This window comes from Amblyomma americanum, chromosome 1 (genome assembly GCF_052857255.1).
Source record: "Amblyomma americanum isolate KBUSLIRL-KWMA chromosome 1, ASM5285725v1, whole genome shotgun sequence".
NCBI classification, from domain to species: Eukaryota; Metazoa; Arthropoda; class Arachnida; order Ixodida; family Ixodidae; genus Amblyomma; species Amblyomma americanum.
Genome location: NC_135497.1, coordinates 160296155 through 160357102, shown reverse-complemented (window position 1 = coordinate 160357102; position 60948 = coordinate 160296155). Strand labels below are relative to the sequence as shown.

General features: G+C 50.8%; 2 protein-coding genes across 2 annotated transcripts in view; both read left to right on the top strand.

Moving 5' to 3' along the window:
- Nucleotides 1–10915: 10915 nt before the first annotated feature.
- LOC144136658 (uncharacterized) lies at nt 10916–29751 on the top strand. The gene is made up of 9 exons (XM_077669180.1): nt 10916–12469; nt 12956–13207; nt 17243–17426; nt 18185–18442; nt 18973–19143; nt 23379–23525; nt 25172–25296; nt 25511–26782; nt 28778–29751. Exons 1-9 carry the CDS (start codon nt 10916–10918, stop codon nt 29024–29026), a joined length of 4212 nt encoding a protein of 1403 aa, XP_077525306.1. The 3' UTR covers nt 29027–29751.
- A 16933-nt stretch (nt 29752–46684) lies between these two features.
- Nucleotides 46685–60948, top strand: part of LOC144136650 (uncharacterized) — an 18253-nt gene continuing 3989 nt past the window's right edge. The window contains 6 exon segments of the mRNA XM_077669170.1: nt 46685–48363; nt 48850–49101; nt 53101–53284; nt 54041–54298; nt 54828–54998; nt 59237–59383. Of these exon segments, the coding sequence (XP_077525296.1) occupies nt 46756–48363; nt 48850–49101; nt 53101–53284; nt 54041–54298; nt 54828–54998; nt 59237–59383 (2620 nt within the window). The 5' untranslated portion in view covers nt 46685–46755.

The following is a 60948-nucleotide window of genomic DNA, read 5'->3' as shown; positions in this document are numbered from 1 at the left end:
CAGCGGGGTCGGAAGTCCCCAACAAAGGGGCCCGTCCCGTCCCTGCCTCCCCTTTGTGCAGCGGACGTCCTCGTTTACGCCGCGCCGTCACGGGGATGACCCGCCGGGAAAAATGCGAACCAAGTACAGCTGACGACATGTGGTTGTTAAGAGGTTGACGAGGTTTCGGGGGCGCACGAGATACGGCTGAGTATTAGCCGAGTGACCGGAAACCCACTATTCCCGTAACGACTGTGCTCGTCTCGTGCGGTGTATTCTGTAAACACTTTAGGGATCGTTTTGTAGCGTGTGCGAAAGAAAGTGGTAACGGCTGGGCCGTGGGTGCCGTGGGAGAGGGTGGTCGCGTTTGTGCTGTTTGTCTATTTGATTGCAACCTCTCCTTTCCCAAATGTTTAATCAGCACTCTTTCCCCAATTTGTGATTAGTTGGCGGAAATCCTTATTTTCCTTTCCCTGACCACTGATTGGCGAGATGGGTCGTTTGTTATCTTATTGGTTGCTGTCCCCGCTAAGGGCGGAGACAGAGGGTTTAAAACCAAGCGCTCTGGGTTGAGCGGGGGCTGAATTCGTCTGATCCACGATTTAGTCATGTAAATAGTTTTCTCCTTGCTTTGTTTCTTCTCGTTTTTTTACCTATGTTGTAAATAAATAGTTAACCTTCTCCTTTCCTTGAGTAATGTGAATGTTTGCCAGTAGAACCACCGGGTCATCAAGAAACCCCGATTTCATCATCAAGTAGTTTCCTCTCATCACCACCTGAAGGCGGAAATTCAACTGGCACAGTCGACACGATCGCAACTGGCGCAGTCGACACAGGATCTCAACTGGCGCAGTCGACACAGGATCACAACTTCTTTCTACTCAAGGCATTGGACGGAAGGTGAGAAGAACAAGTCGGTGGACAAGCTGTTGTCCTAAAGGAGAAAACGTGAAGCTGCGTCGCAAGACTGACGTCGAAAGCTTCAGGATCACGGGTCGAGTTCGAGAGGATGTCGGAGGCTCAAGTCAGCTAGGAGCTGAAGGAGCCGGGCAACAACAAGCCATCGAGGGTTCGAGTCAGCGAGCTGCTGAAAAGAACCAGGCGTCCACATCGAACGGGTTCGAGTCAGCGAGCTGCTGAAAGTAACCATGCGACCAAGTCAAGCCAGTCAAACGAGGCAGAAGTCAGCGAGCTGCTGAGAGATCCAGAGCTCAAGTCGTCCGCATCGAGGAGCCTGTCGTCATCACTGAGGACGACGAGATCACCGGGGCAGAGAGCAACCAGGAAGGTAGGAGACCTTTCTGCTTTCTCCGAATTCACCATGTCGGTGTAGTGTTTAGTGCTAGAAACGATAGCACGGAAAACAGAGATGGCTGCCGTACGGTATGATCAGGAGGGCAGGATGCGACGTGTTGAGCAGGAGGAGGCTGAACAGCTGAGTGAAATTGAAAATTTGAAACTCCAAATTGAACTGGAAAAGAGAAAACTTGCACAGATGCAGTTAAAATTAAGACAGGGGGCGAAAGTCGATAGCGAGGCCTTATTCGCATCAGTTCAATGTTTTGTCTGTATGAAATTTGGGCATTCGATGATTGAGTGTCCAAAAAAGCAAGAACAAGATGTTCCCGCGGTGAGGGGAGATGTGTGCGAGATAGTAGCTCAGGTAGAGATACTGGCGCCGGCATGTGGCGACTTGCAAACCGAACGTCAGAGTTCTGAAGCCTGTGTGGATTCAGGGACCGAAATAACAAAACAGGAAGTTGGGGTTCTCCATGGAGCAGGAGCTGATCTAACGTTTTGTGCCGTGCCAAAAGAGCGTACTGTAGTCATAGGGGCATTAGTCACTCCTGTGGCGAACGTGCTGTCAGAGCAACCGAAAATAGAGCAGACACAGGAGGCACTTGAGTGTGTTGCTCGCGATCAAGGGTCCAGCATCGTGACCCAGTCTATGTGCGCTAACTCTGACGCAGTAGTAAGGGTCGAGGACGTGAAGGCGGATCTGAGTGCGATAACGTGCTTTGCAGTCGATGGAAATCTAGTTGCCAAAGAGGAGTTGTCTTACCAGCCGGTGCTGACACTGTGCGCACTCACAGTGACAGCAGATCTAGCTAGAGGTGTAGGGCAGCTGGTAACACCGGAAACACACGCACTAACAGAGCACTCTGAAAGGGAGCAGCTTGAAGAAGAAAATTACAGTTCAGATTTCGAAGAACATTTTGAAAGTCCCCACGATTCGGTTCGCGACAAACCCGGGGCTTTAGTAGAGCTTCAGGCAGATCCGAACGCTGCAAATATTCCTGCAGCAGATTGGGAGTTAACAGGAAAAGCTTCAACGAGTTTCGCGGCAGATAGGGAACTGGGGGATTCGGGTACTGCACCCATCCCCGTAAGCCTAAACATGGAGCATAAGACCTCATTACGAGAAGAGCAGGAACAAGCTGGTCAGGGTAATTGTGAGAAAAGAATGCTTAAGGGCAAGGTTTTCTTTGAAGAAAATGTCGGCTGCCAGCCGTACAGGGAGCTAGCGCTACCCGAAGAGCGATGTAAAACTGCATGTGAAGTAGCCGGTGACAGGCCTATCCCAACAGTGAAATTCAAAGAGGCAGAGAACGCAGCCTTCGTGGCCCGTGGGGAGTATGTAAGCTCTATTAATTTTGAGAAAAGCGACAAGGGAGATCCGATAGCGGCGGCAGCCTTCACAACCGGCGCCGTGCCGGATAAATTGGAATTTTGGTCCAATCTTATGGACAAAGCTAAAAGGAAACATCTTCTTTTTCGAGATGTAGGCGGCTAGAAGTAATTTCTGCCAATTTGGTGCACCGATCTGACATGGTGGATTCTGGAATGTGCAGATTGGTGTCCTAACCTTGTGTGCACGGAACGAATTGAGGCTGTGTATGTGTGTGCGCAGTGCTGCTTGGAACCTTGTGGCCGGACTTTAATGTCACACTGACAGCAAGTGTCCGCGTGACATTCTTGGTTGGGAGGTGTGGAGTTCGCTGACCGTTCCGCGAACTCGTTGATCTTGTGTTCGCAAGGAAGGCGCTCCAGCGGAGTCGGAAGTCCCCAACAAAGGGGCCCGTCCCGTCCCTGCCTCCCCTTTGTGCAGCGGACGTCCTCGTTTACGCCGCGCCGTCACGGGGATGACCCGCCGGGAAAAATGCGAACCAAGTACAGCTGACGACATGTGGTTGTTAAGAGGTTGACGAGGTTTCGGGGGCGCACGAGATACGGCTGAGTATTAGCCGAGTGACCGGAAACCCACTATTCCCGTAACGACTGTGCTCGTCTCGTGCGGTGTATTCTGTAAACACTTTAGGGATCGTTTTGTAGCGTGTGCGAAAGAAAGTGGTAACGGCTGGGCCGTGGGTGCCGTGGGAGAGGGTGGTCGCGTTTGTGCTGTTTGTCTATTTGATTGCAACCTCTCCTTTCCCAAATGTTTAATCAGCACTCTTTCCCCAATTTGTGATTAGTTGGCGGAAATCCTTATTTTCCTTTCCCTGACCACTGATTGGCGAGATGGGTCGTTTGTTATCTTATTGGTTGCTGTCCCCGCTAAGGGCGGTGACAGAGGGTTTAAAACCAAGCGCTCTGGGTTGAGCGGGGGCTGAATTCGTCTGATCCACGATTTAGTCATGTAAATAGTTTTCTCCTTGCTTTGTTTCTTCTCGTTTTTTTACCTATGTTGTAAATAAATAGTTAACCTTCTCCTTTCCTTGAGTAATGTGAATGTTTGCGAGTAGAACCACCGGGTCATCAAGAAACCCCGATTTCATCATCAAGTAGTTTCCTCTCATCGCCACCGGAAGGGGAAACTCAACTGAGGCGAAATTCTAGAGGCCCGTGTTTGACCACCTAGGGTTCTTTAACATGCAATGTCAGCGCATGTCAAAAAACCCCAGGTGGTCAAAATTTCTGGAGCTCTTCACTACGGCGTCTCTCATAGCCTAAGTCGTTTTGGGACTTTAAACCCCATAAACAAAACCATTGCACGCATGAAGAGGCCGCTGCAAAGGTGCGATGACGTCGTTTGCGCCGCCGAAGGTCCTCAAGGAATGCAATCAGCTTTGATGGGAAGGCCTCAAGCATCACTTCAGCTTGCCACCTCCTCCAACAACCGCACTAAATAAAGGAAGCCCGGCGTCTGGTGACACCGCACCTACTGCCTCTGATATTACATGGCCAACACTATATCGAAGTCTTGCACGCCCACAGGGTCAGGGACGGTGCCGCACTCACATCATCCGACGCGTATACGACTGAACTAGACAAAAGCCACGATCAGGACCGTGGCCAAGGTCTCCAAGTGATTGCGGTGCTCACATCCTTTATGAATGCATGCGTGCTGTGCTTGCTAGTACACAACGAACTGCAAGTACTTGGTGCGCTACATCCAGTTCTTGCGGCTCGGCTGTAGTTGAGTTCATCAGCCAAGGATTCCCACATGAATGGGCACTGCGGTACCAAAGAAAACCGCACTGTTTTGCTACCTGAGAGCGACTGGCTTGGGGTTCACTTTTGACTGCGCTCCTCACGCCTTCTCTCTTTCCCTTTTCAATCTTATCATTCCTCTTCCCCAGTGCAGGATAGCCAACCGGAACACCCTTCTGGTTAACATCCCTACCTTCACTCTCCTCTTTATCTCTCTGCCTCTAGCTGCACAAGGTTAAAGAAGTAAATCGCGCTTACCAGATAGGTCAAAGCAGGGACAAAATTTTTGTGTTGACTTGGATTAAAAATAATATGCCTTGACGCTTGCTGCCCTTTAACGCAGCGACCTATGTGCATGTGAGCCGCCTAGGAGAAAAAAACACGCCTAGGCGCGCAGCTCTTATCACTAAGAAGATGAATGAAGGCAGAAGATATTAAGTAAGAAAAAAACGAAGCTTAATAAAAGAGGACCTGGGGTGAAGAAGAAGAAGAAGAGGTCCGGACGAACGCCATTGGGGCAACTGCCGAGGTGACGTTACTGAAAGGTGATAAATACGGGCCTTTTCTGCAGGTTATTCATTTACTGACGCCCACCAGCGAGCGGCTGAAATTCTCGGAGGTGAGTACACCGCGCCCACCAGTTGGAAGCGATTTTATGTTCTCTTATTACCGAGCTGGCTGGTTAGTAATGGCCTTTTACGCGGCCTACAGCGCCGGAAGGGAACTGTAGGTATTGAGGGACGCCGAAGTAGTGGACCCCGATCTTTTTCGACCCTATCGAGCGTGTGCCGGCACCTCGACACAGGGGCGTTTTTGCATTCCAATGGAGGCGATGTGCGAAAGCAGCCGTGTGCAGAGGCAGGCATACGGGGTCGCCTGATGGACTAGGTGATGGCTTTATTAGAGCTGTGGGTACTTAACCCTGGCTAGGCTTGCTCTACGGTTTGGTGCCCGTGCGTTGCTGTCAGCGTCGGTAGCGGTAAGCAGGCGCTTCGTAAAACCGTGAGAAACGGTGGAAGAATGCACGCTATAGATAGACCCGCTCATATCGTTTGCCTTCCGGCACGTATTTTACTAGCGCGGTGCACGGGCTTGCAATTATGAGGCGTTTTTGCGACCGATGAGGCAAGTGCACGCCAATTGGTCGAGAGTGCTTAATCGTGCGACGGTTAGCGCAGTGTGGTATATCTCGCTTCGCGCGTCTTAGCGCCTCTCGAGCCGTTCAACCCTGCTTAGACCAACGCCGCCTCGTCGCCGCCCGCTTCTGGGACGGGCACCTTGGATATAAGCGAATTGTGGGGCTGCCACGCTATACATCAACGGACGACGCCCAAGGCAATCCACCATTTCCCTCGTTTTTGCACATCTATATCGCTTATCGCGTTACGGACAGCGTCCTGAACAAGCGCCACTGGTGCGCCCTCCTCCGCGTCGCAGCGTCGCCGAGGTTCATATGACCTATAGAACAGCGAACATCGCTACCTGCAGTTGTTGAAGTTGCCGCATTGTACACGGGACCTCCTTGCTTGCGAGTTCGAAGGCTGGCCTGAACTCGGATCTCCATTCCCTGGGCGCTCCTTCGCAGCTCCGCTTTCTACCCTACCTACCACGACCTGAAGCAGATTTGCTGTGCTGCCTAGGCCTGGCGTTGCGTTCATGAACCAATACTCCTTTTCAATCGGTATTGCGGATAGCCCTGCCGGCGCTAGCTACAGGCGTGACGAGACTGTACAACACGTATACATTGTGCTATAGCCTTGCACGTATTAGCGAGACGATCGCTATGCTGTGCCACGGACCGTTTTTATCCTTGCCCGTGACGGAGACGATTCTCGGATCGTGGCCGCAACGATTGTCGGCGCTGAAAGCTTTCCATGCACTGTCCCGTTTCTTGAGCGATTTGCGCCCGCACGATACGCTATATGGCTTTCCCGTAGTCAATCACGCTTGTCTCGAGTGGCTCGATCGGCGCCCTAAGCTGCGCCTGCGATGCCTGGCTGCAGCCACCGGTTTCGAGATCGGTTGACCCATTAATGGCTCCACAAGCGTGTACATTGTCGGCCGACAGGTACAGGCCTGCGTGGTTCGCGGGCACCGGCTCTTTTCCCCTGAAAGATCACTGCCGGCTGAGCAGCGAACCTGCCACGCTGCCGCCACACATCTCATCGTGCGAGTCCATGGCGCACTGCGAGCAAACGCCGGGAACATTTTCTCTGTAGAGGTGTGCGAATATTCCGAAATTTCGAATACCGAGTCAGATGTCCTCCTATTATATTATTCAAACGAATCAATTAGTGCATGCTGAAATTATCCGAAACGAATTGTGTATGTCCTCGAATTCTTCTGGAACTGGCGCGAAGTTCGAATAAGGCCTGTCGTATTTTTCTCCCTCGGCTGCTCCAAAAACAGGGGCCACACACGCCGGGTACCAGCTGCCGCGATCGGTATGCGCGGAATGGAGAGTTCAGCGCCACAGTGCTGCCGGTGCGGTCCATTCGCGTGGCGTTGTTCATATTCCTCGTACGTGGCCTCAGAGACTGGGCGATACGGCAGGGCCCAAGCAGGTTCAGCAAACCCGGCCTTTATGCCTGACCTCGGAGGCCATTCCTCATACGTAGCTCTCGTCCGTCTCATGTACTGAGGTGTGGCGCTAGTTTATTACCTTTCGTTATGAACAGCAAAAGGTACTTCTCCTATGCGCGTAATGTAGCAATGGTAAAGTTAATACACCTACTTCGTGTTGCGACCCCCCTCTTGCAGATCAGTGTCGAGTCTTTTAATCGATATAGCTATAACTGCGAAAACAACGCTTCGCTGTTTCTTCCCTTGTGGCCACCGAAGCGGTGGCCTTGTGGTAGAGCATCCGTCTCTCATTCGGGAGGTGCTGGGCTCGATTCCCCGCCGCCGGATATCCACCGGGTACAATATTTCCCCCGGCCTGGTGCTCGGCGCTTCTAGGGTGATTCCCGGGAAAAGGGTCTTCGACCAAACCGTGTCCTTCAAGGATCAGAGATAAGTTCTGCCGTCAAGCAACCCTAAATCCGCCTCGTGCGGTAGAAGCCCATCTTGTGGCCGGGGGAAATCTTGTACCCATTAAAAAACCGGTGGGTACCCGGCGGCACTATGGATTGAACCCAGCACCTCTCGAATGGGACGCGGATGCTCTACCACAAGGCCGTATATTACAAGTAGCGTATACTCATAAAAAAAAATATTCGATTCGGTTCTCACTATTCGATTCGATTCGGTAGCACAGCTACACTATTCGATTCGGTTTGGAAAAAATACTATTCGCACACCCCTAGTTTCTTGTCATGCGCGTTCCGGCTCTCTCGCCAGTGGTCTTTCAGTGACAGAGCCGGCGCTCGCGACCCGGTAAGCACTCATGCAGCAGCATCCATGCTCGTGACTCTCTTGATGAAGCGGTATCTGACCCATGGACTGCCTGCCGCCAGGCGTCACATGCGCAGTGTGTCATCGACTAGGTACTTCCGAACGCAACGTCTTTGCTTCCTTACTTCGCTCTTCATTCGAGCTCCTATTTTTCTCGTTCTCATTTTATCCCCCTTTTCTTTCAGTGAAGTGTTGTAAGGCAGTACCTTCTCTTCTTTAACCTCCCCACTTCTTTCTGCCTTCTGTCCTTGCGTTCGCAGGTATTAGGCGCGTGTGAAAACCATTGAGTTCTCATTCGCAGCTGTGGCTGAGCGTGGACATGTGTATAGACGCTGTCTGAGTGCCAGAATCGCAGGACGGAGCGAATATTTAGTCTCGATGGTCGGGAAGAATGCCACCTAAGTTCATATTCGTTCAAGGCTAGGAATGTCCGCAACAACGAAGACGAGCAAAGCCGCTAACTGTGAAAGTGTGTAACTGTAGATGCTTTGTAGCTGCCGGCGTTGGGTAAGTTGCACACGTGGGAATGGAGAGTTTGGATGCCTTCTTATTAACCTATGGTGCCCAACGTCGCGGGTTCGAACCGGTTTCAGCGGCCGCATTTCGATAAAGGGGAGATGTCACCGCATGTTAAAGAACCCTATTGCAGTCTAAATTAATCCGGAGCCCTCCATTACGGGGTCTCTTATACCCCATTAGTCTCTTCGAGACGTTAATCCTGAATGCCAAGTATCATAACCTAGGGTGCGAAGCACAGGCGGCTGCATCCATTGGCAGGGTGGAAATTTTAAATACCTTTTAGAGAGATCGTCGCGAGGAACTAGGGCGTTTCACTTTTCGGGAAGCGAAGGAATAGAACAAAAAAAAAACTGGACGTTCAAAAAGTACAGCGTACTCCTTAAAGTTCTGCACGTCAAATTTAATCTTTTTTTCTTTATCGCCGCCAGCTTCCTCCTCTTCCTCGCGCGAGGACAGTATCTTTCGTACGCGCCCTAGACCCGGTAGTACCGCTCTGAAAGGATTTGTCACGCAAGACCTCTTCTGCTAAGTTAGGGGCAGATCGCGACGATGTCCGCGCATGTCTGGAATTTTCAGTCGTTAAATGCGTAGGCCGCGGCCGAGAGCGACTGATTCTGATCCCGACGGCCGGTCGTGCGCGTTCGCGGCGGCCGCCGCGATAAGCGGCCACCGCTGAGTTCTCTTCTTGTTTCGGCACAAGTTCGTCCTGGCAAAGTTTGGACAACGCCTGTTTGTCGATATTCTCTCCGCCTATGGTACCAACAAATGACAAAAGACGAGCAATACAGGAGTGATTTTTGCCTTGGATCAGAGGGCTACCGACAGGACGATTCTTTATGCAGGGTAAAGCCGACGACCATTTTTTTTTCTTATTGCCCCGGACCAACGGGAGAGAGAAAATAATGTTTACCCACATACTTTCCACTGACGCGACGCAAATTTGTGGTCGCAGGGGCTAAATACGAAGTATGTCCGAAACGTAATGTCAGTGAGTCGATTAAAGAAAAATTGATCAGATCGGTTCAACACATTGAAAGGTTTCAAAAAAGGCTCCTCCTGCGTTGATACATCACTTCCTGCGAGATTTCCTGGTATCGAAGGTGTCATGGTAGGACTCCTCCTGAATGTCCTTTTAATCTGCCAGGAAGCGGGTCACGAGGAACGTGGTGTGGGCTGGTACGATGTGATGGTGAAGTTTCAAAGTGCCCGCTATGCCAGGTCAGACACGATTAACCCTTCGTTTGAGTCTCTTGAGCACTTACACGGAGAATCTGACGTTGGCGGATCTGCCATGTGGTACGAACTCGTGGTGAACGAGACCCCTAATGTAAAAAAAAAAGCATGATCCTGAACTTCTACTCGCTCATTCTGGCCTTCTTGGTGCGAGGGGATACCGAGGCGTGCCACTCGGCACTTCGCTGTTTCGTATGCTGCATGCTTTGGTGTCGTACAGGTATTCAGCACCCAAGACTCGTCACCAGTGATGACCTTTTCTAAAAAGTGGGGTCACTTTCATAGAGGTCCCAAAGCTCCTGGCACGTTTCAACTCGGCGCGATTTTTGGCCGTCCGTTAAACTTTGGCCACAACCTTCGCGCACACATTTCGCATCTGCAAATTATTCGTCTCAATCTCATGATTTTTTTTTTGGGGGGGGGGAATGAATAAATTATAGGCCACTGAATGGACATTGAAACTATGGTCTGAGCTCAAAAGATCTGTCAAACGCGCCACATTCTGGTCGGAGAGGGTCGTTGATGGCCGTTCAGCGCGGCCTTCATCCACGGCCTTCTAAAAAGACCTTGTGCACCAATAGACTTGCGTTTCTGACACACTTATTAACAAATAACATCTTTATCATGCGGAAAGTTTCCACTGCGCACTTGCAGAGTTTCATACAAAATTTGATTCCAATCCGATTTACCAACGGGCGCTGCATTACGGCTTGCACGGGAGATGAAAACGAGTTTCAGGAAAAGCCTGTACTTCATCTCCAGACCGGCGCACAGACTGCGCGACCGCGCCCGCGTAGGCTAACTTCCCCTCAACCATTCCCAACCGGTCCTAGCGCACTGTGACATATAGTTGCTCCCCAACATAATCACGGACATTATTTCCCGACAAAATAACCCTACAGTGTATGGCTAGCTCCTGCGACCGCAGTGTTCAGTCACGGCAGTGCAAATGTGCTCGAGTAGTTCTGTTGCACCAGCGAACTGTTGGTATTTTGCTTGAACTGCTTACCTCGCTTTAAAGAAGGGGTCGTTTACATGCTTAACCTATCGGGAACGCAAGGAATGGTACGTACTGTCAAGTTTTATTATGCTCAAAATAAATTTCCGAACATGATAAACAAGCGTCCGACTTGTAGCTCGGTTGTACAGAGTTTGTCCCCGCAGTAATCTCGAATTATATGCTATGGCTTTCGGCAGGTCAACACGTGTATAGTTGCCTGTTCGTTTGTCTCTCGCATTTCGGTCGTGAGTACACATAGCGGTATACTGAGCCGTTTCACTCTTTGTTAAAAGCGCGCGAGTGTATATGCCAAAGCCCTTTCCTCGCCGATTGAAATCCTCCTCTTTCAGGCTTTCCGAGATGGGGGACAGCCTCGATTTCCTCGCTGTGTGGAAAGAGCAAACCAGAGGGATCGACGACTATGTCTCGCTGCTACACAGATTTTTCACGACCATCGACATCCCCTTGCGCGCGCGCTTTCACATCAGCTCTGTCGCCAACCAGCCGGGTACCCACACGGAGGAAAGGTATTACCAGGCCGTGTGCAAATACACGTTTCCCGACACAGGCAGCAGAGCTGTTCCCACGAGCGCGCTGCAGGCCGTAAGCGCAAGGGTAACTCAGCAGTGGTGCCTTCTGGGCAGAATGATGCCGTTCAGGGGCCATCTCCAGTGGCTGATCCCGGAGCGAGAGCATGGGTTTTGGTGCAGGTGGATGCCGCACGAAGCCGACATTCAGCTTGCATCTCTCTCTTTCGGCACCTTCGCTGGGCTCTGCCTTTTCGCCCAAAGCCACGTCTTTTATTCAAAACCTGGCGCCCCAGGGTACACCCTGAGTTGCGCTTTCAAGCACGACGAACGGCTATTGCAAGTGATGCTCAAGCTAGTCCACAAAAACAGCTGCAGTCATACTTGCAGCTCATACAAGTTGCAGATACCGTACCACAGCATTTTCCGAGTCGTTCTGAACGAGGCTGAAACCCACCACGACGCACTAGGCATCTACCTTCAACTCGTCACTGTCCCGCTGTTGTACCGAAGTGCGTACGACGTGAATGAGTGGGAAGCATCCACAGGAGATGGCGTATGGTACGACCGCGTTTTCCAACTGGGATGTCCTTGCTGGTGGGTGATGCGCAGCTACGACATTGGCGGGAGCTCAGTCGTCAAGCTGACTTTCCGGAACAAGCTGAAAGCGCGACAAGCGATAAGTCGCCTCAGTGCGCGCTGCAAGCCAGAGACCACTTTCCAGTACAGCCCCATGCTTACGAAGAAGGTTGGCGCCAAGCTGAGAGAGATCAAGATGCGATGCCACAGCAAGATTAAGCCGAATCTTTGCTTCCCAACGTGCTACGCCTTCAGCGCTGTCCTACAGCAAGGACACGACGGATTCGCTCAAATGGCTTTACTTGCTTGTGAAACACTGGAAGAGTTCGAAGAGCTGTTGATAAGGCTTCTCCACACCAGTGGTCCTGCCCTCGAGTTGGCTCTGTACGCCATTCGAAGCGCCATCGAAGAGCACGAGATTGTCGACATAATTTCATGCCTGCCGAAGCTGTTCGCAAAGTTCTGCACCCCAGCCGCCGCTCTCTCAAAGGCGCCCGCTGGTACTTGCCTGGTTCGACGCTGCATCGTCACTCCGTCGAAGGTCATTTTGCTTCCTCCGCAGATACACTGCCAGAACAGGATTCTTCGCAAGTTTGACCCGGAGTTCTCGCTGCGTGTGTCATTTCGCGACGACAACATGCAGAACTTGTCCTACTCGCTCATGTCCAGTCACTGTCGGCACATGGTCATCGAGCGGGTTGTCGCAAGGACGCTCCGCGATGGCCTGGTCGCCGGAAACAGGCGGTTCAGGCTCCTGGCCACTTCGTGCAGCCAGCTTCGAGACCATGGGGCCTGGCTTTACGCAACGGTGAGTTGGCAGTTCTCAATTCCCAGGTTTGTTACGATCGTGCCCTGGAAAGTGCTAAGGCGTGGATTGCACCGCTTCTTGCCGAAGGTGCCTTTAGGTGCCTTTGTGATAACAGTAGCGCAAGTGTAGTGTTCCATTGTCTTGTTCCTTGCAGTCGAGATAAGAAAAAGCAGCTTTTGACACCTTGCTCGTATCTGAGTGCGAGTGAGCAGCATCAGCGAATGGCGCTTCCGTTTAACAGCCAACTGTTTGTTCGCGCCTCGGCTGAGTGAGCCGAGGAAAACCATGCCCTACACGAGGCAGGTGAAGGCTATACTAGAAAGGATCATCAGTGAAAATGGACTGCCTTCAATGAGACGATGTTTTCGCAATAATGCGTTGGGGAATGTGTGCGACGCCTCTGCGTAACCGCAGCATGCGATCCAAAACTAATTTTACTAGTCTCTCGATTGTCTTACGGTCATTACGTTTCGCGCTTTTTCTTAGGACGCAAAGGGCTACTCGAGCGAGATGATTCGCCACTGGATGGGTGACTTCAGCGGCATTGCGAGCACTCCCAAAAAGATGGCACGCATGGGACAGTGTTTCTCCTCTACGGAAGAATCTGTACACGTTCCCCTGCTCAGCAACTCTGTGCGGGAAGTCCCCGACATCTTGGGAGGAAAGCATCCAGTCACTGCCGAACATTACATCTTCTCTGACGGCATCGGCATGATTTCGCCCGGGCTCCTCAAAGAGGTAAACCATATTTTTATAACGTCCACCACCGAGCTATCGTAACGTCAAGGTGGTGAGCGAGGTTATTAGCTCAAATACCTGCTTAAACTGGTGCTCCTGATAAACTCCTAAATTGCTAAAAATTTGCGGTGGTTTAGCTCTGGTTAAACCTGGAGTGACGCGATAGCTACAGCTTGCCGGATGGAACTTGCTCAGTTGAATTGCAAAGTCAGTCTTTCGCCGCTGTGTTTCGTTGGGCGTTCCTTCATCCTCGTCCCACTTCACACGGCGCATGCGCACAGCTGTTGCAGCTCGGTTTCGCCGGCGCGCCGCGCCACCAGCAGCTGCAGCTGCTCCGCACACGTGGCTGGTCGCGTGACAAACCACGTGACGAGGCACGTAATCAGCCACGGTGCCGTGCCGCCGGCAGCTCCTCCACGCCACGTGACCAACCACGTGACGGCGTGACGGCGCTGCCACGCTGAAGGTTCGAAATACTACCATAATGTAGCATGTGCAGTCAAGAAAGAAAAAAATAAAAACCCGCGCGCGCAACACTTTGCACACAACAGCTGGGGTGGGGCGCCCAGCTGTTATTGGTCTGAGGTAGTTCATGCGGAGCGTTCTGTCACTGCGCTTCCCTACCTGGCGCAAAACAGACGGGACGTCAAGCCCGTCTGTTCGAGAAATTCACAGAGGCTCACCAAGGTTCGCTCACGTGTGCGCGCACTACCCTGCGGCCACAATAGCGTCTTGAGCGAGTCTGGGAGTATGCCCTGCGCCGCGAGCATATCACGACGAGCGTCAGCGAACGCGGCACAGCGAAGGATCAGGTGCTCCAGTATCTCCACTACACCGCATCCATCACACACATCACTCGTCGCGAGTCCGTGACGCACCCATCGTTCCCCAGGCCACACGCAGCCGATGCGCGCGCGGAGGATCATTGCGCGTTGCGACCGCGAAAGAGCGCAGCAGCTGTTGATGCTGGCGATGCGCTCACCTCCGGCGATCCGTGGGTCAGGGTGCTGCCGTCGGAGATGGTCGTGGATGACCTCACGCACGTCCTCCAGCGCAAGGGGGAGATCACTTGGAGGTAGTTGGTGTGCGGCGGTCGCGAGTTCGTCGGCCTCCTCGTTGCCAGCGATGCCGCAGTGGCGGGGCACCCACTGTGCACGCACAACGCATCCTTTCTGCGCGAGGCACTCGATGCTTGCGCGAATGCCGCGCACTAGTGAGGTACCCCCGCCATTGCACTGCAGGCGGATGAGGGCGGTGCGGGAGTCGCATAGCAGAGCACTCCTGGGCGGCGGAGGGACGATGGAGAGCAGCAGGTCCAATCCCAGCTGGATCCCCATCAGCTCCGTCGTGGTGCAGGAGACCAGGAAGGTGGCGTGTCTGGCTGTGCAGACGCAGGGCGGGGATGGTAGCCGCCGCTACGAGGGAGCGGCTGTCGCGGACCACTGAGCCGTCGGTGTACACGAGGAGATGGTCCTGAAGCTCCTCGTGTATGACGGCTTTGGCCAGCTGCTGCACAGCGCAGAGGGGTGTGCTCCGCTTTCCGGCGATGCCGACGATCTCTCGCTGTATCTCCGACGCAGCAGTCCAGGGCGGGCAGGGGCCGTAGGGGGGCGTCTTCTGTTAGGCGCTCATATTCCTGCAGCGCCGCACCCATTCGTGAGCGTGGGTACGTGCGCATCCGCTGCAGTAGCGAGCCACCGTCCGGTGCGCGATGGGGCCGGTCTATGTAATACAACGCCCTGCGCGCTGCTTGGAGCTGGAGCGGCAACGCTCCTGCCTTTCCCAGTGAGCCAAGGTGGTCGAAATTAACTCTTAGCACATTCCGCTACTGCCTGCCTGAAAGCACATTGGTGTTGCTATGGCGTGCAAGAATCGATCATCCTACACTTGTCGAAGGCTTCATTGATGCCGAAATTTTATTTTCGCGAACCTTACAGCTTGATCTTCAGGAAAAGTTCCATGCATAATGACGACCAGTAAACCAAACGCTAATTGTATTGGCGACTCAAACCATGCACAAATCCTTATAGACGAAAATTAAAGGAGTATAGACACCTAATATTGGTCGCATGTTTTCTTCTCTATAATGATGCGGAAGACGGTACTACGAATGAATCGCCACGTGATATTCATCTACAACTGCTAAATAATTTATAATCGAATTTATTCTGTCATTCTTTTTCGGTTTTAACAACCCAAATATAGTTGTGACGTCAAAGAGTGCTTTTGTTTCAAGTGAGGCATGAAAAAACGTCCATAAAATCGCTGCTTTATTGTTTTAACTTACAGCAGTGCTGAAGCCAGACTTCCTCACGAGCCGGAATGACAACGAATGAGGAAGCAGCGATTATATTGGTTTTTTTATGTCACGTAACCTGTTAGTACAAGTTGACGTCAGTCCTCATTCGGCTGTTGAAATCGAAACAGCACGAAAAAAATGTGGTTATAAATTATTTAGTGGTCGTAGAATATCTGGTGGTAATCCATGTATATTAATGCCTTACGCATCATTACAAATAAGAAAACGAGCACCCAAAATTTAGGTGTCTGTACTCCTTTCAGAAAGGTTCAACGAAAGTAGCATTTTTTTTTATGTGACGCTCCCGTTTGTCGGGGGTCGCTCACAAAGCAACCTAATTAGTTGCTATCTACGGGTCCTGCTGAAGCGAGGAGAATTGAGCCAACAAGGCCGTAACTCGGCAAAACATTATTTCTCTGCCTGAAGGAGAAACGGGGGGTCCGCTCACCGCTGGTTTTTAGAACTGGTCGTCGTCCGGCAGGTCGGGGCTTCACTCCGCTCATCTTGCGTGGGCGGGCCACGGCGGCCTCGGCTCTACCGTGGTCTGCCTCTCTTCCCGGCGGCTGGCTCTCCTGTGTCTTCCCGCCGCGACCAACGCGTCTCGCTGTAGATTCTCGGCTTCTCTTTCTCTCTCAGGGTCCTCCTCGCCCAACGGTGTTTTCGCCTTCGCTGCTCCTGCAGCCGGCCAAGAAGGCATGCCCAATTCTCAGAAACCACGCCCGTTACAACGGGAGGGCCGATGGCCTCGTTGGGATGTCTCGCGCGGATCAGGTGTCAATCGCAGGGCAGCGCTTTCCTGCAGCCAACGTCTCGCCTCCTCTGCTGGCAGCCCGTATGGTGCCAGGCTCCGACTTCCTTCGGCACTTCGAGCCGTTACGCCCTCTGCTCCTGGTAGGGAAGCGTGCCGCCACGCACGCACGCACAAACGTGATCGTCCGCCCGCTCCCGCGAGGCGGGGGGAGAACAACGGCACAACATACCGCAGGGAGTCCGTTGTGAGCATCGGCAGCGTCGGGCACCGCACTCGGCCTCCCGCCTTCTACCTGCAGCTTTCTGTGGCGGTCTGTCCGTAGCTCCCGCTTCTTTCTACACCAGCGCACTCGCAGGCATGTCGAGGTCTATAATTCTGCACACAGGTGCAATGTCGCTGGCACAAGTCGGCGGAGCGAGTTCTTGGAATCCTGATTGTGAGCAATATATAGTCCTCATGTATTCAGTCCTTCACATAATGCGCGTGCATGTTGCAAAGGGGGTGGGGGGTGGCGCCTTGCCGTCTGTGCCTCTCCTCGTTGCTGCGAACACAACTCATTCATGCAGCTTTAGTTACATGAGCTGCCCTTCCGAGTCATTCGTCGCTTTCGGGACATTCAAACGTTGCCTTGTGGCTAGGAACGGTCCCCCTGCCGTGTCTTTCACCTGGTTAAATTCTGGTGATTTCGCCTTTTCAGTGCTCGATCAGAAACCAGCTTCCGACCGCCCACTATTATAGGAAGCTGTGAAGCATTGCGGTTAATTTTCTGCCTAATATGATTTCATTTTTCTGTGAGGCTCCAGAAAGTAATGAGTCGCTCGCACTGCTGGGTTTACATGGGTATTTGCCGCGTAGGGTAACGGCAGGCTAATGCCTTCATGCATAGATTAATTCTCTCATGCGTGTGCCGCAAGCTTGAGGTAGCTGCAGACACCTGCGACATCAACCCCCATGGTGCGGGCCGTGACTTGTCTTTCTCCAATAGGTGACCGATAAGATCGGCCTCACTGTCTCCCCGTCTGCCATCCAAATTCGCTACGCTGGCTACAAAGGCATGCTCTGCGTCAACCCACTGCTCAGCGGAAGGCAGATAGTCCTGAGGAAAAGCATGCGCAAGTTCAACTGCGTCAACTCGGAGTGCATTGAGGTCATCAAAATTTCAGCTCCGCGTAAGTGCACAACATGCCTTTTCTCCATATTTCATTCCACACGCGTCGCAATTTTAGTCGGGCGTAACGAAACTTCGTGCTTGAAGAAATGTTAATGGAGCGCACAGCGTATGCGACGCGCCTCAACAGGAGGTAATCTCAGGTCATGCATATACAGGTGTTCCCCAAAAGGAAATTATACAATAGCTGTATCTTGCCATCACTCGCTTGTGGTGCAGAAACATGGCGTCTAACGAAAATGGTTGAAATTAAGCTAAGCACAGCGAAACGCGGTACGCAGAGGAAAATGATACGTGCAACGTTAAAAGACGGGGATTGAGCAGAGCGGGACAAGAAATAAACGCGAGTTTATTCCTATTTCATGTCATGGAATGAGTAGGGCATGTAATGCGCGAAGGCAGCCTTTGGTCCCTTAGAATAACGACGTGGCTTAAGGCAGACGTTGCAGGTACACCTGACTCAGTCAGGTGGGCGGATGAGATTAGGAAGTATGCGGGGATAAGGTTACCGCAGGTCCCGCAGGACGTGGTTATTCGGGGTCAGCGGGTGAGGGCTGTGTCCTGTAGTGCACCTGTTGGGCTGATGTTTCTACAGTTCGGCAGGCGCGGCATGTTTTTTTTTTTTCCTCGAGTCTGATGTAATCCAAAGCGCGTACACGCAACTTTAGATGTGCGCAAGCTACGTCAGGCTCGGTTGTCGTACGAGTCGCCCCATGCAGCGTACTCTGCAACCGTCCATCACGTGCCCCGTTCTGCCAGGTCCCGTGTTCCTGAACCGGCAGCTGATCACACTGCTCGAGCAGCTGGGCGTCCCCAGCCGGGTGTTCTTCTGCCTGCAGCAGCGCATGGTGACCCTGTTCACAGAGGCTCTGGTCAGCGACAGCGTCGCGCTGCAGGTTCTCGAGACATACGTGGGCCCAGTGCTCCCTTTCGGCCAACTGCTGCGCCACGGCTTCTCGCTCACGCGGGACCCCTTCGTGCGCTCCATCCTGTTTGCTGTCTACAGGACATCCATGGGTGAGCCAGACCTTCCTGCCGCCGCCGACCCTCCAACAGTGCGGCCTTCGGCAGCGATAGTTCCAAGAATCGCAGTAGCTAGCTGCGAATGATTTGACGCGCTAGCAGTTGTACAGCACTCGCGCTGTTTTCAAACGCATCGGGCGCTACGCCGATTTTACCGGAAAAACTGCGTAGAAACTGTGCAGTATGAAGTACGCCGCCGCGGTGGCTCAGTGGTTATGGCGCTCGGCTGCTGACTTGAAAGACGCGGGTTCGATCCCGGCCGCGGCGGTCGAATTTCTATGGAGGCGAAATTCTAGAGACCCGTGTACTGTGCGATGTCAGTGCACGTTAAAGCACCCCGGCAGATCTAAGTTTCGGAGCCCTTTACTACGACGTTCCTCGTAGCCTGAGTCGCTTTGGGGCGTTAAACCCCCCATAAACCTATGCAGTATTTGTACGAAGTAATGAATTCGCGTATATAGCAGTTCTGGAGTCGATACGTAAAATATTTTTAATGTACGCTTCATTTTTTTTCTTTATTCCAGAGTCTCTCCTGTCCAAGACTCGCATCGCTGTACCGCGCAACTTGGGTCGAAACATGTTCGGTGTGCTCGATGAGACCGGGACGCTGAAGTACGGCCAGGTGTTCGTGCAGTTCACTTCACTTGGTTCGTCCACCCGACAGCAAAATGGCCCGCCGGTATTCATCCTGTCAGGTACCCGTCGCGGTGGCTGTGGCTACACCATTCTGCTGCGCACGAGTGCGCTAGCTGGGACCGCGTTTAAATGTGGGCGACGTGCAATGATACCAAATGTGCAAAAATACTGCAAAATACCGTGGGATTGGAGCTCCCAGGTTCCAGATTAGCTATATTGTGCCCAATGTCGCGGCTTCGAATCCTGCTTCAGACTTTTCGCTCTATTTATCAGAACTAGAGCTCTGGACTACTTAAATAAATATAAGAAAATAAGAAACAAACTAGGACATGACATTAAAAAAGCGCGCCATTCCTACTACGAAAACACGTTTGCAGGTGTCATCAACATGGCAAACCGCAAAAATGTGGCAAAAATGGCAAAAATGTGGCAAACCGCAAACCATCTCATGTCAAATACTCAGAAGAAAGAACTCAAGGAATTGAATATTGAAGGCACAACTTATACGGGAACCTCGCTAGCAAATAAATTCAACAAACACTTCCTAAACGCAGGAGCATTTAATACGAACAACGCGGATAGCTCTAACCTTGACTGCAAATCATATATGGGTTCGGCTGTTGCGGGTTCAATCTATTTGACTCCTACTACAGAGGCAGAAATATTTACGCTACTAAAAAAGCTAAATAACAGTAGTGCTTGCGGAGTGGATAACTTGAAAGCGCAACCAATAAAATCAGTTGCACATCTATTAAGCCGCCCTTTGTCGCATATATGCAATTTGATCCTAAGTTCGGCTGTCTTTCCTGATAAACTGAAAATCGCAAGAGTATCCGTTGTTCATAAAGGAGGTGATAAATGTAGCCTTAATAACTACAGACCTATCTCTGTCTTGCCAATCTTTTCTAAAATAATAGAACAAGTTATAAATACACGCCTTCTAAACTACTTCCAGCAAAACGACGTCATAGTAGAACAACAGTATGGGTTCCAAAAATGTAAGTCAACGGAGACGGCCCTTCTATATATTAAAGATCAAATAATAGATAACTTTGAGCATAAATTGTACACAGTAGGTTTGTTTCTTGATTTCAAAAAAGCATTCGACTCTATCAAACATGAAATCTTACTGCAAAAGTTACCCAACTACGGAATTAGAGGCGTTGCTCTCGACTTAATTAAGAGTTACCTGTCAAACAGATTTCAGTACACAGCGGTAGGCAAAGCGCAGTCAGATATTGGTGTTATCGCATATGGGATACCACAAGGGTCTATACTTGGTCCATTATTGTTTCTGTTATATATCAATGATATTGTAAATATTCCACTAACCCCGCAAATTATCCTGTATGCTGATGACACTAACGCCTTTTTTTCTGGTGCGAATATTGTAGATATTGAGAGGCAGGCGAATGTCTGGCTGTGTAACCTATCGGTATGGCTCGACGTAAATAAACTAGCCCTAAACACGAACAAAACAAAATATATTGTATTTCGACCAAAAAATAAATGTATGTCAGACATTCTTCTGCGCTTCGGCAATGAACAAATCGAACGCGTTGCATCGCATAAATTTCTAGGTGTAATCTTTCAGGAACACCTAAACTGGTCTGCACATGTCGCAAAAGTTCGAACAGATATCTCAAGAACGATTGGGCTCACCTATAAACTAATGGATTTGCTACCACTATGGTTAAAAAAGCAATTGTATTATGCTCTAATACACTCCCGTCTGCACTACTGTCTTCTTGTATGGGGTACGACCACAAAAACAAATTTAGAAAACCTACATGTACTACAAAAACATTTTCTGCGCCAAATAGAAAATGTCCCACGCCGAACTCATACAGCACCGTTATTCCAAAAACACCGAATCCTGACTATCACAAACATCCTATGTAAAAAACTAGCAGTAGCTATATACACTCAAATCAAACAGAATGCATCATCGTTCACAGAGAAATATCTTCATAAAGAACACATGTACAATCTCCGGCATACCATTTATAACAGAGACAGGATTCGTACAAACTACGGAACACAAAAGTTAACATATCAGATTCCTGACTTCTTGAATAAGCACGCCATGGTTATGAATATTATTACTGACAGTTCTTCAGCTCTAGCCTTTAACAGAAACATTAACCCATTTTTTTTAGCACACAATTTTGACTATTTCCTTTTTTTTTCTGGGTTCCAAGTAGACACCAGATGGTTTTTTTGTTGTGAATGTTTTATTGTTCCCGCTTGTTTATTTTCTCTGCCTATTACTGCATGCGATTTATATTGGCTGTTTCTTTCCTCGCAGTATGACTTAGCCCTGTATGCTATGCTGTATTAATGTGTTCCTTTTATGTTGATCGAAACTTTGTTCAACGATGTGACTGTACCTGCTGTTGAGTGATGTGTTTGGGAAGGGGGGAAGGGAGCCGACACTGAGTCAGGCATTAATTTGCCTTTATGTCTGCCTCCTAGGCACCTATTACTGCTGCCTGAATAAATGACTTTGACTTTGACTTTGACACTGTATTTGGATGGAGGAGAGATTTCTCCGCACTTTCAGGACCCCCGAGTGGTCGAAATTAATCCGGAGCCCCCCACACTACATAGTATTCCGTAGCGCGTGCGCACCTTCGAAACGTTAGTCTTCCCGCTATGCCATTATCTCGGGTGTCTTCTGACGTCGGGTTTCCTTGAAAGGTGTTGTGAACTTCAGTTATAATAGATATTCCTTAAACCTCCTAACTGTTTGCTTAGTTATACGCATATTCCTAACACCCACTACGCCCGCGCTCATCGGATTTTGGGTCTCATATTGCGCGACATCAAAAGGAGCTCATTCTGCTGAAAACCTGGCGTCGGCCGACGTCCTTCATCAGTCGGGAAAAAATCCCAGAAGTCTTAAATAAAAAAAAACTAGCCGGCAATGGGGCTCGAACCCAGACCCTTTGATTTCTAGGTGGGCACGCAGCGCGTAGTGCACGAATTGTCATTAGTTCAAGTGTGTTAGGGGGACACCTAGTGAACGCGTTGTGGTGTGTGACATAGTAACGCAGTGAAACAAAAGGTACGTATGGGTATGTAGTGGTGTAGCATGTGTTGCAGTATAGCCCATATAATGATTAGTGACTTGTCATCGATAACTGTGGTTTTAATTGGTATTGTAATCAATGAACGTCATCGGTAATGTGATTGTAGCTTGGTAATCGGTGAGAAATGAGAAATAAAAAGTATAGAAAGGAGAGTAGACGGCGATAGCCCTTCGTTTTTTAAGGCGAAGCTTAGCCGTCCTCCTAATGTGTTCAAGCACCCCTCCTTAGCCAGACCTCCCGGGAAAACTAGAGAAGGTTGAGGCCGAAACACTTCTGCGCGTTTTCCAAAGAGCCCTCACACCGTACGTTTAACAAAGCCGTCCTCATTCCATTGCCGCACCATCCTGAAGCCTATCCTGTGAATTTTCTTCTGGCCTTACCTTGAGAAGCGGTCCTCCTCACTTCAATTCGGTGCTCACGTTTTTAATCTATGCTCCTGTGGCAAAACTGGTGTTATGAACTCGCACATGGCGACTGAAATGTATTCGCTGCGCCTCGTGCGTACTTTTCACATACGTCAGGCCTTATATCCGGGAAGCTGATCTCAGGTTGTGCCCACTGACATGCTTGCAAAAGCACTTGGAGAAACGACCACCACTGCACGTTTCCTTGACGCTACTTCTTGCATGCAGGACAATGCGGTATATCGCAGGCTTGGTACGCCGCTTCACGCAGAGGCTGCCGCCTTGCGGTGCCACTGCTTGTCACTCTACTTTTATCTGGTTGCTAGGGGATGCCCGGTACCCGTGCTGTTTTTAACGCCCTTTTTTCTAGCCCTCCATGCCTCTTGCTGCCATGCGAGTGTTTCGCTGGCGAACGATACAGCAGTGCCACTCTGTGCAGGTGGCGTGTGTGCTGTGCCACTGCATTGTGAGCATCGCAAGGAAATTTTCTCCAGGATGATTTTTCTTTCACGCACGCATACGCTCGTGGTGCCTGTAATCCGTCGGCATTAAGTTCAAATCATGGGCTCAGGGACCACACTATACGAATGATGAATGTCGCACAGTGTAGAAGTATGTTCCCAAGTTTTTCAGGCAGCACACGTGTTGACGTTACTCTTCAAAAAATAAAACGAAAGCTACGACTTTGATGTGAACTTTATACATATGCGCCACTTCTTTATGCAGTGTTTCACCTCCATTCGCTTGCAGACAACCGTTGCGGTGCAGTTTCGACGAAGCGTGCCTGCTTTTTTACAGGAACCGTGCTCGTGACAAAGTGCCCCTGTCTGCACCCCGGCGACGTGAGGAAATTCACCGCAGTGAATGTCCCGGCCTTGCATCACATCAAAGACTGCGTCGTGTTCCCGGCAAATGGTTTCAGGCCACACTCCGACGAAATGGCAGGCAAGCATGCAGCGAACCGCTTTTCTGCGCAAGCCGGTGCGCTTTCTCTGGTCGCCTTTAGTACGGCCGCGCCCTCTCCGTACGCGTGCAGTGCATGGTCAAGGCTTACTCGGTCACCCGTGATTGACTTTAAGAGCCGCCACTACGGTTTCAGTGCTGTCAGCTGCGCCCATTGACCCTAGTCGGCGTCGCTTCAGACGAGCTCTGACGGTAGAACGCGCTGCAGCAGGACACTAAAGCGGCGAGCGCATTTCTTCAAGCCGCGTACCGACGGCCGCACTCAAGAAGCGCGCAATTTGAACAGGTTTATTTCATTCTGTAGGGGGCTAGTACTGCTGCCGTTCACTTGTACTGCCATTTCATTTTACAGCCTGTGTATGCGCAACCTTCCGGCGCTGCTGTCGACACGGCAAACTACCTGGAACACAGCTTAATTAGCCAGAGGGGCAAGCGGTTTCTGGCCCGCACCCGTAGTGCATTTCCGCGCTGTCTGCCTGCGCTTATAGCCACGAGCTTCCACACTCTGTCGAAGCCACACGTGGCGCGCGCGTCAGCCAACTGGGCTACGTCGACAGCACTTAGGCAAGAAATGTGATCAGCCAAACGCGCGCCTCTAATCGTTCAGAACGTGGTCACTCGTTTTTCGCCGCCCAATTGGCTGACCGCAGCTTTTTTTTTTTTTACGTGCGCGGCGGAACAATTTCAGCGCCACCTGGGCACTGCGGACTGCCTATACTCCAATTCTGCGTAGCGAAGTGTGCGGAAGCTGGCAGGTATATTCGGTCAAGAGTACCTCCGCTAGGTCTACAGCCCTACAAAAAAAAGTAAAGTAATTCTACAGAAAAGTACGTGGCTGTGTTTACTGTGCGTGTATCGCATACATCGTTACCATGCGTTTTACTTTCCTAAACAAGCGCGCTGTGATGCCTAGGGCTTGCCCTGTGCTGGAGACCAGAAGTACCGAAAACTTGTAACCCTGTAATCAGTCACGTATGCAGGTAGCTCCAGTATGAATGCAAGCAGTCGGTTTGTCAACGAGAAAAAGTTCTGCTTCTGCACTGCGAGTAATGCATCGGGAATCACATTTCAATGCGCAATACCCGCACTTCTCGCCATATTTCTCAAAACGATGTCTGTAATCGCCAGCAAACTAGAAGGCTTTCTGCTACACCAGCGAGGGGTGTGGTCGTTCTGGATTGTCAATACTAATTATATCAGAGTGAACTACTTCGATATCTGAGCGTGTAAAAACTCAATTGCAGTGCAATGCTTTCCTCGGTAAATGAGCTCCTTGCGTTGCCGCACTTTGAGCATTTTGCGTTGCTGGCTTGTATACAAAGTTCCGAGCCTTCGTTACAGTTTTTTTGTTGCCTGACCCATACATCGACTGGCCATCAGTATCGCCCTACAGCTTCCAGCTATGTCATCTCCCGCAGATAAAAAAAGGCACGGCAGAGCCATATTCAGTCGCTTGTTCCAGTCTCTCTTCCGAGCTCGTCACTGGGCTCCGGAGCACAGGCTCTTGGTAATAAGAGGAGGGAATATGGGGAAACGCCCATGATGAAGAGAATTGAAATAATGAAGCCACCAACTCCATTTCGATAGCTAGTGTCGCTGCGTACATATTAAATACCATCTTTTTGCAGGTTCCGACTTGGATGGAGACGAGTACATTGTCATTTGGGACAGGAATCTGTTCTTTCCGGGACACAACCAAGAGCCCATGATTTACGGACAAAAGGTTCAACAGCAGCGTTCTGAACTGAGTCTGGTAATTACGAAAAAGATGGCTCTTATTTTGCTATTGGAGTCAAACAAAATGCACCGAAGCCAACTACGACTGCTTCCTACGAAATATAATATTAATTTACATGCAAGCTGCAGGGGGTGGATGCTAACATTTACTTCTTCCGGTTCTACTCATTACTCCGTTCCAGCGGCTGAAATTGGGTATTGATACCAACTTTATCTTGTACTCCTTCCAGGTAGATGGCATGGCGAAATTCATATCGGACTTCATCAAGAACGACAACGTTGGCGTGATGTCCAACGCGCACCTAGCAATGGCAGACAAGCTTAAGGACGGCGTGTTTTCGAAACAGTGTCTCTCCATAGCGGCCAAAATCTCCACCTGCCTAGACTTTGCGAAGACCGGGGTGGCCGCCGTGTTGGAGAAACACGAAAGGCCCCGAGAATACCCGGACTTCATGGCAAAGGGATGTCACAAGAACACTTATCGTTCAAACCGGGTTCTTGGCCACCTCTACAGATTCCAAAGGTTCTTGGAATCTGTAGTTAGCACCAGCTTCAACAGCCAACTAGTCGACGGCAGAAGCAACATAAAGCTGCTCGAATTCCACGGCTGGATGAGCTACAGGAGCGTTGTGGAGGAATTGCGAGCGGCGTACGAGTCCGATATGGACCGCATACTGAAGCAGTACGGCATCAAGACTGAAGCAGAAGTTGTGTCCGGCTTCATCAACGACACCTCCAGCTTCAACAAGAGCAACTACGAAAAGAGCAACGTGGAAGTTCTCGTCACTAAGCAGTACCGTGCCATAGCGGATTCGACAAGGAAGAGATTTTTCAAAAAAGTTGAAGAGGCGTGTTACCTGGAAAGCGCTTTCTCTACCGAGGAGCAAACGACGATTCTGCTAAGAATGGCGTCCGCATGCTTCATGGTGACGTACTCTAATGCACAAAAGACCTGCTCCAGCTTTCCCTGGATATTTTCGGAGCTCATTCTCTTGGTTATGGCGAGTGCGTCTCGACGCGAGATGCCATACCGGCAAGGCAACCTTCTGATCGCCTGCCTGGACAGTCAGCTGCCTCCTGCTTCATCACAGCTGTCTGCCAAAAGCATCGCGCTTGAAGTGGTGCTAAAATGGGCTGTAAAGGAAGACTTGCTGCTTCAGGACGCAGGTGTTCGCTGCGCCCGCATCTGTAGACATTGTTTGGAGACTCTCTTCATCAACTCAGCAAGAGCTGAAGACGCTATAGCTAATGGCGAAGGGGCACCCTCTCCTGGCTGTTACGTGACATCCTTTTTCCGTTACGTCGGCAGTGCGTCTGTCGTCTTCCCCAAATGCGACTCCTGCAGCTGGTCATCTCAAACACACACGCTCACAATGGCCGCGCTCAGAACCTACAGCCTGCTAGCTATCTTCTGCGATCTGTGCCATCTGGGCCTCCCTTGCGACGCCAGACTGCATGAGCCTGTGCAGGAGATTCAGGAAGGCAACGACGTGCGCATCAAGGTGAGCCCTCTCTACCCCGTTGTTTTTTATTTACTGGTGCATCTTGCATTGAGCATTGTATATTTTGAGTGCAGAACTCATAAAATTGCGTTCACGGTTGTCGCCACTGTCCCAAAGTGGGGCATTGGAGTTTCATACTACATACATTACACGTTGCACTAAGGCTATACCTATACTTGGGTTAGGGCTTGTGTTTATACTTGGTTTTTCTTAGGGCAAAAGTCCACGTCAAGAGTTGCAGCTTTTAAATTGACGGCGCGTTTCTTGTGTGGCCTCTTGCAACTTTCCTCATGCAGTCACTTTCACTTGGGTTCAGTTCGGCCAAAGCCCAACTTCATATTTCCCACACAGCTATTCTCTTTAACACAATGGAATCCTTCACATCTTGCATGCCAGGTATATATATTTGCATTCAAAATCGGCACGAACTTCAAAATCTCAATACAGAAGTCACTTGCTCTTTCGAAGTTCAGGAACAATATTACGAAGTTCAGAAGAGCAAGGTTCCGGGCTAGTTGGTAATGCATTTTAGGGGAGAAACAGCGCAATAAAACACGGACACACGAAGAACGGACACACACGAGCGAAAAAAAAAACAATATTACGCCCACTGCAAGCGTGGAACGTATGCAGCATCCTGTCTAGCATTTTTGGACAAAACTTTTGAATATTGCGAAATTACGAGGTACTGTCATTACCAAACTGAAGGTAATGGTCCATTCTTCCGATACGTACAAAATCTTTCAAGCAATCTTTTCCATATCGCTCGCATGGAGAAGTTAAGACTACCATAGAAAACTAATTGTGGAGGCTTTTGACGATCGCAAAAACGTTAATAGCAAAAAAAAATGCGCGCCTGTGGATGAAATTTGCGAATATAGGGATTGTTGTAAAATTTCATTACAATATATGAAAATTATATTCATAAGCTGTTTCACAAGTCAACACTCATACCGAACAATTCTGGACAAAAGTTGCTGAACGCGAAACGATAAAGTTTCCATTTCTAACCTCTGTCAAGGTGAATAGAGTGTTCAGTGTTCTAGCCCGTGCATGGTCTGACAATAACGGCATGCCCTTTTCTCTTTCCTTCACGTCCTCATCTTACCTTTTTCTGACCGTCAACTTCATGAGGCTCCGAGAGCGACGTGGGTAAGCAGCCCGGTACGCAACAATTTACGATTAATGCTATAAGTTGCATGCATATACAGCGGTGATCTACCCCTCGATTTAGATCACCCTTGCGAGCATCTCCTCGCCAGCAAAAGAGAATGCGGTGTGCTATTAAACTTCCTGTCCTCATTCGAAATTTCCCTACCTCTGGCCCGCTAGCCACAGGTTGCCCAACACTCTCTCACGTACGCCGTCCTTACTTTTTAGAGCGAAAGCTCTACTCTTCCCGCGCAAAGCTGAAGCTCATATGGCTGTGAAATTTGACCTCAAAACCAGGAGTGGTGGCTTGGCTCTGACGTCATGCCACGTGACTCGCCACATCTGCGCGCGTTGAGCCAACAGCGTTCGCTAGCCTCGAAACTAATCCCGTGACTCGCTGCGCCTCTCCACAGCTGCGTATGCGGAGCCGCAAAATCGCGTGACGCACCATTCGCTACATAAAACCGTGTGATGAGTGTTTACCTTTGTGTGCTTACCTTGACGGTGCTTTCGCTCGTCCAACTAGGTTCAGCCCCGTTGAACCACAGCGATTTTTTTCAATCCTAACATGAAGCCAAAATTTTTCGCTATCATCTGAGGCCGGTCCTTCAGTTACGTAGTGCGCTTAGCTGGGCACATGTTGCAGCATTGAGTAGCGCCGAGGGCTCCTAGATTTTCGGGAGGCCCGTACCCAGTTGGCAGCATATATCCTGCGTGGTCATGTCCCCTCAAGTAATCCGTTGCCGATAGCACACACCGCTACCCAACACCACGATAGTGCGTCCTTCCCTTTCTTCCATCCGCGGCGGTTGGTGCATGATGAGACTGCCCGTTGCGCCGCAGGTGACCAGTCCGGGCTTCCGGGACATGTTGCTGCACGGCCAGGACGAGGTGGTCAGTCTGCTGGCAGTCTGGTCTGGCGTGCACGAGGTTCGCATTCGGCGCGGCGCGGACCGCGGGGGCGGCCGCGACATCGTCGTGTCCTCGGTGGGCCGCGACTGGCAGCGCTGGTTCCTCGAGGAGCTCCTGCTCCAGCCCTGGCTCGCCAACGCCGTCGAGAAGCGCAGCCTCGAGCAGTTCATTCGCGGCTGAGTTGCCCTTCTCAGAGCCTGCTGCCTTGGCGCGTCGCTGGTGCGGGGCCAGACTTTAGTTTTTCATTAAACATTCACTTAACACTTTTAACCTTTGACAGGCTAAGCGACCAATTTTGCTATTTTTTTAGCTCTTTTTTAATATAAGGACACCTTGGGAGTGGAAGGGGGAGAACTTTCGGGCAAATAACCTTGACGATGGCCTCGCTGCAGTTCTTGCTTGTGCGTTTCTGTATTTTTTGTTTGTTTTCCTTTCGTAGCACAAACTGTGCTCTTGTCTATTTAGCCGGTATCAGCCTACCGATGAGCACAATTTTTTGAAACCCGGCTGCCGCGCGAAAAAAATCGTTCTTTTCTTTTTTTTTTGCGGCATGGGCTCAGCTTGAAGCAGTCTTGGTATCGTCTGCATGCACCAGTGCTGATTGAACCTCTGATTTCTTTGAATCATGCCTGGCGGCTGTATTCTTCACGGCAGGCGTGTTCCGAAAGTCTGTGCGCACACTTGTACTTTTCTATCTTAACGGTTTCACTTCTGTTCCACGTTAGGGCAAGCACGTTACAACCGCGACTAAAGCTAATCGATGCGTGTCTCTTGGTTACAGATACTGATCGTTTCGTGCTGGTTTCGTGCAACTAGTTTTTTTTACTTCAGTATGTAATCATCAGTACGTAGCCCAGTTACGTTCGCTGCAGGACAAAGGCAGGGGCCCACCAATGGTGCGCCGACCGTGAAATCATGCACAGACCTTTTCCACTCGCATGGCATTTGAACAGCGACAACCACGTGCGCTAGTCTTGTGCCTCAAGCCTACATTCTACGTGCTTGTTTCTCCCCAAGTCCACCACTGGTACCAGCCGTTCGGCTGTTCAACACGATGGCGAGACGGGCGAGTTGGTGTGGTGATACGTAATTCTGGGAAAATACCGCAAAAGACGAGAACAACAAGGTCATGTTGTTTTCTTTTCTTGTTGTCCTCGTCTTTAGCGCTATTTTCCTAGTAGTTGGGTTGTTCTTCAATAGGCACACACCTGCTAATCACTGACCTCACCACTGCAACCCGATCTGCATTACTCCAGACCACGCTTCCATTCCTGTCGTCTCCAGAGCGACTGTAATAAAACAGCGGTTCTCTGTTTGCATTGCATCTCGTGCCCACGTGCATTTCTTCCTCCGAGCCAGAACTACCGTATCGGCTCCCGGTTGTTCTCCCTTTTCCTGCGGCTCTCCTGTGTCTCGTCGGTTCGTTCGCCTTCCCCATTCTGACCCGGGGGCCAGCAACTACTGTTTCAGTGTGCTGCAGTTTCAGTTAAAATTTCTCCGACACAAAATCCCAGCACAGTGGCCGCCACCACGATGCGGATTTCGGAAACCGGATGGTTGTGCACGGGGAAAATAAAACTCTAACACAGACTAAGATAGTACATGACTCTCGCAGGCTTTCCAATCAGTAATGAGCGAAACCGTGCGGAACGTACGACAGTAACGCTACACACGGGTCATTTGCCCTTCCGTGTTTACCCACGAAACGGACGAAGCTGAGTGCAACACATCCATAACATAATTCCCACAGGTTGTGCGCAAAGGCACCGGTATTTTATCGAAGCTACATTCCTCGGTTCGTTCTTGCTATTCAAGGTTCACGAGGATTACATGGATAACCTGCCTATGTTGAGTGCATAACTTACGCTTTTAACGACTCGGGCGGCTTCGCTGGAGCGGAATCGTAAACGAAAAATGTGAAGTGAGCGAAAACCGGGCGTGCATCGCCGGAGGAATCGTACTCCATCGTTTGTGCAGTGCCGACACTTGGCGGTGCAGTACTCTCTGCATGCGCTCAACCGGTGGCAGCGATGCTCTTCGAGCGGACGACTCTGCATGCAGGGCGTGGAAGCACAACGTTCAATATTGCTCACAATTTCCCGTCGCAGCAATCAAAATGAAATCACTATCCTCGTAGAGAAAAAGTCCAGTACCTGCCTTCAAACTTGCTGGGCACCTATCAGCATCATCATCAGCGCGACTATGCAGCCGCAGTGCCTCAGTTGTAATGGCGCTCGACTGCTGACCCGAAAGACGCTGGTTCGATCCTGGCCACGGTGGTCGAATTTCGATGGAGGCGGAATTCTAGATTTGAGACAGCTACTGCGTCATTTCCTTTCCCCAAAAACAAATTTTCCAAATTCTAGAGGCCCGTGTACTGTGAGATGTCAGCGCACGTTAAATAACCCCAGGTAGTCGAAATTTCCGCAGCCCTTCACTACAGTGCCCCTCATAGCCTGAGTCACATTAAAACGTTAACCCCCATAAACCAACGTGAATATATGTACGCCCACTGCAGGACAGAGGCCTCTCCCGTGTCTCTCCCATTAACCCTGTCCTTTGCAAGCTGCGCCCACCGTATCCCCGCAAACTTCTTAATCTCGTCCGCCCACCAATCTTTCTGCCGCCCCCTCCTACGCTTTCCTTCTCTTGGAATCGACTCCGTTATTTTTTAAAGACCATTCCGCTTCATTACCCATTCATACCAACCAGGCCTAGTGTAGTCGGCTAATAGAAGGCAGTCCGAAATCCGGTTAACGCTTTCGCTGGCTATTAAAGTTAAGAGATGGATGATAAGATTACATTTCCTCCGGTATATAGACTCCCTACCAGCTATATCACTGCCGATATCGCAAGCTTTGAAATGACGGTTCTGTCTCGTCCAGGGACGTCTACCATTCACGCTGATATTTTCTTGTTCTACGCGCAAATAATTCCTCTCGCCGAGTGGTCCGTGCGCTTAAAGAACTCGGCTTTATCGAAATTCAGACTGCACCCGCCATTTCTGTGATGCGTTGCAATGAAGCACTCTAGACCTGTGCGAATTGAGCTAACTGCGAACGGCATCCCTCTTCGCATTATTGCATCCGTACTAAATGTTTTTCGGCCAAGTCCCCCCTCCCACTGCTGTTATAGTCACGTGGAAAGATTCAGGCTGAACTGAGGCAAACGAGAGCGTAAGATGCCGGCCACAGAAATCAGATTGCAGTTATTCGGTAAAATATACTCGATAAAAATTCCATAAACGGCTCACTTTCTGTGTATTTGGAGCACATTGTTAATTCTGTAGCAGAGTGCGCCGAGGTCTTGGGTAATCAGTGGAATCATATGATCCGAGAAGTGGTCGAGGTTTTGTGCACGAAGTCTCCACGAGACTGAGCTGTCATTGATACAAGCGTGCGACACCGGCAGGGACATGGCTTGTTTTACGACCTCGTTTTTGTAGCGATAGGAACATTACGGTGGCATTTCGAGCCTTCAGCGTTGCGGCGCCGCCGCGCTGTCACGTGGGTGGTCACGTGGTTAGGAGCAGCTGCTGGCGGCGCCGCGCGTGGCTGATCACGTGGTTCGTTACGTGTTGGTCACGTGACCAAGTTCCACTCGGCCAGCTGTAGCTGTAGGCTCACTGCAATATCGGTTTCAACAAAAAGTTTCGTAGAGAATACGTTATTGAAGTACATACTCCTTATTTCTAGGTGTCAATCTGCTATGCAATAAAATCAAAAGCGATTACCATTTCTACAAGTTTAAGCACTCCAATGAGGCTGAAGCAGTAGCGGTAGTTCAGACGCAACACGGTCTACAACGCAGCGTTCCCATTCGATGTGCCGGGAAGAAGTGGCTTGCTGCTGCTTTCCATAGTGATCGCCGTTGTTTACACTTTCGTAAATCACAATGTACACATGATTTAAGCTTCAGCCTCGCAACATCCCGCACCAAATATACGCAGCGAGTTCTGCCGCCAGCACATTTCGCAAATAGGAGTGCAATATATCCAGTCTGATTCGCACTTGATCAGAAAAGGCGCCGTATCTCCGTTGCGAGTGGTGTGACATTGCGACACATTCCTAGCAGCTTTCCACGTAAAACCGCAACCGATAAAGTCTAGTCAGCACCGGAACGCGCAGCACAACAGACAATGTTCAGCGACGGCGATACCGTAGCGGCCACAACAGTTTCGTGCTTTTTTTTTCCTTGAAGACGACAAAATAGCGCCCAGGCGCGCAGAGCTTTATTTTCACGTGATACGTGCCAATACCATTCGGATGAATTCGGATCGACGTACCCCTGAATGGTGGCGAAATCTACGGGTCTATGCGAATATAAGGAAGTTCAAATATTCGCAATTTTAGAATGGCGAATCGAGTTTCTTCTTATTTCTGCGCCAAGATGCGGTCTATCCGTGGATGGATGGATGGATGGATGGATGGATGGATGGATGGATGGATGGATGGATGGATGGATGGATGCATGGATGGATGGATGGATGGATGGACGGACGGACGGACGGACGGACGGACGGACGGACGGACGGACGGACGGACGGACGGATGGATGGATGGATGGATGGATGGATGGATGGATGGATGGATGGATGGATGGATGGATGGATGGATATCGGATGGATGGGTGGGTGGGTTGATGGATAAGTGGATGGATGATAATAGCTGTACCCTTTGTATCGGACGGCAGCTTGCGTCACCTTGCCTATACTTCATCCATTGTTTATTACTTTTTTCTTTCCTTTACCTACAATTGCGCTCTTAAAATGTCTAGTTTGACTATCTTTTTCCTCTCCAAACTCGCCCCTCCTTTGATTTCCACCACCAATTTCGTCCAACCTCCCCTTCGTCAATGTAGCGCTTTTCTCATCCACTCGCCCGTCCTCCCCAGCAAATCCCAGCGCTCTACGTATGTTGCTGTTCCCTCGGGGAGGGCTGGGCGGAATTCTGCGCAGCTCAAAACCAAGTGCTGTTAGGAAAATTGGACAATTGGTTTCTGGGGAAAGGAAATGGCGCAGTATCTGTCTCAAATACTGGCTGACACAGAATACTGGCTGACACAGTGTTTGAGCTTGGCATGAAAATGCTTGCACTATGTAGAGTACAGGCCACCGAGCGTCCATGCCGCGTACGAGACCTCAAAAGCGAGCGGGAAATTTACAATACATGTTTAAAAATTCCCGCTTTCGCACCTCGCCGCGACGCGCGGTGGCGGGCTTCCGCGCGAAAACCTGGCAGACGACGTCACGTCTTGAAAATGACGTCGCACCCGGGGCTTATCATTGATTCACAGCGCCAAATTCTTTATGACGTCATGCGCTACCGCGGCCGCGGCCACTCCGCGCGCTCCGCAGCCGGCGGAGGTAGGGTGCCTGGATGCCCGCCAGCAGCGGCGCTGGCCCATCAAGGCACCCTAGGCGGAGGTAGGGGAGAGGCCGAGTGAGAGGGGCCAGCGGAGGAGCGCCGCCGTTATGGCGTGCGAGCGGAGAGGGAAAGGGGCGAAGACGCGGAAGTTCAAATTTTGTCTGCGTATAACTCAGCTTCCACAAAACGCATTAATTCTTGCTGGAGGATAATTATGAACCGTCGTCTTTTAGCATCCCAGACTTATCGCACCTTTATTGAGAGCCCCTTTCTGGGCCCCTTTCACGTCCCTGTATTTTGCATACTGAACTCCCTCGCCGCACACCCGCCCCGCCACATGGAGCTCATATGGGTGCCTGCCCACTCCGGGAATCCCGGAAACGAGGCTGCCAACGCTTTAGCTCGAGGTTCTCTCAACCGGGTTCTCTCAACCATCTAGGGTTCTCACGGGAGCGCATGCATTCATTCAGTAAACTGACGCAGGCCTGCAAAGCCGAGCGTCGGCTCAACCCCCCACCCTGTCCCTCCCTCGACAATTATCACCAGACACTTTGGAGGCGGCTCCAAACACGCACCTTACCCTCCCCTTATATACGCTCGCGCTATCACCAAGTCCCCACAAACCCCTCTTGTGCCCTATTCCACCACCCCAAAGCCACTCTCGATCATATCCTTTTCTTCTGCCCGGCGGATCCTCCCCCGCGGGGCCTGGATCACCTTACCACTTGGGAGGCTTGGGAGAACCTACTGAGCTCCGAGGACCCGGTCAAGCAACCCATCGCCACAGGCCGGGCTGCCAGCGTCATGAGCATCCGGGACATGAACGTTTGAGTGCAGTGGAGCCGTGCAGGGGCCCAAGGACCTGCGTGTCCTAAACTCCCCTGTGTCCATTAAAGTTTTCACCACCACCAAGCAAAGCCGCGTCTAGTTGCCCGATACACCACTGTTAAACAACTGGTATTTTTTTTAGAAAATTTGGCGGAATATTAATAATAATAATATTAATAATAATAATAATAATAATAATTGGTTCTTGAGGAAAGTAAATGGCGCAGTATCTCTCTCATATATCGGCCGACACCTGAACCGCGCCGTAAGGGAAGGGATAAAGGAGGGGGTGAAAGAAGAAAGGAAGAAAGAGGTGCCGTAGTGGAGGGCTCCGGAATAAATTCGACCACCTGGGGATCTTTAACGTGCATTGACATCGCACAGCACACTTGCGCCTTAGCGTTTTTCCTCCATAAAAACGCAGCCGCCGCAGTCGGGTTCGAACCCGGGAACTCCGGCTCGGCTACTCCGGCTCGGTCGAAGTGATCGAAGTGAGCTGATTGGTGTTGTTTGTCATGATTTTAAAAGGGGTGGCTATCAGGTGCTCATTTCATCTCGTTTCTTTGTTAGTTACTGTAAACAGTTTCCGCCTTGCTTGCTTCTTTGTCTCTTGTAAACAAAATAAAATATAATAAAGTTTTGGTGAAATTTGCCTTCGAGTAATACGACTTACATCGCATCACATCGCATCATAAATCTAACCCTAGTGAACATTATTCAGCTGGAAACCAAACTATCTGAATGATCTTGTAGTTGAACAAGCCCCTAATGGAAGAAACTTGGAATATTAACTGCGCAAGAATAGTCATTATTTCGCAGCTCATCCTCCGTGCTGCTGATATACCCACAAACTGGCCTCGTGAACAGTCTTTACGACGGAACAACGAGTGCAGTATAATCCTACGCAGTTCGGTGACACGGTTACTCTATATACGAATACTAAGGAAAACGAAATAGCCGCGATCAATTTTAGTGCAGTTAGCGCTCTGGGAGGGGGGGGGGGGAGAGGACAACCGCTCATGACAGATTTTCGATCTCAGCGAAGTCGCAGCGCGTGCATCACTTATAAAACACTGCAAAAAAGCCAGAACCTTACTGTGTGGGGACCTGCCCTGCAGCCCCCTGAGTTTGCTTTCCCGCGAGGCACCGTGCAGCGGCGGTCTCACCCAATACCACCTAGACTAAAATTATCTAGGTGGTATTGTCTCACCTCGAGCCTGAGCGCATTCCCTTGTGAGTTACATTAACTGGCAAGAGAGGGCGCCAGCATCGATGCGCGGAGACTGCCAAAGCCCGCGCGCGGGAGAGGGGGCAGGGGGGCTTCGGCTGGGATCGTCGGCCTGAGCGGACGCGTCGCTCGCGGTTCCGCTCTTCGCCGGAGGGGCTAGGAGGCGACGGGGAGACAGGCTCCCGTACTCGTCCCGTCCGGCCTGCGGAGTTTATATCCCTTGCCCTAGCGCGGGCGAACATTCGCTCGGAACCTTGCTGGTGAGTCGGACGACCTCGATTCATTAGCGTTCCTTGTTGCTAGCTGGCGTTATTGTTGCTGTAGCAATAAATGCCTGTTTGTGTCAGCCAATGTGTCGGTCCTTTGTTCCCTCAGAGCAAGTCCCGCCGTGGTTGGCGTGCGCTCGGTAGCGTACGCGAACACGGGGTGGTTTCCGGGCGGCTTTGAACCGTGCCAGCCGCGATTGAGTGGGGAGAACTTACTTATCTCCCCATTCAAACCCCACAACTGCCACGAACAAAACACCTGCTGCCTCTGTCCAATTCAGTCACATTATTTCAGTCACCACGCCACCGCACAGAAGCCACACCCTACGCACAGCGCGCAGTTCGCAACTGGCGAGTGGGACCCAACATGCCGCCGCGAGGGGAAAAGGACGATGCGGGATGGCACATGTATACCGTGGCTCCTAGAGTGGTGCGAAAGGCTATCTCCACCCGGAAACCGGAGGCCCAGGCATCGAGGTGCCCGGAACTCGTTTTTCGGACGTCGCTTGGCTCTGGACACGTGATAACAGTGGTCACGCATTGCAGACAGATTTTCAGTGCGGAAGCACTACTTGACGCGCTTCCGACAAAAAAAAGTTTAATGAGGGTTCAACGTCCCAAAGCGACTCAGGCTATGTGGGATGCCGTAGTGGAGGGCTACGGAAAATTTCGACCACCTGGGGTTCTTTAACGTACACTGACATCGCACAGCACACGGACCTCTAATATTTCGCCTCCATCAAAATGCAACCACCGCGGACGGGATCGAACCCGCATCTTTCGGTTCAACAATTGAGCAACTTAGGCACTGAGCCACCGCGACAAGGCGTACATAACGGCAGCAAGCCCTTTAAATCCGTCAGCCAACGTGACAGAAGAGGCTAAACGCGGAACTTGCGGCGTGGCCCATTCTATTCAGTCCGCGACTCTACAAGCTATGCCGCCCGCGCGTAAAGCAGTGGGAGGTGCGAGTGCACGCCAGCAGCTCGCAGAGATGGGCGCTAATACCCTACATAGTTTGTTAAGCTGGATGAATGGGCTCGTACGTTGGCAGTTGATCGGGACGGAAAAGCGCAGACGACACGAGCTCCGTCGTGTTCTTTTCTTCGTCCGAGTATTTTTCTGCGCTGTTCCATTACCATTAGCGAAAAATATGCACCCCGTCCATCACGAAGGAAGACGCAAGGCCAGAGCAAAAGCCCTAGCTAAGAAACTTGAGGGCCGACAGGACGTAGTCTGCGTAGACGCGGCAGCTTACCCAACACCCGAGAAAGCATTCACGATAGCCGCGGTGACCGAGGAAGGCCAACTCACGCGACAGTACGCGACAGTACGCACAAACTGTTCAGAAATGTTCAGAAACTGTTTCTGTGACTTGGGACCCTTAACGCTGTCGCGTTAAAACGACACCCGCGGCGCCGTAACTGCGGCTACGAGGAAGGTGGTCAAAGAGCAAATAAAGAGCGCCGTTGGACAAATCGTGCATGAAGGCGCATCGGCGAGAGGAGGCCGGAAGCGGAAGGGGGGAGGGTGTACTTTGCGAGCGCATGGCACCAGCGTTGCGGCGCGCTCGAGTCGTCGCTCCTGTCTTATTCGTGATGGCATCGCATGCTTAGTTTATGTTATGCTCTTAAAAGGCTAAGAACACTCGGAGATGTTGAGCAGTGTCATAAAGACTTGAAACGTCGCAGTCTTGCATGGGAGGCAACAGCGCTGCGCCAGCTTCTCAGCCCCCCCCCCCCCCTCCTCCCCCTTGAAAAGCAGTCACCGCAGCGCGCCGGTTGGAAGAGTATGAAGGCGCCCTAAAGTGGCTCGAAAATGTGTTCCTAACCTGATCTGTGGCTTTGGGTTCGTTGTTGCATGCTCACTTCATCCTGACAACATTAGTTTAGGCTTTATTGTTACCAGTAGTATCCTATGTTCTTTATTGCCATTATAATTTACGCCTTTTACGTTCTAGATGCTTTGCTATTGTCGGGTTTGTATAATTGGTAGCTTTTAAGAAGGACTGAGCGCCTGTTTCTGAATTGCTCAGGTATTTTGTTGCCAATAAACACTGCCTCTTTTACTGCACATATGGCCTTGTTTCTTCTTCTTCTGCCCCGAAATTGTGATATTATCATTTGCCCAACGTTACACTGGAACGTACAGGTAGAAGCAATGTGAGAGGAAACACGGGAGCGCGTGGTTTCCGGGCTTCGCAAAGCACTGCTGCCGACAGACTATACGAGAAAGGACGGCACCAAGGGCATGCGCGGAAAGTCTCAGCCAGCCATGCTTACTGGGCGTGCGCCTTTGCCGCCGATTCTCTCCGCCTTTCGGCGACAGCGGTCTGCAAAGTGCGGCAGCCACGCGCTCCCGTGTTCCCTCTCATATTGCTTCTAGAGTAAACCCCTACAAAAATGTTATTGCCATTGATGCTAAGGATCGGAGCGCACTTGAAAATTTGACCGCAATTACCAAACTCGGCAGTATCAGCGTACGCCCTCTTAACCTTTAAGACAGCGGCACTACGGCCGGCGTACTAAATTTACAACGTCGACACCGCCATCTGTGACGCCTGTTTTCCATCTTTAACAAGCCGGCGACCAACAGCATTTCGATAATCCACGTTTAGCACCTCGGAAGGCCTATATGCGTCAAACTGACCTCGAAGGGTGACTGTATACCATCACACGTGAAGTCTGGGCATTTTCGGCACCCAGTTCGACATTTCGTACCTAAGCTGCTACAGTGAACGAAGTGCATGAGGAGCGGCGTCTGCAACAACTCCTTTATGTACCCGAGATTCTCCGAGCCGCACAGCGGCGACATTTGGCGCGCGACTGCCTTGAAGTGCGCCAACTGCCGTGGCCCTCACGACTCTGCCTCGAAAGACTGCCCCCGTCTATATATTAAACAGGGGGTACTGGAACAAATGGTGCGAGACCATTCCACGCACATAGCCGCCGCGGTGGTCGAATTTCGATGGAGGCGAAATTCTAGAGGCCCGTGTTTGACCACCTAGGGTTCTTTAACATGCAATGTCAGTGCATGTTAAAAAACCCCAGGTGGTCAAAATTTCTAGAGCCCTTCACTACGGCGTCTCTCATAGCCTAAGTCCTTTTGGTACTTTAAACCCCATAAACAAAACAAAACCATTGCACGCACAGAGAGGCCGCTGCAAAGGTGTGATGACGTCGTTTGCGCCGCCGAAGGTCTTCAAAGAATGAAATCAGCTTTGATGGGAAGGCCTCAAGCACCACTTCAGCTTGCCGCCTCCTCCAACAACCGCACTAAATAAAGGAAGCCCGGCGTCTGGTGACGCCGCACCTACTGCCTCTGATACTATATGACCACCACTATATCGAAGTCTTGCACGCCCACAGGGTCAGGGACGGTGCCGCACTCACATCATCCGACTCGTATACGACTGAACTAGACAAAAGCCACGATCGGGACCGTGGCCAAGATATCCAAGTGATTGCGGTGCTCACATCCTTTATGAATGCATGCGTGCTGTGCTTGCTAGTACACAACGCACTGCAAGTACTTGGTGCGCTGCATCCAGTTCTTGCGGCTCGGCTGTAGTTGAGTTCATCAGCCAAAGATTCCCACATGAATGGACACTGCGGTACCAAAGAAAACCGCACTGTTTTGCTACCTGAGAGCGACTGGCTTGGGGGTCACTTTTGACTGCGCTCCTCACCCCTTCTCTCTTTCCCTTTTCAATCCCATCATTCCTCTTCCCCAGTGCAGGATAGCCAACCGGAACACCCTTCTGGTTAACATCCCTACCTTCACTCTCCTCTTTATCTCTCTGCCTCTAGCTGCACAAGGTTAAAGAAGTAAATCGCGCTTACCAGATAGGTCAAAGCAGGGACAAAATTTTTATGTTGACTTGAATTAAAAATAATATGCCTTGACGCTTGCTGCCCTTTAACGCAGCGACCTATGTGCATGTGAGCCGCCGAGGGAAAAAAACACGCCAAGGCACGCAGCTCTTATCACTAAGAAGATGAATGGAGGAAGAAGATATTAAGTGAGAAAAAAAAACGAAGCTTAATAAAAGAGGACCTGGGGTGAAGAAGAAGAAGAAGAAGAAGAAGAGGTCCGAACGAACGCCATTGGGGCAACTAGCGAGGTGACGTCACTGAAAGGTGATAAATACGGGCCTTTTCTGCAGGTGATTCATTTACTGACGCCCCCCAGCGAGCGGCTGAAATTCTCGGAGGTGAGTACACCACGCCCACCAGTTGGAAGCGATTTTATGTTCTCTTATTACAGAGCTGGCTGGTTAGTAATGGCCTTTTACGCGGCCTACAGCGCCGGAAGGGAACTGTAGGTATTGAGGGACACCGAAGTAGAGGACCCGGATCTTTTTCGACCCTATCGAGCGTGTGCCGGCACCTCGGCACACGGTCGTTTTTGCATTCCAATGGAGGCGATGTGCGAAAGCAGCTGTGTGCAGAGGCAGGCATACGGGGTCGCCTGATGGGCTAGGTGATGGCGTTATTAGAGCTGTGGGTACTTAACCCTGACTAGGCTTACTCTGCGGTTTGGTGCCCGTGCGTTGCTGTCAGCGTCGGTAGCGGTAAGCAGGCGCTTCGTAAAACCGTGAGAAACGGTGGAAGAATGCACGCTATAGATAGACCTGCTCATATCGTTTGCCTTCCGGCACGTATTTTGCTAGCGCGGTGCACGGGCTTGCAGTTATGAGGCGTTTTTGCGGCCGATGAGGCAAGTGCACGCGAATTGGTCGAGAGTGCTTAATCGTGCGACGGTTAGAGCAGTGTGGTATATCTCGCTTCGCGCTTCTTAGCGCCTCTCGAGCCGTTCAACCCTGCTTAGACCAACGCCGCCCCGTCGCCGCTCGCTTCTGGGACGAGCACCTTGGATATAAGCGAATTCTGGGGCTGCCACGCTATACATCAGGGTTCGCGGTATCATCTTTACTGTATTTTTCTTTCGCTGTTACCATAACTCAACCCACTCCTCCGGTCGTAAACAGCGTCGTGTAGAGCGTTGTTGACTACCTGTAGAACGTTCCGCCCTCGTGTCCCTGTTTTGTTGTGCTCTAATGGTTGTCAGCAGTGCAGTAGGGCGAATCGTACGCGTCGCCCACTCGCGCCTCGTGTCGCGATCGAACGGACAACGCCCAAGGCAATCCACCATTTCCCTCGTTTTTGCACATCTATATCGCTTATCGCGTTACGGACAGCGTCCTGAACTAGCGCCACTGGTGCGCCCTCCTCCGCGTCGCAGCGTCGCCGAGGTTCATATGACCTATAGAACAGAGAACTTCGCTACCTGCAGTTGTTGAAGTTGCCGCATTGTACACGGGACCTCCTTGCTTGCGAGTTCGAAGGCTGGCCTGAACTCGGATCTACATTCCCTGGGCGCTCCTTCGCAGCTCCGCTTTCTACCCTACCTACCACGACCTGAAGCAGATTTGCTGTGCTGCCTAGGCCTGGCGTTGCGTTCACGAACCAATACTCCTTTTCAATCGGTATTGCTGATAGCCCTGCCGGCGCTAGCTACAGGTGTGACGAGACTGCACAACACGTATACATTGTGCTATAGTCTTGCACGTATTAGCGAGACGATCGCTATGCTGTGCCACGGACCGTTTTTATCCTTTCCCGTGACGGAGACAATTCTCGGATCGTGGCCGCAACGATTGTCGGCGCTGAAAGCTTTCCATGCACTGTCCCGTTTCTTGAGCGATTCGCGCCCGCACGATACGCTATATGGCTTTCCCGTAGTCAATCACGCTTGTCTCGAGTGGCTCGATCGGCGCCCTAAGTTGCGCCTGCGATGCCTGGCTGCAGCCACCGGTTTCGAGATCGGTTGACCCATTAATGGCTCCACAAGCGTGTACATTGGCGGCCGACAGGTACAGGCCTGCGTGGTTCACGGGCACCGGCTCTTTTCCCCTGAAAGATCACTGCCGGCTGAGCAGCGAACCTGCAACGCTGCCGCCACACATCTCATCGTGCGAGTCCATGGCGCACTGCGAGCAAACGCCGTGAACATTTTCTTTGTAGAGGTGTGCGAATATTCCGAAATTTCGAATACCGAGTCAGATGTCCTCCTATTAGATTATTCAAACGAATCCATTAGTGCATGCTGAAATTATCCGAAACGAATTGAGTATGTCCTCAAATCCTTCTGGAACTGGCGCGAAGTTCGAATAAGGCCTGTCGTATTTTTCTTCCTCGGCTGCTCCAAAAACAGGGGCCACACACAACGGGTACCAGCTCCCGCGATCGGTATGCGCGGAATGGAGAGTTCAGCGCCACAGGTACTTCTCCTATGCGCGTAATGTAGCAATGATAAAGTTAATGCACCTACTTCGTGTTGCGACCCCCCTCTTGCAGATCAGTGTCGAGTCTTTTAATCGATATAGCTATAACTGCGAAAATAGCGCTTCGCTGTTTCTTCCCTTGCGGCCACTGAAGCGGTGGCCTTGTGATAGAGCATCCGCCTCTCATTCGGGAGGTGCTGGGCTCGATTCCCCGCCGCCGGGTACCCACAGGGTACAATATTTCCCCAGGCCTGGTGCTCGGCGCTTCGATGGTGAGATGCCCGGGAAAAGGGTCTTCGACCAAACTGTTGCCTTCAAGGATCAGAGATAAGTTCTGCCGTCAAGCAACCCTAAATCCGCCTCGTGCGGTAGAAGCCCATCTTGTGGCCGGAAAAATCTTGTACCCATTAAAAAACCGGTGGGTACACGGCGGCACAAGGGATCGAACCCAGTACCTCTCAAATGCGACGCGGATGCTCGACCACAAGGCCGTATATTACCACAAGTAGCGTATACTCATAAAAAAATATTCGATTCGGTTCTCTCTATTCGATTCGATTCGGTAGCACAGCTACACTATTCGATTCGATTTTGAAAAAATACTATTCGCACACCCCTAGTTTCTTGTCATTCGCGTTCCGGCTCTCTCGCCAGTGCTCTTTCAGTGACAGAGCCGGCGCTCGCGACCCGGTAATCACTCAGGCCTGCATCACGGTCGGCTACGAATGCAGCAGCATCAAAGCTCGTGACTCTCTTGATGAAGCGGTATCTGACCCATGGACTGCCGCCAGGCGTCACATGCGCAGTGTGTCATCGACTAGGTACTTCCGAACTCAACGTCATTGCTTCCTTACTTCGCTCTTCATTCGAGCTCCTATTTTTCTCGTTCTCATTTTATCCCCCTTTTCTTTCAGTGAAGTGTTGTAAGGCAGTGCCTTCTCTTCTTTAACCTCCCCACTTCTTTCTGCCTTTTGTCCTTGCGTTCGCAGGTATTAGGCGCGTGTGAAAACCATTGAGTTCTCATTGGCAGCTGTGGCTGAGCGTGGACATGAGTATAGACGTTGTCTGAGTTCCAGAATCGCAGGACGCAGCGAATATTTAGTCTCGGTGGTCGGGAAGAATGCCACCTAAGTTCATATTCGTTCAAGGCTAGGAATGTCCGCAACAACGAAGACGAGCAAAGCCGCCAACTGTGAAAGTGTGTAACTTTACATGCTTTGTAGCTGCCGGCGTTGGGTAAGTTGAATACATGGGAATGGAGAGTTTGGATGCCTTCTTATTAACCTATGGTGCCCAACGTCGAGGGTTCGAACCGGCTTCAGCGGCCGCATTTCGATAAAGGGGAGATGTCACCGCATGTTAAAGAACCCTATTGCAGTCTAAATTAATCCGGAGCCCTCCATTACGGGGTCTCTCATACCCCATTAGTCTCTTCGGGACGTTAATCCTGAATGCCAAGTATCATAATCTAGGGTGTGAAGCACAGGCGGCTGCATCCATTGGCAGGGTGGAAATTTTAAATACCTTTTAGAGAGATCGTCGCGAGGAACTAGGGCGTTTCACTTTTCGGGAAGCGAAGGAATAGAACAAAAAAAAAGACTGGACGTTCAAATACAGCGTACTCCTTAAAGTTCTGCGCGTCAAATTTAATCTTTTTTTCTTTATCGCCGCCAGCTTCCTCCTCTTCCTCGCGCGAGGAGAGTATCTTTCGTACGCGCCCTAGACCCGGTAGTACCGCTCTGAAAGGATTTGTCACGCAAGACCTCTTCTGCTAAGTTAGGGGCAGATCGCGACGATGTCCGCGCATGTCTGGAATTTTCAGTCGTTAAATGCGTAGGCCGCGGCCGAGAGCGACGGATTCTGATCCCGACGGCCGGTCGTGCGCGTTCGCGGCGGCCGCCGCGATAAGCGGCCACCGCTGAGTTCTCTTCTTGTTTCGGCACAAGTTCGTCCTGGCAAAGTTTGGACAACGCCTGTTTGTCGATATTCTCTCCGCCTATGGTACCAACTAGTGACAATAGACGAGCAATGTAGGAGTGATTTTTGCCTTGCATCAGAGGGCTACCGACAGGACGATTCTTTATGGGGGGTAAAGACGACGGCCATTGTTTTTTTCTTATTGCCCCGGACCAACGAGAGAGATAAAATAATGTTTACCCACATACTTTCCACTGACGCGACGCAAAATTGTGGTCGCAGGGGCTAAGTACGAAGTATGTCCGAAACGTAATGTCAGTGAGTCGATTAAAGAAAAATTGATCAGATCGGTTCAACACATTGAAAGGTTTCAAAAAAGGCTCCTCCTGCGTTGATACATCACTTCCTGCGAGATTTACAGGTATCGAAGGTGTCATGGTAGGACTCCTCCTGAATGTCCTTTAAAGCCTTGGTGCAAGCCTCTTTGACTCTGTCAACTGCTCCGAAATTATTTCCTTTCATGGGAGTTTTCAAGCGCGGAAGCAAGTCTGGGGGAGCAATGTCAGGACTCTAGGGCGGCTGGAGTACCGTGTGTAGTTTTGAATCTGCCAGGAAGCGGGTCACGAGGAACGTGGTGTAGGCTGGTGCGATGTGATGGTGAAGTTTCAAAGTGCCCGCTATGCCAGGTCAGACGCGGTGAACCCTTCGTTTGAGTCTCTTGAGCACTTACACGTAGAATCTGATGTTGGCGGATCTGCCATGTGGTACGAACTCGTGGTGAACGAGACCACTAATGTAAAAAAAAAAAAACAGCATAATCCTGAACTTCTACTCGCTCATTCTGGCCTTCTTGGTGCGAGGGAATACCGAGGCTTGCCACTCGGCACTTCGCTGTTTCGTATGCTGCATGCTTTGGTGTCGTACAGGTATTCAGCACCCAAGACTCGTCACCAGTGATGACCTTTCCTAAAAAGTGGGTTCACTTTCATACAAGTCCCAAATCTCCTGGCACGTTTCAACTCGGCGCGATTTTTGGCCGTCCGTTAAACTTTGGCCACAATCTTCGCGCACACTTTTCGCACCTGCAAATTATTCGTCTCAATGCCGTGATTTTTTTTGGGCGGGAGGGGTATGATTAAATTCTGTGCCACTGAAAGGACATTGAAACGATGGTCTGAGCTCAAAAGATCGGTCAAACGCGCCACATTCTGGTCGGAGAGGGTCGTTGATGGCCGTTCAGCGCGGACTTCATCCACGGCCTTCTAAAAAGACCTTGTGCCACCAAAAGACTTGCGTTTCTGACACACTTATTAACAAAGAATATCTTTATCATGCGGAAAGTTTCCACTGCGCACATGCAGAGTTTCATACAAAATTTGATTCCAATCCGAAGTACCAACGGGCGCTGCATTACGGCTTGCACGGGAGAAGTAAACGAGTTTCAGGAAAAGCCTATACTTCATCTCAAGACGGGCGCAGAGACTGCGCGACCGCGCCCGCGTAGGCTAACTTCCCCTCAACCATTCCCAACCGGTCCTAGCGCACTGTGACATATAGTTGCTCCACAACATAATCACGGACATTACTTTCCGGACAAAATAACCCTACAGTGTATGGCTAGCCCCTGCGACCGCAGTGTTCAGTCACGGCAGTGCAAATGTGCTCGAGTAGTTCTGTTGCACCAGCGAACTGTTGGTATTTTGCTTGAACTGCTTACCTCGCTTTAAAGAAGGGATCGTTTACATGCTTAACCTATCGGGAACGCGAGGAATGGTACGTACTGTCAAGTTTTATTATGCTCAAAATAAATTTCCGAACATGATAAACAAGCGTCCGACTTGTAGCTCGGTTGTACAGAGTTTGTCCCCGCAGTAATCTCGAAATATTTGCTGTGGCTTTCGGCAGGTCAACACGTGTATAGTTAGTTGCCTGTTCGTTTGTCTCTCGCATTTCGGTCGTGAGTACACATAGCGGTATACTGAGCCGTTTTACTCTTTGTTAAAAGCGCGCGAGTGTATATGCCAAAGCCCTTTCCTCGCCGATTGAAATCCTCCTCTTTCAGGCTTTCCGAGATGGGGGACAGCCTCGCATTGCTTGCTGTGTGGAAAGAGCAAACCACAGGGATCGACCAAAATGTCTCGCTGCTACAGAGATTTTTCACGACCATCGACATCCCCTTGCGCGCGCGCTTTCACATCAGCTCTGTCGCCCAACAGCCGGGTACGCACACGGAGGAGAGATATTACCAGGCCGTGTGCAAATACACGTTTCCCGACACAGGCAGCAGAGCTGTTCCCACGAGCGCGCTGCAGGCCGTAAGCGCAAGGGTAACTCAGCAGTGGTGCCTTCTGGGCAGAATGATGCCGTTCAGGGGCCATCTCCAGTGGCTGATCCCGGAGCGAGAGCGTGGGTTTTGGTGCAGGTGGATGCCGCACGAAGCCGACATTCAGCTTGCATCTCTCTCTTTCGGCACCTTCGCTGGGCTCTGCCTTTTCGCCCAAAGCCACGTCTTTTATTCAAAACCTGGCGCCCCCGGGTACACCCTGAGTTGCGCTTTCAAGCACGACGAACGGCTATTGCAAGTCATGCTCAAGCTAGTCCACAAAAAAGGCTGCAGTCATACTTGCAGCTCATACAAGTTGCAGATACCGTACCACAGCATTTTCCGAGTCGTTCTGAACGAGGCTGAAACCTACCACGACGCACTAGGCATCTACCTTCAACTCGTCACTGTCCCGCTGTTGTACCGAAGTGCGTACGACGTGAATGAGTGGGAAGCATCCACAGGAGATGGCGTATGGTACGACCGCGTTTTCCAACTGGGATGTCCTTGCTGGTGGGTGATGCGCAGCTACGACATTGGCGGGAGCTCAGTCGTCAAGCTGACCCTCCGAAACAAGCTGAAAGCGCGACAAGCGATAAGTCGCCTCTGTGCGCGCTGCAAGCCAGAGACCACTTTCCAGTACAGCCCCATGCTTACGAAGAAGGTTGGCGCCAAGCTGAGAGAGATCAAGATGCGATGCCACAGCAAGATTAAGCCGAATCTTTGCTTCCCAACATGCTACGCCTTCAGCGCTGTCCTACAGCAAGGACACGACGGATTCGCTCAAATGGCTTTACTTGCTTGTGAAAAACTGGAAGAGTTTGAAGAGCTGTTGATAAGGCTTCTCCACACCAGTGGTCCTGCCCTCGAGTTGGCTCTGTACGCCATTCGAAGCGCCATCGAAGAGCACGAGATTGTCGACATAATTTCATGCCTGCCGAAGCTGTTCGCAAAGTTCTGCACCCCGGCCGCCGCTCTCTCAAAGACGCCCGCTGGTACTTGCTTGGTTCGACGCTGCATCGTCACTCCGTCGAAGGTCATTTTGCTTCCTCCGCAGATCCACTGCCAGAACAGGATTCTTCGCAAGTTTGACCCGGAGTTCTCGCTGCGTGTGTCATTTCGCGACGACAACATGCAGAACTTGTCCTACTCGCTCATGTCCGGTCACTGTCGGCACATGGTCATCGAGCGGGTTGTCGCAAGGACGCTCCGCGATGGCCTGGTCGCCGGAAACAGGCGGTTCAGGCTCCTGGCCACTTCGTGCAGCCAGCTTCGGGACCATGGGGCCTGGCTTTACGCAACGGTGAGTTGGCAGTTCTCAATTCCCAGGCTTGTTACGATCGTGCCCTGGAAAGTGCTAAGGCGTGGATTGCACCGCTTCTTGCCGAAGGTGCCTTTAGGTGCCTTTGTCATAGCAGTAGCGCAAGTGTAGTGTTCCATTGTCTTGTTCCTTGCAGTCGAGATAAGAAAAAGCAGCTTTTGACACCTTGCTCGTATCTGAGTGCGAGTGAGCAGCATCAGCGAATGGCGCTTCCGTTTAACAGCCAACTGTTTGTTCGCGCCTCGGCTGAGTGAGCCGAGGAAAACCATGCCCTACACGAGGCAGGTGAAGGCTATACTAGAAAGGATCACCAGTGAAAATGGACAGCCTTCAATGAGACGATGTTTTCGCAATAATGCGTTGGGGAATGTGTGCGACGCCTCTGCGTAACCGCAGCATGCGATCCAAAACTAATTTTACTAGTCTCTCGATTGTCTTACGGTCATTACGTTTCGCGCTTTTTCTTAGGACGCAAAGGGCTACTCGAGCGAGATGATTCGCTACTGGATGGGTGACTTCAGTGGTATTGCGAGCACTGCCAAAAAGATGGCACGCATGGGACAGTGTTTCTCGTCTACGGAAGAATCTGTACACGTTCCCCTGCTCAGCAACTCTGTGCGGGAAGTCCCCGACATCTTGGGAGGAAAGCATCCAGTCACTGCCGAACATTACATCTTCTCTGACGGCATCGGCATGATTTCGCCCGGGCTCCTCAAAGAGGTAAACCATATTTTTATAACGTCCACCACCAAACTATCGTAACGTCAAGGTGGTGAGCGAGGTTATTAGCTCAAATACCTGCTTAAACTGGTGCTCCTGATAAACTCCTAAATTGCTAAAAATTTGCGGTGGTTTAGCTCTGGTTAAACCTGGAGTGACGCGATAGCTACAGCTGGCCGGATGGAATTTGCTCAGTTGAATTGCAAAGTCAGTCTTTCGCCGCTGTGTTTCGTTGGGCGTTCCTTTGCAGCTCGGTTTCGCCGGCGCGCCGCGCCACCAGCAGCTGCAGCTGCTCCGCACACGTGGCTGGTCGCGTGACAAACCACGTGACGAGGCACGTAATCAGCCACGGTGCCGTGCCGCCGGCAGCTCCTCCACGCCACGTGACCAACCACGTGACGGCGTGACGGCGCTGCCACGCTGAAGGCTCGAAATACTACCATAATGTAGCATGTGCAGTCAAGAAAGAAAAAAAAATAAAAACCCGCGCGCGAAACACTTTGCACACAACAGCTGGGGTGGGGCGCCCAGCTGTTATTGGTCTGAGGTAGTTCATGCGGAGCGTTCTGTCACTGCGCTTCCCTACCTGGCGCAAAACAGACGGGACGTCAAGCCCGTCTGTTCGAGAAATTCACAGAGGCTCACCAAGGTTCGCTCACGTGTGCGCGCACTACCCTGCGGCCACAATAGCGTCTTGAGCGAGTCTGGGAGTATGCCCTGCGCCGCGAGCATATCACGACGAGCGTCAGCGAACGCGGCACAGCGAAGGATCAGGTGCTCCAGTATCTCCACTACACCGCATCCATCACACACATCACTCGTCGCGAGTCCGTGACGCACCCATCGTTCCCCAGGCCACACGCAGCCGATGCGCGCGCGGAGGATCATTGCGCGTTGCGACCGCGAAAGAGCGCAGCAGCTGTTGATGCTGGCGATGCGCTCACCTCCGGCGATCCGTGGGTCAGGGTGCGGCCGTCGGAGATGGTCGTGGATGACCTCACGCACGTCCTCCAGCGCAAGGGGGAGATCACTTGGAGGTAGTTGGTGTGCGGCGGTCGCGAGTTCGTCGGCCTCCTCGTTGCCAGCGATGCCGCAGTGGCGGGGCACCCACTGTGCACGCACAACGCATCCTTTCTGCGCGAGGCACTCGATGCTTGCGCGAATGCCGCGCACTAGTGGGGTACCCCGGCCATTGCACTGCAGGCGGATGAGGGCGGTGCGGGAGTCGCATAGCAGAGCACTCCTGGGCGGCGGAGGGACGATGGAGAGCAGCAGGTCCAATCCCAGCTGGATCCCCATCAGCTCCGTCGTGGTGCAGGAGACCAGGAAGGTGGCGTGTCTGGCTGTGCAGACGCAGGGCGGGGATGGTAGCCGCCGCTGCGAGGGAGCGGCTGTCGCGGACCACTGAGCCGTCGGTGTACACGAGAAGATGGTCCTGAAGCTCCTCGTGTATGACGGCTTTGGCCAGCTGCTGCACAGCGCAGAGGGGTGTGCTCCGCTTTCCGGCGATGCCGACGATCTCTCGCTGTATCTCCGACGCAGCAGTCCAGGGCGGGCAGTGGCCGTAGGGGGGCGTCTTCTGTTAGGCGCTCATATTCCTGCAGCGCCGCACCCATTCGTGAGCGTGGGTACGTGCGCATCCGCTGCAGTAGCGAGCCACCGTCCGGTGCGCGATGGGGCCGGTCTATGTGATGCAACGCCCTGCGCGCTGCTTGGAGCTGGAGCGGCAACGCTCCTGCCTTGGCCAGTGAGCCAAGGTGGTCGAAATTAACTCTTAGCACATTCCGCTACTGCCTGCCTGAAAGCACATTGGTGTTGCTATGGCGTGCAAAAATCGATCATCCTACCATTGTCGAAGGCTTCATTGATGCCGAAATTTTATTTTCGCGAACCTTACAGCTAGATCTTCAGGAAAAGTTCCATGCATAATGACGACCAGTAAACCAAACGCTAATTATATTGGCGACTCAAACCATGCACAAATCCTTATAGACGAAAATTAAAGGAGTATAGACACCTAATATTGGTCGCATGTTTTCTTCTCTATAATGATGCGGAAGACGGTACTACGAATGAATCGCCACGTGATATTCATCTACAACCGCTAAATAATTTATAATCGAATTTATTCTGCCATTCTTTTTCGGCTTTAACAACCCAAATATAGTTGTGACGTCAAAGAGTGCTTTTGATTCAAGTGAGGCATGAAAAAAACGTCCATAAAATCGCTGCTTTATTGTTTTAACTTACTGCAGTGCTGAAGCCAGACTTCCTCACGAGCCGGAATGACAACGAATGAGGAAGCAGCGATTATATTGATTTTTTTATGTCACGTAACCTGTAAGTACAAGTTGACGTCAGTCCTCATTCGGCTGTTGAAATCGAAACAGCACGAAAAAAATGTGGTTATAAATTATTTAGTGGTCGTAGAATATCTGGTGGTAATTCATGTATATTAATGCCTTACGCTTCATTACAAACAAGAAAACGAGCACCCAAAATTTAGGTGTCTGTACTCCTTTCAGAAAGGTTCAACGAAAGTAGCATTTTTTTTTTATGTGACGCTCCCGCCTGTCCGGGGTCGCTCATAAAACAAACTAATTAGTTGGTATCTACGGGTCCTGCTGAAGCGAGGAGAATTGAGCCAACAAGGCCGTAACTCGGCAAAACATTATTTCTCTGCCTGAAGGAGAAACGGGGGGTCCGCTCACCGCTGGTTTTTAGAACTGGTCGTCGTCCGGCAGGTCGGGGCTTCACTCCGCTCATCTTGCGTGGGCGGGCCACGGCGGCCTCGGCTCTACCGTGGTCTGCCTCTCTTCCCAGCGGCTGGCTCTCCTGTGTCTTCCCGCCGCGACCAACGCGTCTCGCTGGAGATTCTCGGCTTCTCTTTCTCTCTCAGGGTCCTCCTCGCCCAACGGTGTTTTCGCCTTCGCTGCTCCTGCAGCCGGCCAAGAAGGCATGCCCAATTCTCAGAAACCACGCCCGTTACAACGGGAGGGCCGATGGCCTCTTTGGGATGTCTCGCGCGGATCAGGTGTCAATCGCAGGGCAGCGCTTTCCTGCAGCCAACGTCTCGCCTCCTCTGCTGGCAGCCCGTATGGTGCCAGGCTCCGACTTCCTTCGGCACTTCGAGCCGTTACGCCGTCGGCTCCTGGTAGGGACGCTTGCCGCCACGCACTCACGCACAAACGTGATCGTCCGCCCGCTCCCGCGAGGCGGGGGGAGAACAACGGCACAACATACCGCAGGGAGTCCGTTGTGAGCATCGGCAGCGTCGGGCACCGCACTCGGCCTCCCGCCTTCTACCTGCAGCTTTCTGTGGCGGTCTGTCCGTAGCTCCCGCTTCTTTCTACACCAGCGCACTCGCAGGCATGTCGAGGTCTATAATTCTGCACACAGGTGCAATGTCGCTGGCAAAAGTCGGCGGAGCGAGTTCTTGGAATCCTGATTGTGAGCAATATATAGTCCTCATGTATTCAGTCCTTCACATAACGCGCGTGCATGTTGCAAAGGGGGTGGGGGGTGGCGCCTTGCCGTCTGTGCCTCTCCTCGTTGCTGCGAACACAACTCATTCATGCAGCTTTAGTTAAATGAGCTGCCCTTCCGAGTCATTCGTCGCTTTCGGGACATTCAAACGTTGCCTTGTGGCTAGGAACGGTCCCCCTGCCGTGTCTTTCACCTGGTTAAATTCTGGTGATTTCGCCTTTTCAGTGCTCGATCAGAAACCAGCTTCCGACCGCCCACTATTATAGGAAGCTGTGAAGCATTGCGGTTGATTTTCTGCCTAATATGATTTCATTTTTCTGTGAGGCTCCAGAAAGTAATGAGTCGCTCGCACTGCTGGGTTTACATGGGTATTTGCCGCGTAGGGTAACGGCAGGCTAATGCCTTCATGCATAGATTAATTCTCTCATGCGTGTGCCGCAAGATTGAGGTAGCTGCAGACACCTGCGACATCAACCCCCATGGTGCGGGCCGTGACTTGTCTTTCTCCAATAGGTGACCGATAAGATCGGCCTCACTGTCTCCCCGTCTGCCATCCAAATTCGCTACGCTGGCTACAAAGGCATGCTCTGCGTCAACCCACTGCTCAGCGGAAGGCAGATAGTCCTGAGGAAAAGCATGCGCAAGTTCAACTGCGTCAACTCGGAGTGCATTGACGTCATCAAAATTTCAGCTCCGCGTAAGTCCACAACATGCCTTTTCTCCATATTTCATTCCGCACGCGTCGCAATTTTAGTCGGGCGTAACGAAGCTTCGTGCTTGAAGAAATGTTAATGGAGCGCACAGCGTATGCGACGCGCCTCAACAGGAGGTAATCTCAGGTCATGCATATACAGGTGTTCCCCAAAAGGAAATTATACAATAGCTGTATCTTGCCATCACTCGCTTGTGGTGCAGAAACATGGCGTCTAACGAAAAGGGTTGAAATTAAGCTAAGCACACCGAAACGCGGTACGCAGAGGAAAATGATACGTGCAACGTTAAAAGACGGGGATTGAGCAGAGCGGGACAAGAAATAAACGCGAGTTAATTCCTATTTCATGTCATGGAATGAGTAGGGCATGTAATGCGCGAAGGCAGCCTTTGGTCCCTTAGAATAACGACGTGGCTTAAGGCAGACGTTGCAGGTACACCTGACTCAGTCAGGTGGGCGGATGAGATTAGGAAGTATGCGGGGATAAGGTTACCGCAGGTCCCGCAGGACGTGGTTATTCGGGGTCAGCGGGTGAGGGTTGTGTCCTGTAGTGCACCTGTTGGGCTGATGTTTCTACAGTTCGGCAGGCGCGGCGTGTTTTTTTCTTCCTCGAGTCTGATCTAATCCAAAGCGCGTACACGCAACTTTAGATGTGCGCAAGCTACGTCAGGCTCGGTTGTTGTACGAGTCGCCCCATGCAGCGTACTCTGCAACCGTCCATCACGTGCCCCGTTCTGCCAGGTCCCGTGTTCCTGAACCGGCAGCTGATCACACTGCTCGAGCAGCTGGGCGTCCCCAGCCGGGTGTTCTTCTGCCTGCAGCAGCGCATGGTGACCCTGTTCACAGAGGCTCTGGTCAGCGACAGCGTCGCGCTGCAGGTTCTCGAGACGTACGTGGGCCCAGCGCTCCCTTTCGGCCAGCTGCTGCGCCACGGCTTCTCGCTCACGCGGGACCCCTTCGTGCGCTCCATCCTGTTTGCTGTCTACAGGACATCCATGGGTGAGCCAGACCTTCCTGCCGCCGCCGCCCCTCGAACAGTGCGGCCTTCGGCAGCGATAGTTCCAAGAATCGCAGTAGCTAGCTGCGAATGATTTGACGCGCTAGCAGTTGTACAGCACTCGCGCTGTTTTCAAACGTATCGGGCGCTACGCCGATTTTACCGAAAAAACTGCGTAGACACTGTGCAGTATGAAGTACGCCGCCGCGGTGGCTTAGTGGTTATGGCGCTCGGCTGCTGACTTGAAAGACGCGGGTTCGATCCCGGCCGCGGCGGTCGAATTTCTATGGAGGCGAAATTCTAGAGACCCGTGTACTGTGCGATGTCAGTGCACGTTAAAGCACCCCGGCAGATCTAAGTTTCGGAGCCCTTTACTACGACGTTCCTCGTAGCCTGAGTCGCTTTGGGGCGTTAAACCCCCCCTAAACCTATGCAGTATATGTACGAAGCAATGAATTCGCGTATATAGCAGTTCTGGAGTCGATACGTAAAATATTTTTAATGTACGCTTCATTTTTTTCTTTATTCCAGAGTCTCTCCTGTCCAAGACTCGCATCGCTGTACCGCGCAACTTGGGTCGAAACATGTTCGGTGTGCTCGATGAGACCGGGACGCTGAAGTACGGCCAGGTGTTCGTGCAGTTCACTTCACTTGGTTCGTCCACCCGACAGCAAAATGGCCCGCCGGTATTCATCCTGTCAGGTACCCGTCGCGGTGGCTGTGGCTACACCATTCTGCTGCGCACGAGTGCGCTAGCTGGGACCGCGTTTAAATGTGGGCGACGTGCAATGATACCAAATGTGCAAAAATACTGCAAAATACCGTGGGATTGGAGCTCCCAGGTTCCAGATTAGCTATATTGTGCCCAATGTCGCGGCTTCGAATCCTGCTTCAGACTTTTCGCTCTATTTATCAGAACTAGAGCTCTGGACTACTTAAATCAATATAAGAAAATAAGAAACAAACTAGGACATGACATTAAAAAAGCGCGCCATTCCTACTACGAAAACAAGTTTGCAGGTGTCATCAACATGGCAAACCGCAAAAATGTGGCAAAAATGGCAAAAATGTGGCAAACCGCAAACCATCTCATGTCAAATACTCAGAAGAAAGAACTCAAGGAATTGAATATTGAAGGCACAACTTATACGGGAACCTCGCTAGCAAATAAATTCAACAAACACTTCCTAAACGCAGGAGCATTTAATACGAACAACGCGGATAGCTCTAACCTTGACTGCAAATCATATATGGGTTCGGCTGTTGCGGGTTCAATCTATTTGACTCCTACTACAGAGGCAGAAATATTTACGCTACTAAAAAAGCTAAATAACAGTAGTGCTTGCGGAGTGGATAACTTGAAAGCGCAACCAATAAAATCAGTTGCACATCTATTAAGCCGCCCTTTGTCGCATATATGCAATTTGATCCTAAGTTCGTGTGTCTTTCCTGATAAACTGAAAATCGCAAGAGTATTCGTTGTTCATAAAGGAGGTGATAAATGTAGCCTTAATAACTACAGACCTATCTCTGTCTTGCCAATCTTTTCTAAAATAATAGAACAAGTTATAAATACACGCCTTCTAAACTACTTCCAGCAAAACGACGTCATAGTAGAACAACAGTATGGGTTCCAAAAATGTAAGTCAACGGAGACAGCCCTTATATATATAAAGATCAAATAATAGATAACTTTGAGCATAAATTGTACACAGTAGGTTTGTTTCTTGATTTCAAAAAAGCATTCGACTCTATCAAACATGAAATCTTACTGCAAAAGTTACCCAACTACGAGATTAGAGGCGTTGCTCTCGATTTAATTAAGAGTTACCTGTCAAACAGATTTCAGTACACAGCGGTAGGCAAAGCGCAGTCAGATATTGGTGTTATCGCATATGGGATACCACAAGGGTCTATACTTGGTCCATTATTGTTTCTGTTATATATCAATAATATTGTAAATATTCCACTAACCCGCAAATTACCCTGTATGCTGATGACACTAACGCTTTTATTTCTGGTGCGAATATTGTAGATATTGAGAGGCAGGCAAATGTCTGGCTGTGTAACCTATCGGTATGGCTCGACGTAAATAAACTAGCCCTAACCACGAACAAAACAAAATATATTGTATTTCGACCAAAAAATAAATGTATGTCAGACATTCTTCTGCGCTTCGGCAATGAACAGATCGAACGCGTTGCATCACATAAATTTCTAGGTGTAATCTTTCAGGAACACCTAAACTGGTCTGCACATGTCGCAAAAGTTCGAACAGATATCTCAAGAACGATTGGGGTCACCTATAAACTAATAGATTTGCTACCACCATGGTTAAAAAAGCAATTGTATTATGCTCTAATACACTCCCGTCTGCACTACTGTCTTCTTGTATGGGGTACGACCACAAAAACAAATTTAGAAAACCTACATGTACTACAAAAACATTTTCTGCGCCAAATAGAAAATGTCCCACGCCGAACTCATACAGCACCGTTATTCCAAAAACACCGAATCCTGACTATCACAAACATCATATGTAAAAAACTAGCAGTAGCTATATACACTCAAATCAAACAGAATGCATCATCGTTCACAGAAAAATATCTTCATAAAGAACACATGTACAATCTCCGGCATACCATTTATAACAGAGACAGGATTCGTACAAACTACGGAACACAAAAGTTAACATATCAGATTCCTGACTTCTTGAATAAGCACGCCATGGTTATGAATATTATTACTGACAGTTCTTCAGCTCTAGCCTTTAACAGAAACATTAACACATTTTTTTAGCACACAATTTTGACTATTTCCTTTTTTTTTCTGGGTTCCAAGTAGACACCAGATGGTTTTTTGTTGTGAATGTTTTATTGTTCCCGCTTGTTTATTTTCTCTGCCTATTACTGCATGCGATTTATATTGGCTGTTTCTTTCCTCGCAGTATGACTTAGCCCTGTATGCTATGCTGTATTAATGTGTTCCTTTTATGTTGATCGAAACTTTGTTCAACGATGTGACTGTACCTGCTGTTGAGTGATGTGTTTGGGAAGGGGGGAAGGGGGCCGACACTGAGTCAGGCATTAATTTGCCTTTATGTCTGCCTCCTAGGCACCTATTACTGCTGCCTGAATAAATGACTTTGACTTTGACTTTGACACTGTATTTCGATGGAGGAGAGATTTCTCCGCACTTTCAGGACCCCCGAGTGGTCGAAATTAATCCGGAGCCCCCCACACTACATAGTATTCCGTAGCGCGTGCGCACCTTCGAAACGTTAGTCTTCCCGCTATGCCATCATCTCGGGTGTCTTCTGACGTCGGGTTTCCTTGAAAGGTGTTGTGAACTTCAGTTATAATAGATATTCCTTAAACCTCCTAACTGTTTGCTTAGTTATACGCATATTCCTAACACCCTCTACGCCCGCGCTCATCGGATTTTGGGTCTCATATTGCGCGACATCAAAAGGAGCTCATTCTGCTGAAAACCTGGCGTCGGCCGACGTCCTTCATGAGTCGGGAAAAAATCCCAAAAGTCTTAAATGAAAAAAGAAACTAGCCGGCACTGGGGCTCGAACCCAGACCCTTTGATTTCTAGGTGGGCACGCAGCGCGTAGTGCACGAATTGTCATTAGTTCAAGTGTGTTAGGGGGACACCTAGTGAACGCGTTGTGGTGTGTGACATAGTAACGCCGTGAAACAAATGGTACGTACATATGGGTATGTAGTGGTGTAGCATGTGTTGCAGTGTAGCCCATATAATGATTAGTGACTTGTCATCGATAACTGTGGTTGGTAATTGGTATTGTAATCAATGAACGTCATCGGTAATGTGATTGTAGCTTGGTAATCGGTGAAAAATGGGAAATAAAAAGTATAGAAAGGAGAGTAGACGGCGATAGCCCTTCGTTTTTTAAGGCGAAGCTTAGCCGTCCTCCTAATGTGTTCAAGCACCCCTCGTTAGCCAGACCTCCCGGGAAAACTAGAGAAGGTTGAGGCCGAAACACTTCTGCGCGTTTTCCAAAGAGCCCTCACACCGTACGTTTAACAAAGCCGTCCTCATTCCATTGCCGCACCATCCTGAAGCCTATCCTGTGAATTTTCTTCTGGCCTTATTTTGAGAAGTGGTCCTCCTCACTTCAATTCGGTGCTAACATTTTTAATCTATGCTCCTGTGGCAAAACTGGTGTTATGAACTCGCACATGGCGACTGAAATGTATTCGCTGCGCCTCGTGCGTACTTTTCACATACGTCAGGCCTTATATCCGGGAAGCTGATCTCAGGTTGTGCCCACTGACATGCTTGCAAAAGCACTTGGAGAAACGACCACCACTGCACGTTTCCTTGACGCTACTTCTTGCATGCAGGACAATGCGGTATATCGCAGGCTTGGTACGCCGCTTCACGCAGAGGCTGCCGCCTTGCGGTGCCACTGCTTGTCACTCTACTTTTATCTGGTTGCTAGGGGATGCCCGGTACCCGTGCTGTTATTAACGCCCTTTTTTCTAGCCATCCATGCCTCTTGCTGCCATGCGAGTGTTTCGCTGGCGAACGATGCAGCAGTGCCACTCTGTGCAGGTGGCGTGTGTGCTGTGCCACTGCATTGTGAGCATCGCAAGGAAATTTCCTCCAGGATGATTTTTCTTTCACGCACTCATACGCTCGCGGTGCCTGTAATCCGTCGTCATTAAGTTCAAATCATGGGCTCAGGGACCACACTATACGAATGATGAATGTCGCACAGTGTAGAAGTATGTTCCCAAGTTTTTCAGGCAGCACACGTGTTGACGTTACTCTTCAAAAAATAAAACGAAAGCTACGACTTTGATGTGAACTTTATACATATGCGCCACTTCTTTATGCAGTGTTTCACCTCCATTCGCTTGCAGACAACCGTTGCGGTGCAGTTTCGACGAAGCGTGCCTGCTTTTTTACAGGAACCGTGCTCGTGACAAAGTGCCCCTGTCTGCACCCCGGCGACGTGAGGAAATTCACCGCAGTGAATGTCCCGGCCTTGCATCACATCAAAGACTGCGTCGTGTTCCCGGCAAATGGTTTCAGGCCACACTCCGACGAAATGGCAGGCAAGCATGCAGCGAACCGCTTTTCTGCGCAAGCCGGTGCGCTTTCTCTGGTCGCCTTTAGTACGGCCGCGCCCTCTCCGTACGCGTGCAGTGCATGGTCAAGGCTTACTCGGTCACCCGTGATTGACTTTAAGAGCCGCCACTACGGTTTCAGTGCTCTCAGCTGGGCCCATTGACCCTAGTCGGCGTCGCTTCAGACTAGCTCGGACGGTAGAACGCGCTGCAGCAGGACACTAAAGCGGCGAGCGCATTTCTTCAAGCCGCGTACCGACGGCCGCACTCAAGAAGCGCGCAATTTGAACAGGTTTATTTCATTCTGTAGGGTTCTAGTACTGCTGCCGTTCACTTGTACTGCCATTTCATTTTACAGCCTGTGTATGCGCAACCTTCCGGCGCTGCTGTCGACACGGCAAACTACCTGGAACACAGCTTAATTAGCCAGAGGGGCAAGCGGTTTCTGGCGCGCACCCGTAGTGCATTTCCGCGCTGTCTGCCTGCGCTTATAGCCACGAGCTTCCACACTCTGTCGAAGCCACACGTGGCGCGCGCGTCAGCCAACTGGGCTACGTCGACAGCACTTTGGCAAGAAATGTGATCAGCCAAACGCGCGCCTCTAATCGTTCAGAACGTGGTCACTCGTTTTTCGCCGCCCAATTGGCAGACCGCAGCTTTTTTTTTTTTTACGTGCGTGGCGGAACAATTTCAGCGCCACCTGGGCACTGCGGCCTGCCTATACTCCAATTCTGCGTAGTGAAGTGTGCGGAAGCTGGCAGGTATATTCGGTCAATAGTGCATCCGCTAGGTCTACAGTTCTACAAAAAAAAGTAAAGTAATTCTACTGAAAAGTACGTGGCTGTGTTTACTGTGCGGGTATCGCATACATCGTTACCATGCGTTTTACTTTCCTAAACAAGCGCGCTGTGACGCCTAGGGCTTGCCCTGTGCTGGAGACCAGAAGTACCGAAAACTTGTAACCCTGTAATCAGTCACGTATGCAGGTAGCTCCAGTATGAATGCAAGCAGTCGGTTTGTCAACGAGAAAAAGTTCTGCTTCTGCACTGCGAGTAATGCATCGGGAATTACATTTCAATGCGCATTACCCGCACTTCTCGCCATATTTCTCAAAACGATGTCTGTAATCGCCAGCAAACAAGAAGGCTTTCTGCTACACCAGCAAGGGGTGTGGTCGTTCTGGATTGTCAATACTAATTATATGAGAGTGAACTACTTCGATATCTGAGCGTGTAAAAACTCAATTGCAGTGCAATGCTTTCCTCGGTAAATGAGCTCCTTGCGTTGCCGCACTTTGAGCATTTTGCGTTGCTGGCTTGTATACAAAGTTCCGAGCCTTCGTTACAGTTTTTTTGTTGCCTTACCCATACATCGTCTGGCCATCAGTATCGCCCTACAGCTTCCAGCTATGTCATCTCCCGCAGATAAAAAAAGGAACGGCAGAGCCATATTCAGTCGCTTGTTCCAGTCTCTCTTCCGAGCTCGTCACTGGGCTCCGGAGCACAGGCTGTTTGTAATAAGAGATGGAGGGAATATGGGGAAACGCCCATGAT

Coding starts and splice junctions, on each gene's coding strand:
- LOC144136658 (XM_077669180.1), top strand. CDS start 10,916: ATGGGGGACAGCCTCGATTTCCTCGCTGTGTGGAAAGAGCAAACCAGA. Junction 19,144..23,378: donor GCCGGTATTCATCCTGTCAG/GTACCCGTCGCG, acceptor GCTTTTTTACAG/GAACCGTGCTCGTGACAAAG. Junction 25,297..25,510: donor AGCGTTCTGAACTGAGTCTG/GTAATTACGAAA, acceptor TACTCCTTCCAG/GTAGATGGCATGGCGAAATT.